This window comes from Lemur catta, chromosome 22 (assembly GCF_020740605.2).
Source record: "Lemur catta isolate mLemCat1 chromosome 22, mLemCat1.pri, whole genome shotgun sequence".
Lineage (NCBI taxonomy): Eukaryota > Metazoa > Chordata > Mammalia > Primates > Lemuridae > Lemur > Lemur catta.
The window spans coordinates 16,285,911-16,357,999 of NC_059149.1; the positions used below are offsets into that span (position 1 = coordinate 16,285,911).

At 38.6% G+C, this 72,089-nt stretch overlaps 1 protein-coding gene across 2 annotated transcripts; it reads right to left on the minus strand.

Moving 5' to 3' along the window:
- Window positions 1-22,786: 22,786 nt before the first annotated feature.
- On the minus strand, window positions 22,787-56,316 carry LONRF1 (LON peptidase N-terminal domain and ring finger 1). 2 transcript variants are annotated; one of them, XM_045535270.1, is made up of 12 exons: window positions 55,493-56,316; window positions 44,192-44,310; window positions 41,948-42,070; window positions 39,317-39,466; window positions 37,922-38,162; window positions 37,727-37,790; window positions 36,237-36,351; window positions 32,912-33,033; window positions 30,387-30,545; window positions 30,110-30,272; window positions 26,591-26,743; window positions 22,787-24,146 (listed from the first exon to the last, which is right to left on the minus strand). In XM_045535270.1, exons 1-12 carry the CDS (start codon window positions 56,199-56,201, stop codon window positions 23,988-23,990), a joined length of 2,277 nt encoding a protein of 758 aa, XP_045391226.1. In that variant the 5' UTR covers window positions 56,202-56,316; the 3' UTR covers window positions 22,787-23,987. The 2 variants fall into 2 exon arrangements, with proteins under 2 accessions (XP_045391226.1, XP_045391225.1); XM_045535269.1 differs by having other exon boundaries at window positions 37,727-37,823.
- Window positions 56,317-72,089: the final 15,773 nt, after the last annotated feature.

The window sequence follows — 72,089 nt, forward strand, 5'->3', positions numbered from 1 at the left end:
CACAGGGCATCAGTCACCACCCTGATGTTCATGACTGCAAAACGTGTGTCTTCCACTAAGACTTCTCTCCACAATTCCCCACCCTCAGAACAACCGCCTCCCAGACACCCTCATACTGGTCTCACACAAGTATCTATACTTCATTTTTGGTGCAAACACCTTTGTAAAAGTCTGGTCTAGTTACCTTGGCAATTTCATTGTTCATTCTTTCCCCAGCCTTGCTGAACAACTGGCAATTTCCAGAATGCAGCTTCTCCCCTCTACCAATGTGCCTTTGCACAGCTGTGCTCAAACATGGGGACAGGAGTTGCAAGAAGGATTAAATGTAGGCTTCTTTGTGGGAGAAGATGAGGAAAGTATTTCAGGAAACTTTATTTCACTTATTCTGAAATCTTAAGTATTACGTTTCCACCAATGACTTGGATGATGAAGCAGAGTACAATATTCATGAAGTTTTCAGAGAATACTTACAAGCTTTTAACTGAAGGGAAACTTCATGAATTGGAAAAATAACAGAAACATAATTAGATTAAATAAGAGTTAAGGCAGAATACTGCAAAAAGAGAAGAAAGTGAAGGTGGGAAAAAGAACATTTGCTACAAGCAGGGTGGCTATTAAACATTAAGAACTGAAACATTAAGAAAAAGAAAATGAAGACTTAGTGGGAAATGCCTTTAAGTTAGCACTACAGCATCACATTTGCAAAGTTACTTTGCTCCAGTTGCATAAACATTCTGTAGGGAGGAAGGCGAAGAGGCTGATGAGTGCAGGGAAAACATTCCTGGGCCAGGAATATAAAGACTAAGAGAAATTCAAGTCCCAGTTCTTCTGTAAATGAAGCTACAATAGAATCAGAGCTCATTAGACTTGGGAGAAAGCTTGGAGATCATCCAATACAAACCTCTCACCAAAGACAAGGGATTTGAGCCCACAGACGAAGGAACCTCCAATGCCACACATCAGGAAGTAGCAGAGAAAGAGATGGGGGCATCTGACACGATTTCTTTCAAACCTAGCTACCTCCTAGGCTGATCAGGAAAAAGAAATGGGATGCTATTTGTGAACAAATCTTTAAACATGCAGTTTCAATGGAAGGATTGTTAAAAGGAGCAGCAGCTGCTGATAATCCTCATTTACAAAGCAACACTGATCAAATTAGAAATAGCTGTCATCATCAAAACAAAGAATTTGATCTACTCCCCTCCTCAATAGCTTAGAGAGGACCTAAAAGAGACCCAGATAACTGAGGAGCGAGTAGTAGAATACAAATCCAGGAGGAATAGCTAAGGACACTTATTTTCTCCAGTGGATATTTATAAATCACTTATTAAGGCACTGAGGTAAGTGCTGGGGATACAAAAATGACAGACACAGTTCCACTCGGTGAAACTTACAGCCAAGGGTCGGGGGTAAGAAGAAACAAACATGTAACAAATACATTCACTAACAGAACAGAATTAGGACAGAAATAACAGAATTATGTTCTGGGCCCAACGGGGGCACCAAGGAAGAAAGGGCAAAATTTCCCATGAAAGATGAGCTCATGGAAAGTCATCATTAAATCACAAACATGTGCTGCCAGGGAGAGGCTCCTGAGAGCAATCACAGACCTGGTTATGCTTAAAACGAGGAGAAAGAATGAGCTTCTGTGGTAGCATCAAAAGAGGTAGATAATAATTAGGAAAAATATGTTTACAATGAGAGTTATCCCCAAAATTATTTGCTATAAATGGTGTGACATCTTTTTTCTTAGAGAAAGGATAGATGAGCATCTAATTGGGTGGTTTCACTAAGTTCACTAAAGTTCTCAAGACTCATTCAGCTCCTCAAATGTTATTTTTACAAAAACATGATAGCTTTAAAAATCAACTGTAAGCATGACTACTTAAGCACTCTAAATGAAGACAATTACTGCTTATAAAACAGTGACTCATACCCCACGGTGTCTACTGAGACCTCACTATTCTCCAAAGCTTTCTAATTTATTTATGGAAACTCTCATACTTACAAACTTGTAACTTACAAGCTGTCACAGGAGCAAAGCTATTTTCCAGAGCAAAAACGTATCAACCCTGGGTGCTACCAAGAGATGGCAGTAACAGTTATGCACCAGTGTCTACCGTTTTGCTTGTGGTGTAGCCATTAGTCTAGTGTGTATTTGCTATGTTTACACTTAGTATTGAGGCACTTTATGATCATCATTTACTCAAAAATGCAAAAACAATAAAGCTGTTAAAAGTGCTAGGTTGAAGAACCAGACAACTACCATGGAAACAAAAGTAGAAATATGGTATTAGAAAAATTGTGAGAAAATGATACGTGCATAAGACATTTCTCATCGGCTTATAGGAATCATTCAGTATGACAAAACAATGTATAACAGGAGCTGCTCTAATAATTAATAATATTTAGCAAAAGGTGAAGAACTACCAAAATGAAAAAAAAATTAGGTGTGGCAAGTTTAACTAAGAAGCATGGAAGACTATCCAAGGTAGCAAGGCACTATCACTTGATGACAAGCCACAGATGCCCACGCTTTTTCAGATCTATGCAGTGCAAAATTCAGCGGTAACACGTCCCATACCGATGGAGCAGCTGCCAATCTCTGCTGGTAGACTCAGTCCTACATGAGGTACAAGGCTCAGTGACTGGGCACGGTGGCTCATGCCTCCAGGTGCCACCTCAGTTGTATGACCAATCTGCATGAACAAATTGGTTGCTAGAGCACGCCCCACAACACAGGTGGCACTCATCCTGGAGCAGGGATACCTATACCTGCCCAACAGATTCTCCTTATGGTTAAAATTGCTCTGGCTTGGAAACAGATGCCAAATAGAACTTACATTATCAAAGAGGGAAAGACTCTATCTGATTTTAAATCTTAGAAGAACAATTCACTTTCCTACTGGATGAGAATGCATTGGGAGACCACCATCCTAAGCCTCTGTTAGCCATTAGAATTTATGTGGGGGGAAAATGGCTTGTTAACTTTTGGAGATGTTGTTGGTCACATGTAAAGACGGTCACCAACAATTCGTTCCATCACTGCTTTGCACGTGCTGCTTCTCCTGTTAAGAAATGGAGTCTATTTTCCCTCCCCTAGAATCTGACCTGACCTTATAACTTGCTCTACTTGCTTTAATTTCTGCCCCTAATGGAAGGTAACAGAAGTGACTGGAACTTCTGTGAAGAGGTGATGAAGCAGTGATGAAGACCCCTCCAGCTGGAACTGGTCTCAATCTGAGCCCTTTCACCTGTTTGGTTCTTGAGCCACTTAAGGAAATGTGTGCCTGGTTTATCCAATCAAGGCATAATGAGCTCTCAGTCTCTCTCCCCAGCTTCTTTACCGAGGAGGACACCCTCTGGTCAGCCACGAGACCAGCACCCTTTCCTTCTGCAATCAGCCTGTTCCTCTCTCATTCCTCTTCTTGCTTTCAAGTAACAAATAGAGCTGTTTTGTTATGTTTGTCATATTACCCTCCAAATTTCAGTTTAGGTCGAGTGAACCTTCCCAGAGGAGATAATTTCATTAATGTTAATTTCATTCATTCAAATTCATTAATTTAAATTCAATTTCATTCTGTAAATGCTTAGGCATTGAACATAAATCAATGGGTTTACTTTGTAGTCTCTTGGGCACAAAGTCTCTGAATAGTGGTTTTGTTTGATTAACCTCAGCAGATAAGATTAACTCCAAGCAGCAAATGATCATGGAGTACCTATTTTGTGGAAGGAAGGCACTGGCGTGGGTTTCATATGTTGTATCATACTTGGTTTCAGCCTTTTACTGAAACAAGTATGGACACTAAATTGCTTTGGGGGTCACTCTAGCTGATGACATTATGAGCTTCTTAAGCTATTTTTACCAAGGCTGTTCTATCTACATCAGCAGATGTAGTGCTTTGTGATACAAAATGGCTCAGTTGATGAAAATGTGTTCTCTTCTTCGCTGGCTGCTTGCCAAGGCCAAGGTAGCTGAAGGAGGCATTGGGTGAACAGATGGAAGAAAATGGACCACAATAAATAAGAGAAAGATATTTAGAAAATCCTCAAGTACTTGGAAACTAAATAACACAATTTAAATACCCCAAAAGGATATTCTAAATATTTGAAAGAGAAAATTGGAAAGCAACAACTGATCAAAATTTGTGGGCTGCACTTAAAAACAGTGTCAAGGGGAAATGTTATTGCACTACCCACCTACATTAGAAAAGGTCTCACTCAATGACTTTAGTTTTCACAGTAAGAAACAAGTAAAAGAAGAGCAAAGTAAACCCAAAGCAAGGAGAACAAAGGAAATAATAAAGAACGTAAATTAATGAAATACAAAAACAATGAAGAAAAATCAATAAAATCAAAAGCTGTTTCACTGAGGAGAAAAATAAAATTGATATTCTGTAGCCAGTCTTATCAGGAAAATAAGAGAAAAGACACAAATTACCAATATCAGGAATAAGAGAGGTAACATCACTATAGAACCTATAGATCTTAAGTGGATTCTATGAGAATATTATAAACTTCTTGGCAATAAATTCAACAACTTAGATGAGAGGTGCACAGTTTTTGAAAGACACAAATGACCAAAACTCACTCAAGAAGAAACAGATGATATAAATAGTCTTACATTATCTATTAAAGACATTGAATTTGTAATTAAAAACCATCCCCAAAGAAAAGAAAACTCCAGGCTTAGAAGGCTTCACTGGTGAATTCTACCAAAGTTTAAGAAGAAATGATACCAATTCTACACAAACTCTCCCAGAAAAGTGAAGAGGTTGGATTACTTCTTAATTCATCCACATTCTAAAGGTGTGCCCAGGTTTGAGGGGAAGGGACGTGTACTCTACTTCTTGATACAAAGTCCAGGCATTCTTGGATATGTTTTAGAACCATCAGAGATACTTTTTTCCAAAGATGGTGTGTGCATGTGCCCTTTCCCTCTTCCTTATCTTTTCCTCCATCCTGCTGCCTGGACTATGGCTTTTACCAGGATAGACCATGAGGCTGAGCCCAGGCCCTGCAGAGCAACAAGATGGAAGGGATCTGGGTTATTGTAGACCATCACGGCAGCCCCTTACTACCTACTTAAACTCTTACTTCCAGCTTGGTTAAGAAAATGTTATTTTGAGGTCTGTCACTCAAAGCCAAACCTAATCCATATTGATTAACAAGGGCAGCAGCATCAGGCCATGAAAACCCTAAAATGATGAGTCAGTAAGAGGAATCCTAGGAGAACACAGGGAAAACAATACTCCCCCAGCCTACCACTCTTGAAAAATGTCAAGTTATTTATATGACTTTGCAGAAAGAAATCCTATATTTGATTTGCTACGGGTGCTCAAGGAGAGGTCTTCAAGCACTGGGGTACCTTTGCTGGATCTGAATTGTACTGCGTCTAATGGATGTGTGGGGCGCTGCGTGTCTCCAGCCAGGTGGAGCTGGCAGTCTGGTGTGTGTGTGCTCATCTGGCTTATCTCATCAGATTCTTTGATCAAAAAGCATACAAATTCTCAATCAGAACATTTCCATCAAAGTCGAAATTCACCTCTTCACCCAAAGCTTGGTTTAGCATCATAAATGAGATTTGGGGGCAGATTCCAAGAATCGCTTAACGCAGGAAATTAGTCAAGTAAGGAAATTATATGATGAGTGGTTATATAAAACACATATATGAGTAACACAAGTTAGACCCACTCCCACCAGGATTAATATTTTTCTGTGTAAAATATTCATGCAGTTGCCTTTTTCTGAGAAAAACTTTACAAAGTGTCTGTGAAATTATTTTGTGAATTGTCTATCCTCTTACCATTGATTAATTGGGGTTTTCCTGTGTGTGCTATTCCTGTATACTTCTCTCTAAATCAAGGATTATAGCAGAATTAATTCTGATGCATTTAATGTCATTCTTAGAAAATTATAAATGCTTTATGTTGGGTATTGCCAAATGTTAGGCATCGTGGTTCTGCATGAATAATCTTTTGCTGATAATTGCTAGTGAGACTTACAGTTTACTGACTTGCTAGGATTCAAGAAAATTTATTGACTTAGAGCTAATTAAATCATTGCCTGCTGTTTTTGAGATTGTGCCATAGAACCGTGCCTGTCATTAGCACAGCCTTTGTGCAGGAGGCTTGAGTTGGATTGTGACACAGACATTTGTCCTAAGTGCTTTCCTGGGGTGAGGAAAGGGGTGGGAGAGAGGGGAGTGGAATGGCTTCACCAAGGTTAAGGTTGTACCTAGAAAAATTTCAATATGGGCACTTAATTTAGTTTGTTTTTTTTTTCCTTCTTCAGCTTGTTTTGTTTTGGTTTCTGATTTTCTTAGATTTTGGAACTGTATGCTTAAGCCCCTACATTTCCCTTCCAGAATTTCTCTCTGAATAAGAGCTCTAGTTGGCAGTCATTCTGATTTCTCTTAATATGTAACTCTTAGGAAAAATTTAAAAACCACATATTTTGCTGCAAGGTTGTGAATACATGAGTCATTTGGGATAATTGTACAAAAAATACATAGGTTTTTCAATTTAAGATATGACTGAAGAAAGCTATCAGAGTAGAACTAATCGTCATTTGTGGTCAAATCTAGTCTAGCATGTTCCTTTGCATCAGGTTTTATAGGATACAGCTGAACAGGAAGCCATGCTGGGACTTAGAGTCAAACTGTCTCACTCTGCCACTCGCCAGTGGTATGCTCTCTTTATCAGTGAGTGTCATTTCATCCCTTCTGCCTCAGTTTCCTCCTCTGGAAAATGATATTATCCTATAGGATTGTTGTACTAGGTAATTGTACTATTGTATGGGATTGTTGTAAAGATTAAAATATCACATATGTACAGCCTTTAGAAAAATAGGTAAATGTTGTCTGGCATTGGCATAGTTAATTTTATTTTTTATCAGCATGATTAAATGCGTAATAGAACTCACATTTATGCTGATCTTTACAGTTTACAAAGTTTCACAGCTGTCATCTCATTGAACCTCAACCAAACGGAATTAAATTGTGGACTATTTTTACAGTTCTGTTTTAGAGATGAGGAAACTGAGGTTAGAAAAGTCAAGAATCTTTTTCAAACGACTCGTAAGTGATAAAAGCCAAAACTCATAATGAGCTCTGCTGACGTCAATCTTAACTCTTTATTTAATGCTTCTCTCTGTTTTCCCATCATTGAATTTAGAACTGAAGGAGATGTCAGAAAACATTTAATTTGAGCCCTTCATTATACTGATGGGAAAAGTGAGATCCAGAAATAATGAAGACTTGCCCAAGATCACATATCTTGGAGAGGACCCATAATTCTTGATTACCATCTAGAATCCTTTTTCCACAGCCATATATCAGATAATAAAAGTTCCAGTAAGGCATTGAGGAAGTGCTGATAACACTCCCACACAAAGAACAGTTTCCTTTTAGTAACTTGAGAATTTTAATATCACTACTTTCTGCAAGCCAACCATTGTGGAATTGCTATAAAAGGCAAATAACATCTTTTCATCAATGAGTTCTTGTCATATGCAGAGGATCCTTTAAATTTCCCCTTTGTAGCAAACATTTTGCTTTTGATTTTGGTATAATTTCTCTCTTTCTCTTGGAAAACAAAGAATGCCATGGGAGCTGCCCTGCTCTGCTGTGACTATTCTCATATTTGGCACTTCTAAGAGCTACGAGGCACGTTTAAAACACAACAAGGTCAGTTATCACATATGGCTTCTGAAAGCAAAAAGGGACAAGGACATGTGGTAACACACTTTATCTTGCAGCCTCAATATAATAAGTACATACGGTTTTGTGGTAGGTTTTCCTCAGGCACTTCGGGACAGAACCCAAACAGCCTATTTGGTACATAGGATGGATATCAAATTGTGTGTGAAGTCAACCCTTTCCAGCCTGGCCCTGTTATGGAAAACACAGGGAGGAAGTAATGTCTAAGCAAGTGTCTATGACTGCTACAGAAAATGTTTTAAAGCAGTGGTCCCCAACTTTTTTGGCACCAGGGACCAGTTTCATGGAAGACAATTTTTCCACGGAGGGTGGAGGGGAGGCAGAGCTCAGGCGGTGATGAGAGCTATGGGGAGTGGCTGTAAATATAGATGAAGCTTCCCTCCCTTGCCCCCACCGCTCACTTCCTGCTGTGTCCCCTCTGTAAGACATTTTTTCCATGGATGGGGTTGCAGGGGGAATGGGGTAGAGCGGTGGAGCACCGAGGCCAGGTCCCTAACAGGCCACAGACCAGTACCAGTCCACAGGGGGGTTGGGGACCGCAGTTTTAAAGGAAGGAAATATGCCTACCACCATGCCTGAAGGCGTGATCTAGTTGCTTAATGGAATGGAAAAATTTCTGGAAAGGGCTTCATCTCCCAGCCCCTCACCAGAACACTTGCTCCCTCTGACTCAACAGAATGGCATTTCTGAAAGGCTCCCGCTGGCTCTCAAACATCTCCAGACCTTGCCCACCTCAGAGCTTCCACCCATCCTACCTTTCCATCTGCAATGCTCCTCCCACACCTGGCTGCATTTCATGCTCTTCAAAAATGTTTTCCTTGACTATCCAATCTAAGCTAGGGTCACCCAGCCCTGTTCTTTTTTATACCCACATCCTATTTGATTCTTTTATAGCATTTATCACAATTTGATATTACTTACTGGGCTGGCATGGTGACTTATCCCTGTAAGTTCCAGCTCCTTGGGAGGCTAAAACAGGAGGATGGCTTGAGCCCAGGAGTTCAAGTCCATAGGGAGCTGTGATTGTGCCACTGCACTTCAGCCTGGGCAATGCAGACACTGTTTCTAAAAAAGAAAAAAAAATTACTTATTGTTGTTGCAGTAGATATTTTATCTCTCCAGCTAGAGGTTAAAATCCATGAATGTAGACATTCAACATTCAACCTCAAATTCAGTGCCCAAAAGGTGCTTGGTAACATGTGCTGAATGAATATATATGGTTTGGTCAATTAGATGGATAAGTGAGATAATTGCTAAAGAGTTCAATTTAAGTAAGACATTTAGAAAAAAAAATTCAACAAGATGAAATTCAGGTATGACAATAAAGTAACAGCTGTTGTTTTCATACCAGGAAATTTATTTATTTACATTTGTCCTAGAAGTATTAATATAATTCCAACGTCAGAAGCAACCTATCATTTGACATCAAAGTAAAACTGGTTTAAATCTATACCACATGTGGTGATAATCCCAAATCCCTCCAATTCTCTCCAGGTTTAGGCAGCAGAGGCTGGTTTATAGTGATTTCTGGCCACCTCTGGATCCACCTTTCATTTTTCTTGCATTATTTAGCTTGTAGATATCTGTGTGTGTGTGTGTGTGTGTGTGTGTGTGTGTGTGTGTGTGTGTGTGTGTGTGTGTGTGTGTGTGTGTGTGTGTGTGTGTGTCTAATATATCTAAGAGCATATATTTTATCCAAATGAGAGAAAAGTCTTTAAGAACACGGAGCTGCCTGGATCTACCCAATTCCCTTCTGAAGCTGTGACTGGCGGGGTGGTTCATCTCGCAGGTATTGCAGCACCATCTAGTGGCCGTATGAAGACATAGCGCGAGGCAGTGATTTTTCTCCTTTTAATAGTTGACTCTAGTTTCAAGGACAGATTAATTGGGCTTCCGATTAAAAATCAAATGACCAAATATGTTTATCTCCTCTACCTCAAAAAATTTCACTAAAATGGAGGTCATAAAAGAGAAATCCATAGAGACAAAGAGAACTGGAGATGAATCCATAGGAAACAAAAGACTTCAACAAATATCAATACCTAGAAGACAGAAAGAGGACAGAAGGTGGCGCCTGACACAGCAGAGCACAGGAAGTTAGGGCTAGTGTCCTGCAGGAGGGAATGACCGATGGAAGCTCTCCTGTCTTGCTCTGAAGATGGCCTGAGGGGCTCAGAATTGAAGGCATCATAGTCTGTGAGCAGAGGGTTGAGGCAGCGGCGGGAAACAGGGCTTGATTCACAGTCTGTTCGCCCAGCTACCCCCATGGGAGTCAGGGGGTTCACTCTCTGGATGGTTTGAGGTGCAGGGCTCTGATCGCAGGGCAAGCAATGATTAGAAATTTATCCCTCATAATAGGCTCTATAGCAGATCCCTCTGCAAAAGCTATAGTTGTAGAACAGACTTCTTTAAATTCTTTTTGCTAAGTTGTACTAGGTAATAGAATTGCTATAGATTATCTGCCGGCTGAACAGGGAGGGATCTGTGCAGTTGCTGACACTTCCTGCTGTACATGGGTATTACAGAGACTCAGGGTATTAACAAACAGGCTGCTTGGTTAAAACAGGAAGATTCTTCATCTGGTTCATTCTTTGATCTATTTGATTTTACTTGACTTGGTTCATGGGGACCATGGCTAAGGAGCACACTCCAAATTCTTAGTATTTTCCTCCTGATAATCATAATCATAGGATCCCTGGTGTATTGTATTCTCTCAAAAGTTTTAAATGTTTGCATGCAGCCATCTGTAGAAGGTCAAATGGTCTCTCTTCCACTGGAATGACAAAAACTCAATGAAATGGGTGGTCATAAGGATACCATAACCTATGAACGTGCTGAGACCAGAAACCCAAAGGGATGGTAACTGAGAGTGGCACTAAAGCCTTCAGCCTTGGACACACTCTCACCTAAGTTAAAACCTGACCAAAAGGGGCAAATTGTTAAACAAAATTCTGGGAAGCCATTGTTTTGGACTGATCTCATGCACTAGGTCCCGATAGACCAAACTAAAATGGAGTCACTTGTGCTAAATGCTACGTAATCAAATCAAACCCTAAAGAAGCAGAGAGATCCCAAAACAGACCACTTTTTTTTTTTTTTCTCCTGGAAACAGGAGATTCCAGCATAATAAAGAAGTCCCCTCTGCTCTAACCCTTACAAAAAAGTAAGCTGATATAACCAGACATTTTTTTATTGTTTGTTTCCTCATTCTCATCTTATGAAACCCACTGTTCTGCTATTTCCCACTCGGATTTGAGTCCAAATAAGACCATTTATGATGGCAACAGAGTGACGTCAATGCCTAAAGTTTTGAAATTTAAAATTTCAAAATTGAGAGGTTAAGCAAAAGGAGGGAACTGTTAAATTAAGCTTATCCTAATGCTAGTTCCTTACTTATTTTAAGTGCAGCCTGAAGTTTCTTGGTATAGTGAACTGTAACCCAACTGGATGTGTAAACAAACAGTAATCTACTCTTGTAACAAGTAGCCAAGTCTCAGCCAACCACAGGCAGCCAACTGTTCAAACCATGTTCAAAAGAGGCAAATGCCAAGCTGTAACCAATCCAGCTGGCACCGTACCTCGCTTCCATTTTCTGCACATCACTTCCCTTTTTCTGTCCATAAATATTATCCAACCATGTGGCAGCTCAATTAAACTCTTAAAAATTTTTTTTTAAAGTTTATGGCAAGTAGGAGACAAAAGAAAATTAGAAGCTGAGAACAAATCTATGTGGGGAAAATCTCCTATCTAATAGGACACGGAAAGAGAGAAGAGAAAAGAAAACAGGTGTTGTGTGATTTCAAAATGACATACCTTGGCGAAGTCTTTCTCACTTATGATGACGGGTACTTGGGAGTCCTTTTAGTAAAGAGACTTGGGTTATTTCATTTTGGGAAATGTTCTTGGAGAGCTTTCCATGTATCAGAAACAGAGCCCATTCTTTTTAAATGCTTCATAATACTCTATTGTCTAGAATTAAATAGCATATTTAACTAACTACCCGTTTCTCTACTGATGAACATTTAGGTGTTTTGTGTTTTTTGGCATTACAAACAATGTTGCAATAAATATCCTAGAATCCTTCTCCTTGCAGATGTTTGAGTATTTCTGAGAAATATACCTCAAAACAGGATTTCTGGATTATTGACATAAGCATGTTTTATTTAAAATTCGATTCCTCATGACACCCCAATCTGCACTCCCAGTGGCCAAGTTTGAGGGCCCATTTCCCTAAACTGTAGACTACACCAGATGTTAATGATTTTTTAAATTGTTTTCCAACCTAATAGGTTAAAGAATGACATCTCATCCCAGTTACCTGATTTGATCTTCACACATGATATAAATGTATCAAAATATCACATGTACCGCCAAAATATTACATGTGCCCCCAAATTATGTATCAATAAAAAGAGAAAAAAGACTACTTACTTTTATCTTCATTTGTATTTTCCTATTATTGAGAATGAACAAGTTTATTTATTAACCATTTGCAATTTTTGTTCTATGAATTGGCCATATTCCTTGAACATTATTAGATTTGTCTTTTTCTTACCGATTTATCAGAGCTATTTAAATATTGTGGATAGAGACTTTTTAAATCTTACATGTTACCAGTATTTTATTCTAATCAATTGTGTCTTTTAACCACGCTGCCCTTGGCGGTGGTTTTTAACCACCTGTTTCTCTGTTCATCTTCCCCACTACGGTGAGAGCTCCCCAAGGGCCGGGACTCGGTGTTCTCCATGTTTGTTGCCGGGCAGCTGATGGGACACATACTGGCTGTCCATCGTGTGACTGGATAGGGAAAGGACACCTACAGGATGCTCTGTAGCCAAAGCACTCAGACTGCATTTTGCAAATACAAGGGCAGAGGAAGGGGGTGGTGGGAAAGGAACGGCTTGAATTTAAGAAGTGACAGATATACAGGTAGAACACAGGAATGACAATGACGTAAACTCACAGTTGTTAAGAGACATAAGTGGACAATAACATGGTTATGGATCACTGAGGAAGTACCCTCTGGTTATCCTCCTCACCCTAAAACCAGGATATAGTCAGCAGTACTAACACAGTAAAAGGAGAGAATTGTAAGGTTTGCCTAGCTGACTGAGAAGCGTATGCCTTTAGGACCAGAGAGCTGTTAAAAGGTTTGATTTGATGATCAACTCACTTTGACTTTACATGCTTTAACACCAGTGGCAAGAAAGTCTCCACGAAATACAGGACAAACTGGGAAAAGACTGCGGTGAGGATGAAAAGGTGCCACATATATTCTTTAAATGGCACAGTTTTAATACCCTGCATGAAATTTGATATTTAGTTATTTACCCACACATTGGTGTCAATTGTTACAAATTTAGCATCTTTGAAAGCCTGTGGTGGGTATTTTTGGATTTTTTAATTGAGACATTTCTACAAATGAGGAAATGTGGCAGATGGTGCTTCCTGCTGCATTTTTGTATCCTATTTTCTACCAATGTAGCATGAAGAAACCCCCGGCAAGCTTCTTCTGTCTAAAATCACGTCCAAACAGTGAAGAGAGATTTACCATTTACAGCGCTGGATAATTGGAATGGTGGCAAGGAATAGTGAGAACACTTGACTTTATGCTTTTTATATGTCTGTATTATTTTTATTTTAAAAGTATGTATTATGTTTTTACTAATATTAAAGCAAGCCAACAAAACAGCCATCTAAATCAGGGTGTCTAGGGGCCTGGCGAGGACTGTGGCGAGAAGTCAGTCTAACCCTCAGCAGTAGCAATAGAACCTACCATTTTTAGGTTTGGAAAGTATTCTTCAGTGAATTTTAAAATCTTTCTGGTCACCAATGGAAGGCAAAAAGTCTGAGTCTAAATATTTACAAGCAAGTCTTCCTATTTTCTCTTTTTTTTTTTTTGTCCCTAGGACTGTGCAAGAAAATAGAAAGTTATTTCCAAAAGTTTGACATGTCAGCCTGCAGTTGATCCTCTTGGCCACCAGGTGACATTTGAGTGACTCTACAGGGGAAGCCAGATTTGAGCAACGTTAATCTAAAGAGAAAATTTTAGAAATTTGGGAAATTTGACAATCACCAAATCAATCTATGGAGAAACGAGGTATAGGTATTTCTTGACACATTTTTATGAGCAGATCAGAAAAAGTTTCTCTTGGTAAGAAATTCAATTTTCTCCTCCATTAGGAAAAGGTGACATTCTGATTTCTGCCTGAACATCACCACAGCTAAATTCTAAACTCATATTTAAGATTATCATTATTAGGTTCAGTTAATCAAAATGTGTACAGTGTACACATATTCACCTCATTCCAAAGCCCCTGGCTGACCCTATGTAGTGAAAAGAAACATCTCAGACTTGCCCTCCCACAGCAAACTGAAAAACATTTGTTTCCTTCCTATGAGTGACATTACATAGCAATCTTCCATTAATTTAATGAAAAATGGCACAAAATCCAGCCCCTTAACCAATTCCTGGGTTTTTCCAATAGTTGAGAGTGATGTCACCACACTAAGACTCAGGGTCTTTTTCCGCCTCCCCAATGTGTATAATGTCCTCATAAAGACATGTACACAAGCGTATTACTTACTCATACTGGCAAAAACATAACAAAAGACCAAACTAGCAATAACCCAAATGTCTATCAACAGTAGAAGAAGTAAACAAATTGTGATAGGTTCATAAAATGGAATTCTATACAGCAAATAAAATGAAAAAGCTATACAGATCGCTCATTGACATAAGCCAGACACAAAAGGACACATATCATGTGATTCCATTCATATAAATTCAAAAACAGGCTGAATTAATCAACAAGTTTAGAAGTCAAGGTAATAGCTACATTTAGGGAGGAGATGAAATTTATGTTATGTGGAGTCAGTCAGAGAGAGCAAATTCTCTTTAACTTAGTCATTCTTATTTTGTTCAGGCCCCCAGTGGATTGGAAGAGGTCCACCCACACTGGGGAAGGCAATCCACTTTACACATTCTACCAATCTGAATGTTAGTCTTATCCACAAACACCCTCACAGACCCCCAGAATAATGTTCAACCAAATATCTGAGCAGCCAGTGGCCCAGGCAAGTTGATACAAAATTAAGCATCACAGTTATATACATAGTTAAAGCTCAAAACTAGTGGATTGGTTGAATGATTTCATCTACTAGTTAAAGCTACTTTGATATCAAACCATTCCTGAATTTTTTTTTCTGGCAAAGGATATTTTTTCATAAACATTTTAGTGTAGAAATAACATTGGTTAAGTCAAATGCAATGTAGCTTTTTGTGGTTGTCATATATGTAAAAAAATGAAAAATAAGAATGTATCCAATGGAATTAATATAGCAATTTCATTCTTACCAATACTCATTTAAAAAGAAATACAATGTCTTCCTTAATCCTTTTATCCTTTAGTGCTTTCTTTTTGTCCTTTAACTTGTATTTCTAGCCCACTTCTCCTCCAAGAATGTTATGATCATATATCTTACATTTGAAAGTCTTTTATTATTCATATTTCTTTGCAATAAAAGTACATACAAAGAAACTGAAATTTTATTTTCTACACAATAAAGCACCAAGAGTGTTAATATTTTCTTCACTGTTGAGTTTTCATAATTTTTGGTAACATATAAGTGATCAATATTCTATAAATTATACATTTTTAAAATTTAGACATAAATAATAAAAATTTACTGAGAATGTATCTGCTAATGAAATTGATGGAGTTTTTTTCCAATTAGTTCATATATCCAAGGATAAATATTATTATGTATTTATCGGATGATACAGGATTCATTAGCAATTTAGCAATTATATTCTTATTTTTCATTTTTAAAGTGTTAAGCACTAAGAACATCTATAAGTAGTTCAAGTATAAGTAGTGTAAGTATATGGAAATGGAAGAAGTTTTACATAACAATGCCACTTAATTCTTTGTACTTTTGAGTTATATGCCAAAAATCACAGTGTAACATCATTAAATATAATTTTCATAATCTATAAGCTGACAACTCAGGTCTCTTTCAATTCTGTGGAAAGCACATAATTAGAAATAGCCTGACTTGCAAAAGATTTTTAAAATCCAGTTTTTAGAGTCATTCACTTTCTCAACACCAACATTAATATTTCCAGTTGTTCCTTTATGTGATGGCTTTAAAGTTTAACGAGATCATGAATGGATGGGATGGACAAACTTCCTTTGGAAAGTGAGAGAAAGCCCATTTTAAGAGGGAAGTGAGGTTGAGTACCTGTCCCTCCATCACAAGTTCTCAAGCAGATCAGTTTCAGGAAAAATTACACATGGAAGTAAAAGATATGAAAACGGATTTCCTTAAAACTATCTATGCCCACCTACCCCTTGGAAAGCTTTGCATGCCTCCAGGGTACACCTGTCCGGGTTTGTAGACCTCCAGGGTACACCTGTCCGGGTTTGTAGACCATGGACCTTACATTAAGACTAGGAAACACACGATGGAAAGAAAATGGCATTCAAGAGATTTAGGAAGAAAACTGACATGATGGTGAGGAAGTAAGAGAAAAATGACAAAAACTTAACTACAATGTTTCTAGGTGGATGGGGATATTATTAATAATCTAGTAAAGTAAACGTTTTGAGTGTATATGTTTTTTAGCTATGTTGGGTTTAAGAGATTTGTGAAACATTCAACTGGACTTATTCAGAAGATTCAGAAGTAAAATAAATATGTGGCTTTGGTCTTTAGGAGAAAGATCTGAGATGGAATTATAGATTTGAAAGTCCTTGTCATTTAGATTTTAATGGAAGACACAGATGTGGTTGAAATCTTCTGAATGAGAATATTAAAAGTGGGAGTTTTATACACATTTTCTCCACCCCTACAATGTAAACAATTTGAGAATCTGGTTCTAACCTTTGATTTTTCCAGTGCCCCCAGCAAAGGGCTTGGGAAATGTGAATGAGTAAATGTCCCCTGTATAACCAGTAAAGCAGGGCAGGTGATTACAGCTAAGTCTTACATAAGCACCTGGAATCCACATATTCCTTCTTTAGGACCTATATAGACCTGGATAAAATTCTTGATAGCTGATAGCAGCTGAAAGCTTCTAGAACAAAGGGAAAGCACAGAGGAACTTGATTTGATCAGGTTATTTGCTTTTATTTTTTAGGGCTAAAATGAACCAACTCCATTGTCCAATCACAATGGGAAGGTACATGATGAAAAGTGTCCCAAGGACTTCTGCTGAGGATTTATGCCTCAGCAGCTCTTTATTATCGTTTGAACTCCCCCAAGGAAAAAAAAAGACAAGCAATGAAAAGACTCCCAAGGAGCTTTCTCTTCTGACTCCCCCTACTAGAGGATTGCAAGTCACAGGATTTATCATACCAACTCCTAAAATAATTTTGACCTTGAAAAATCTCACATTATTCCAGTAAACTGTTATAATGATGCGTTCATCTTCTTTTGCAAACGAACATCATTTTCTTTTTGTACTATGGTTAATAGTCACTTGGATTTGAAATCTCAGGCTCTTCTATGGAATCCTTATTTCCTTTTCCCTCTATGTATCTCAGTAAATCAGGAAGTGCAGTGGATTCTACTTCAGAATAATCACCACCTTCCCATTTCCATTGCCATGTACTTGTCTGTTTTTCTTAGTTCATAAACATACACTACAGAGGGTCTGAGTCCCAGTTTGCAAATTCACATGTGCAAGAAATGTTGTATTTCTTCATTTTCTTTAAATCAAATTCTGATTCAGAACATAAATTCTGGTGGGATGTAAAAAATTCAGTCGCTGTCATTTTTAATACTTTATCCTCCCCCACAACAGAGTTGTACAAAAGTCCTGGGTTTTTAAAAAACCAGAGGTCTTTGATTATGGGTGGTTACTCATTATCCCAACATACAGGTGTCTTGCAGGTCTGGGGACTGTGCTGCTTCTATACCATTCTTTGGGCATGGGCAATCTGTAGCAACCTGGAATACTATTGCCCAGGGTCCCTAGTTGCACCAAAAGCCATCCCCCATAAGATCCTTTTGACTAATCAAGGAATGCCACTGAGCAGAAGGGCTTCCCACTTTCTCATAAGACTCACAGACCTCTAAAAAAATCTCTTTTCTATCACTAATTCTCAAGGCATTGTTTCTCTCTCACCTTTCTAGAACTCTGTATTAATATAAACTCTTCAATGGTTTAGTTTTTAACTAAAGACAAAGAGCATTGAACTTTAAGCTACTTCTGCTTTATGCAAGGCCAAAATCCCTTTAGGACAGAAATAAAAAAATGGAATCTTAATGGTTGTGGGCATATAAGGACAATACAAACATTTCAATCAATTATTCTGCCCTATATCCAAATTCTGTAGTGCATTTCTGCATATAACCAAAGTTCATCCTACACAAGATCCTCCACGTAGCAAAAAGTAGTAAATTCAGCTTTATGTTCTAACTCTGAAGAAGGCAAGAATGGCTACTTTACTTCCTGAATAGAGATTTCTAAGACAGCCAAGAGTTGTTTCTGAGTCACAAAAACGGAAAAGTAAACCCGAATTCCAGCCTCACATTTCTCCACTCCGCTTAATTCAACTCATGAGCAAAGCTATTTCATCTGCAAGTCCTTTAATAATTGCTGCAGGCTAAAGAATTGTAGCTAATCCCTGAAAGCAGTGACAATCTCCACAGTTGTCTTATGAAGAAGAGTTGTTTCTATACTATGCAGTAACTATTGAATTTTCCCTGGGTTTCTTGCTTTCTGTTCTTCTTTGAGGATAAATCAAAGATTTATTCAGTGAATGCCAAATTTAATGGCTGAAGAGAGTAGCGTGTCAGGTCAGGGTAATGTCAGGTCAGAATGCTTCTATTCATGCAGAGGTTTTTTACAATCCCAAGTTGTATGGCAGAGAACTTTCTCCACTCTAGGCACTCATGGCGTCCCTATCCTTACTGAGTACCCCTGTTTAATGATTCAACAGAAGTCCATCTTAAGAGCTTCATTGTTACAGACTTTGTTTTAGTAATGGCCATTTCTCACTTGAGTATGTACTGTTCTGCTGCATATTTTATATACACCGTCTCTAATCTCCATTTTGAAGAAGAGGAAACTGAGGCTCAGATATATGAAAAGAGGTACCCAAACCCTAACAGCCAGTTAGTAAGGGAGCCAGGATTTAAACTTTGTTCTTTTACTACCCTTACTGTTACTTAAAGTCACTAAAATACAGCTACTTGGAGTAAGTATTAATTTATGATGACAGTTTGGTTATAAAAATGTCAGCCTTATAAAGTCAGTTCATTTTATTTTCTACATTGCAAAAGAAATGTTAACCTATTTCAAGAATATTCTGATCCTTGTGGTTTAACATTCTTATCACTATAATAGTTTTCACGTTGACTTCTTTATGGTTCCCATTATTAAACAGTGAAAGGACAATACCAAATACTCTGTGGGTATTTTAAAAGGTATATACCTACTCAGTCATTCTTTACTACTTTACCATTTCCAGTTTTAGGCCTTCAAGTTTTTATGTCCCTCAAATATAACAGAATTTATCAATTAACCTCGCTGTTCATAAAGGCTGTTAAGTGGTCACAATCTCAGATGCTAAAGCCCATGTAATGTGATTATAGACTGAGCAGATTAGCCCTAGATGGCTGGCTTTCCCTTACAGGAAAATACAGGATTTCTAAAGAAAAATACATTACTTGTCAATTTTACTGATTTCATTTCTGCATGATATCTTACTAATCCTTAATTGTATACATATGGCATGTAATCATGGTATAGCTACAATTTTGAATTGTGCATGTTCACACAGTCTAGTTATTTTTAATGACTACACAATACTCATTTGAGTTTTTTCTATTTGTCACCTGTAGTAGGCATTAATTTTTTTCTAAGGTTTTGCTATTCTAGAGACATTGAAAAGGCATATGGATTTTATTTTTTTGAATTATTTCCTTAAGGTAATTCCTCCAATATTGGATTGGGTCAGACTATGAACATTTGAATGATCCATGATACATATATGGCGATATTACTTTCTAAAAAGATTAGCAACTTACCACCACTATCAAAAATATAGGACTGAACCCAATTTGAGCACCTCACAATCTTGGTGGGTAACTTAAAAACAGGTTCTAATTCCACAGCTGTAAAATGCACCCCTCATATATGTAAAGCCTGCAATGCAGGGGGCCATCAATCGGCCCAGACCTTTTACTCATCAACCTTCTTAGATGGCCTGTAACTTGACCTGGTAGCAAGGTGCAGGCGACTACCTAGGTCCAACTCGGTTCACCACGTATTAATTAGCTGTGTGATTCTCAACAAACTACTTAACTATTTTGTATTTCAGTTTCCTCACCTAAACGAGAATACCCACTTCGCAGGATTTTTCTGAGGGTTACATGTACTGCCTACTGCATTTTGAAATTAAGCATATATTCTTTTTAATATCCTAAATGGTGACTAAAAAAAAAATCTTTAAGGATAGATTTAATTTTGGTGAACAGCCAAAAGCTCTCTGCAGGACAGCTCATTTATTAAGTTGGGTCATACATATTGTACCTATAAAAAAGGTTAAACTTTTTTTAAATGTTGGCATTTAAACATTGGCTTAGGAAGAAAAGTTATATCCTTGAATTCGTATCAAGCCAGTCACTCGTTGATCAAGGTCAAACCACCGAGTCACTGCTATTTTAACTGTCCTCTGTCTCTCAGTCTACCTGTGGAAGTTTGCCTTATTTTTTCTCTTTAAGTGGATGAATATGATCCCAAAGAAAGCATACAGAATATTTTATTAGTCTTGAGCTCTGGGAAAATTAACTTGCATTATTTACTTCTCTTCTACTCTCCTTAAGAAAATTCTATTAGATGGATATTTAAAAAACAAAAAACTTTGAATCTGTCCTCCACGTCTCAATTTTTCCCTCATACTTTTACTCTTTTGATCTCTCTGCATTGTGTCCTGGAAAGGAACCCAACTTAATTCTCCACCTCATGAATTCGTTTTTTTTTTAATCTGCATTCATTTTTCTATTATGCTTATCTACCAAGTTCATTTCCATGATTCATTCATTGAATGCTTCTACGGTGACAGGGACTGTCTGAGGAACACTTTAGATCCCAGACCTTTGGGGGACTGCAACATTCTCAAATCTAAGGATATTGAGTTTGTTGCCTTGTTTAGGGTGTTCATGTTGCTCAAATTTCTACAATTTGATTGACTACTCATTTTTGTCATTGGGGGGCTGGTAGTTCAGTGAAAGGCAGCCTGCCTCTGTGGCCCCTAGAGAACACTGGAACATACTGCCACATGAGGGGAGCCAGTAGTCTGCTAAGCACGAGAGCCCCTCATCCTACTGGGGATCTGTAGCTACTGAAGATTTTTGTGGGTATTCTCTGGCCCAAGATCTACATTTAGTTCTTTGGCCCGAGAGCAACTGCTATTGCTGCCTACTGCCCAGCCCAAGTGTGGGAGAAAGCCAAATGATCCAACAGTTTCAACAAAAGCCTCATAAGAGAGATTTCCAAGATCCTCTTCTAGTTTGGGCTGCCCTGTAACTACTCCCATTTGACCTACAATTCTCATTTCTGCAAAGCCATGCTTTCCTCTGGTCTTATATATTGGAGCTGTTTCCGTATCTCAGAACTCCACAAAAGCAATGGTTAATTTATGGGATTTTGGTTTCAGAATGCCATTAGATTTCATTGCTTAAATCTGTCTAAACTGCTAGACACCAGCCATAATACACAGGAGAGGATTTATGTATTTCATTCAGTTATCTTTCCTAAGTGCCTAAGTGAAGCACAAGGAAACTGCTATGAAGTTCAGAGTTTTCCTAGTCAAGTGAAGGCATCTGAGTGCAACCTTGAACAACAGGAAGAACCAGACATGTACAGACAGGTGTATAGGAAGAGTAGCAACTAGCTACTTTGGCTTGAAACACTGATTCATAATAGAACTGAGACATTTAAAGTGATAAGGGAAAAATAACTGTCAGGTTTTTTTTTTAACAAACTGTATGGAAGGTACAGCAGGAAAAATAAATCCATAGATTTTTAAAAATCTACAAACAGAATAACTATCAAGAGATAACTTATCACAAAATTAGTGTAAAATGATAAATAAGGCCCATACATTTCCATTGGAATAGGTGTGCATGTGTGTTTGTGTATGTATGTAAACTCTTCATTTATACTATGTCACTTTTTAACAAGCATTTAATAGTTTTTAACATAAGAAAGTTTAACACTTTAAAACCTATTGATAGGGAACTTTTGGGAGAATGGCCCATTCTTTAGATGTTTTCTGCAGAACTAATGCATAGATTGTCAATTGACATGATTGTGGTGGTGAGGTGTGGTCCTCTAGGCAGTCATTTCTGAATATATTTTTTATAAAAACATTCAGTATTAAAAGGTGATTTATTATATTTGGAAAATCATAGCTGGGGAATTGGGGGCAGCAATGGTCAATTCTATGTAACCAAGAGGAGTCTCAAAAGGTGTAGCATGAATGTAAGAATATTATTTTTATCCTAAAAGGACATGGATTTTTAAAAGGTTGAAAAATAGTGCTTTAGAGATGAGTTCCCAACCCCTGGGCCACAGACCGGGACCGGTCCGTGGCCTGTTAGGGACGAGGCCACAGAGCTCTGCCACCCATCAGTGGGAAAACTGTCATTCATGATACTTAGTGGGGGCGGGAGGGGACAGCACAGCAGTAGGTGAGAGCAGCTCCATCTGTATTTAAAGCTGTTCCCCACTGCTTGCAACACCACCTGAGCTCTACCTGCCCCAACCCCCAACCCCGTCCGTGGAAAAATTGTCTTCCATGAAGCCAGTCCCTTGCGCCAAAAGTTGGGGACCACTGCTCCACTGCTTTAGAGGATGGTTTTAGGGCCTCAAGCCTCCTTAAGACACCGCAATTTTTTGCTTATACAATGGACCAAAAGAAGTATTTTGGAAACTATAACTTGTGTTTAACACCAGAAAACAGTAAGCAAAACTCATATGTTCTTTACCATATGCAGTGTGGCTCCCCCATGGATCATTTTTTAACACTGACCTAAAATGTAAGAAAAAAGTATTATGAATTTAGCTTTTATTCAAAATTAAATAAGCAAAAGCAAAATTTTTAAGAAACTTTTACAAATTACTTACATAAAAGAAAGTTAATAGGGACAGTCACAAGTTTGCAACAAATAATTACAAAAGTATCTAGGGCAGCATGAGTACAAACCATGTCGCAGCATGGTGATCTAACTGTGATATGAATAAGGCATAACTAACATCTGCACCAAGACCAGAATTAAAAAACAAAACAAACTTTAAAAGCTTAGTTCTACATCTTCTCTTCCCCCAGATCCTTAATGGGCTTATACTATGTAATCTTTTTAAACAAACACATCATGTCAAACTATAAATTACATAGATGGGCAGTTAGTTAATGTGAAAAGCCCCCTAAACTGTACAGACTAACCGGTACTGAATTGAGTTCTCCACTTACCTTTATGTACAATTAAATGTAAACCATATTTTCACAGTTTTAAGTGTTTTATGAATAGATGCACAGTACCATGTCAGGTTTACAATTGTTCCTGAAAACTGGCTCTAGGTTCTGCATCCAACGCCTGTCGGCCACTGGGATGCAAGTATTTACATAAATAGGAAATTGTGTCATAGTCAATGGTCAAGACGGTTCAGCAAGAGCAGTATCTCCAACAAAGAATGATACTCAATACTATATTTTACATATTTGTGCAAATATAAGCATTAGGACAGATAAATCTGAGGCAAATTCAATTTGCAAAAACTTGTATCGCTACTGTTGTAAACTTGGGCAATAAATGACCCTCAGCAAGTTCTGCTCTCTATGGCTTTTTTTTTCTTTTAAAATTTTAAAGCCAGAGAAAATGCACACACACCACCACCCACCACCCACCCACACACACACACACACACACACACACACACACACACACACGCACACACACTCCACAGACATACACATTTTCATTTCATTTTAGAATATGGTACATAGTGCAACTTCATCACAATGTAGAGGTTTAACACACGTTCGGTGCATGTTTTTCTGTGCAAGTTCTTAGTGGTCTAAATCCTAGTTGAAGGTATTCATTTGCAGAACCATATGATTCAGGAGGTTGAAGGAAAAAAAAAGTTTCATTACATTTCTAAAACCAGCACTGGATGTGCAAAGGCAGCGGACAATCTGGCCATCAACACGGCCAGATTAGGGTAACTTTCAAGGAAGATCCAAGCAGTCAGTTACTTAGATTGGTCTCTAGAAAAGTAGGTCAGTATATGCTGTATCTTTGTCAATCGCTCTTTCAAAGACTTCATTGACAAAACTGACAGCTGGTATCGGGGATCTACAGGAAGAACTGCAAGAAGCCACCAACACCATGCAGGTCCATTAGGGGTTGCCTAAAAATAACCAATAGTTTATAGTATTAATAAAACAAGTATTTATGTAACAATAACATAACAAACCACCAAAAAGCTACCATTGATTGAGCACTTTACTATGTGCCAGGTCTCATCTCGAGTATCCTTAACAGCCGTGTAAGGTACAAAATGGGAACCTGAAGCTCAGAAATGTTATGCAAATTTTCCAAGATCTCTCAGCTCATATGTGGCAGAGCCAAGATTCAGCCTAGACCTGACTCCACAGCCTGCACTCACACTTCCCTCTGCACTGCACAGTCTTAAAGCAGGGTTTCTTAACCTCAGGCTACTGGCGTTTTGAGCCAGATAATTCTACCCTGTGTGCTGCAGCATGTTCAGCAACATCTCTGACTTCTGTACACTAGATGCCAGCAGCACCTCCCCCACTGTGACAGCCAAAAATGTCTCCAGATAAGGCAAAATGTCCTCTGGGGGCAAGACTGCTCCAAACTGAGAATCACTTTCTTAAAATATATACTTCAAACATTAACAAAAGTTAGTTGCTATTTAAAATTTCTTCAAAGTATTGTGCAATCCTAGGAAAAACATAAGAAGAAGGTCTTGGCTTCCAGGTTTCTTTGAAAAATAAAAAGTTCTCCAACAAAGAAGTCCCTCTGATGTTGTAAGGGCTGACTACTGGCATTAAAAAAACTGGGAATTTACATAAAAGTATCTATAAACCACCTTTACTGCACATTGGATTGCTTCTTACTGGACGTGAAACATGAGGTTTCAGAATGACAAAAGGAGCTATGACATCAGTGCTGGTCTCAATAAGCTTCCTCCAGAATCAAATTAGATTTCTATACTTGTGCATTGTCTCTTCTCAACTCAGCATCATTACCACCTCTTCCCAATTCCAAAGACCTGAGAAACTACCTTTCCCAGGATCCCCTCCCCCATATGGTTCTGGGTTAGACTTTGCCAATGAGAGGCACTCTCATGAGATATACAAGCTGGAACAGAAGAGGCCATTATTCTCTGGAGAGTGTTGAAAAGTGTGGGCAGCAGCTTTCCAGAGAATTCTTGAAAAGCATCTGCTCTACTGCTGCAGACTGAGATACTGGTGAAGACCCACTGGGATTCTAAGAATTACAGCAGCTTCCCCACAAGTTGTTAAGAAGCACCTTGTCTGCTGCTCTAGGTGAAGATCTGTGGTGTCAGATTCCCTGACCTCTGCTGGAGATGTCCCTGATCTACACTCCTGCAGCTCTCCCAACCACTGCATAAACTCTGCGTCCTACATTAGACCTTTCCTGGAATATGTAGAGCGGCTGCTTTTGATTTCCTGACTGAATCCTAACTCACATAATATCACTAACAGAAAGCAGTGGTGGAGGAGGAGATAAAAGGTGAGAGTGGTGAAAGTGGTAAGGAAGTAATGTTGAATTTTTCTATAAGCTTTTTTTCTTATTCAATATTGCTCTTATCAAATCCTGTTTCTGTCATGCTTAATCAGATTCAGGCAGCCAGGGTCAAACAAGCATATGGCAACTGACAATATGCTAAACAGAATAGGTACTCAATTTGAAGATGGCCTGATGTTGAAATTTCAAGTTCAGGTGAAGGATTCAATTGGGATTCAGACTTAGACCAACCTTTGAAAACTGGAATGAGAGGCAGTGTGCATCATAGTGGGACCTATTATCTTTCCATCTTCATATATTTATATACAGCCATGCCTTTATGAAATCGATCACCTTCTGACCACAAACACTTTACTCAACTCAAAACCCTATGTCTAAAGGTTAGTGCTTTAACAAGTCTATAATCAGATTTTCCAGGATAAAGACCCTTCTTTTATCCTTCTTGCAGTGCCTACTGCACAGATCTGCTTGCACAGAAAATGCCTAACATACATTAATAAGATTAAACTTAAATGGAAACCCTAAGTACCTGAGCAAGACCATAACCATAATACTTCATGAGGAGTGAAGTAGCAAACATGAAGAGACAAAAATGGATTGAAGTGATGGGGTACGATGTTGGGGATAAAAGGAGAGGTGAGAAAAAATTTTTTAAATGTACAAAAAAATGACAAGTCTCTCCACAGTCAAAGAATAAGAGTACAGCTGATGGGCTCGAAGGCATGGTTGACTCATAGTCACAGTTTACTACATGGTAACATCGCATTTTAATTCCTTATCCCTTCTAGGAAATCCTCAATGAAGGACTTGCTCTTTCTCTGGAGCGCTCATAGGCATCTCAGCTGACACCAATTTCAAGCCTCTACCTATATAAAATGCAGTGAATAATAGGGCTCTAGAGAAGATGGTCAGGATTCTAAAGACAAGGGGTTCAAAAGAAATGTGCAAAAAGGAAAATTAAAAAAGAAATTTTCTTTAAAAAAGAAATTTTTAAATCTACTAATTTGAGTTTACAAAAAAGTGAGACTTTTGGAAGTAATATTAAAGCCACCATACCTGAAGGTTTTCCTCCCTCTCAGGCATTGATCCAAAGTGCTGAAGAATTTGGCTTCGAAATCTGTCTCTTAAGTTCTGAAACCAGCTGCAGGCTTGAGAGTATACCAAATCATGAAGTTCTCTGAGATTCTTAATCTCATCTTCATTCTCAACCTAGAAATACAACAGTCAGTAAGATTTCTATGAATAATCCCCCATCCATATCACCAACCCTATAGAAATGAAAAGAAGCATCAAAAAGCATCAGAAAAATAGGGGAATACCTACTTCAGTGATGAATTATCAGAGAGCATGATGTAATTCTTATGCTATAATATATATTTCTGCCTTACATAGTGCTAATTGGCCAGACTAAAAAAAGACAGCAGGGCCTGCCCCACCACCTTGCTGACTTGCAGCACAATACTGCAGAACCCTACTAACACCCCCCTGGAGTGAGAGGAGTAAGATTCAGAGTAAGTTCTGGTTCACAGGTCTACACAAATTTAGAATTGCTTTTGTCTTTATGGGTCAATGGCTTTTGAAAGCAGTGGAACAAAAGGGTGGAAGAAGACAATTGCTACAATAAAAGAAAAGATAGTTGGTCAGGGTGCAGACAACATGACAGAAAGTAGCAAAAGGAGTCAAAGCATAATTACATCTTTTACTGGGGAACTGGGTCAAAAGAAAAAAACAAACAAAAAGCCACAACCAATAACTTAGTGTATAAATTCAGTACATCAAAGGATAGGGAACCAGTTATACAATGATGAACTTCTGTTGTACCCTTTAGACTACTGGATCACCAAACTGCAAATGGAAAATTAAATGCATCCATCTTACAGCCTGAGAGCCAGAAGAATAGTCTCCTAGAACACAGGTGGGAAAATCTGAAGTTAACATACCCATCTTATGTAGATTTCTTTAACACACACCACACACATTTATAACCCACTCCCTATGTGTCAGGTAGTGCTCTGTCTCATACACATTAACTCATCTGAACAAATACCAGGCCTGACTCAGCCTTTCATACTTCAAGGATGACTAATACAAAAACAACAAAGGGACTCTGAAAACATTCTGAAATATAAAAAAGGTAAGACTACAGTGCACACGAGACAAAAAAACATCCTTTTTACGTTTGAAAGATTTGAAATGAAAATTAAAGCTAAAGTTTAAAAACCATCTGCTTTTTGCACAACAATGTGAATGTACTTAACATCACTGAACTGAACTGTACACTTAAAAATGGTTTAAATGGTGGCTCACGCCTGTAATCCTAGCACTCTGGGAGGCCGAGGCAGGTGGATCGCTCGAGGTCAGGAGTTCGAGACCAGCCTGAGCAAGACTCCATCTCTATTAAAAAAAATAGAAATAAAAATTATCTGGACAACTAAAAATATATATAGAAAAAATTAGCCAGGCATGGTGGCGCATGCCTGTAGTCCCAGCTACTCGGGAGGCTGAGGCAATAGGATCGCTTAAGCCCAGGAGTTTGAGGTTGCTGTGAGCTAGGCTGACGCCAGGGCACTCACTCTAGCCTAGGCAACAAAGTGAGACTCTGTCTCAAAAAAAAAAAAAAAAAAAAATGGTTTAAATGGTAAATTTCATGTTATATACATTTTACTATTATAAAAATAAATTTTTTAAAGAGATGAGTCATACAGTTGAAGAATTCTGGTCTTGGAATGCCTATATAAGATTCAGTCCCTGCAAACATACATTGAACTTGATATGAGCAAGAAATAAATTTGTGACTTGTTAAATCATTTAAAAAGATAAAAAGAGCATCTGCTTTGCACTGTCGCAAAATTCAAGGAAACAAACCATGGGCTCTAGTAAACAAGGAATGATAAGAATTGAAAGACCCTGAGATAGAAAAAGAAGCCAGCCAAAAAAGCAGGCAGAAATTTTAAAATCAAGCTTTTAAAGTTAAAGAATTTTACTGCAATAATATAACTTATTATTTTGTCAGAAGTCAAAGAAAACAGAATTATTGCAATAAGGAAAGATGACTTTGATATAAAAAACAAATCTGAGAAGCTTTTCCAGAATGGACAAGAAAAGCATTATACAGATGAAGACACTAAGATGAGGAAAAATTACTAGCCATTCCTAAGACCACAAACACATGTAAGACTCAATTTTCTAAACATCAAATCCATAATACTTTCAATATGCTATTCTATTGTCTATATTTATATTTGCATATATACATATGTATAAATGTTTAGCCACATACTCAAGGCATTTTGTCATCAAACCCAATACATAAAGGTATAATTTGCATAAAGCTAAAATAGGGTTATTAGTTTTACAAAGAACAATGCCTTTAGCAAATGATTCTATTAACCAAGCATGCCTAAGGCACAGAGTGTATCAATCAGCTCAAAATTTCAACTCAACCAATTCTTTTGACCTACTTCACAAAGCAAAGTACCCCACAGTGTTTTTATAATGAGACAGGACAGGCAATATCATTCTAATCAAGTTTATCAGCAGAGGCAATAGAGTATAATAATAAGGCACAGGACCTAGAGTCAGAGTTGGCTTTAAATCATTTTTGTTACACTACCTATAGGATCTTAGGCAAATTAATTAACACCTCTGAATTGTACTTTTCTGATCTGCTATTTCATAGAGTTATGAAAATTCAAGGACCTAATGTTTATGAAAATACCTAATGCCAACATTCAACAAATGTTGACTGAAATGAAGAGCCTGAACAGATCAATGAAAACATGATGGTGTAAGACCTATGTTTTTATAACGCCTTTCTACAAGACCTTCAATTTGATATTTATAACATCACAAGGTATTTTTTCTGGTTCCTAAACTCATTGCAATTGGTAAATAAGGTACTGCAAATATCAAAAGGGCCACATTAACCTTATCCAAGAAAGATATAACAGTAACCCTACCCAGGTAAGATAACACCAATATGTATAAGGACAGTGCTTTCTCTGTGATGCCCTAAAATTTTAATACAGCATCGAACTCTATTTTATCATCAAGGTTATCTTAGGCACAGGAATAATCTTAATATATAGAACAATTCTTTCAGGATTTTGTGTGTCTACCTTTACATCAAATTTCAATGTACTGATTACATTCACTCTGACAACTAATAAATTCAATAAAACAGGACAGTGATTAACAACCTTTCAAAATTTGGATGGGTTGAAAATTCAATTTAGTCAACCGTAATTGTTAAACACCTACCTGTGTATATACACAGATACACACGTATACACATGCACATATACATCCTAGGCACTGTGTTGCTTGTTGTTAAGTCTATAGAAATGAAGAGGATCTAGGTTCTAGTCTCCCAAGTTCTCTCTCTTAAATCATCCACAATGATTTATGGGTAAAATAAAAAGGTAACTTGGAGCTAATTCTCATAAGTAGCAGTGATAAAGGTGTCTGATAGGAAGAACTGGCTCATGTGCCTAGGAGATTATCAGCCTGCATCCCTGTACCAACCCCCAAAACAGAGTAGACCAAAGTATGCTGGAAAAGAACAGTTTTTAATACCTTAACATCCTCCAGATATTCAATGTCTGCAGTGCAATATCCATCTTTCATTCCTCTTTTTAAAACCCTAAACCGCTTTCCTCCAACTGTATCAACCACAGACCTTCCATCAGGTAAGAAATGTACATTTCTAATTTGTAACATACAACCATAATCTGCAAAACTAAAAGAAAACTCTGATTAGCAATAAAGTTCAAGCACAAGCATGCAAGCTCTCATACATATTGAAAGAAAGTTCTGATATAAATACAAATATTTAAGTTCACAAAAACCATACCTATTTTGTGTATCACTGACACACATCCCAAACTGTTTGGTTCCAGTTTGTATACTTCTTCGAATCATCAATCTATATCTTGGCTCAAATACATGAAGAGGGCAAGGCACAGTGGGGTAGGCCATAGTGCAAACAAATATTGGAACGCTCTTGGTCAAGCTGAAGGAGAAAAAGTTTCATTATTATAGATCAGAACATACAACAAAAAATGAGTGATGTTTATAATAATAATAAATTAATGTAGAAAATTAGTTCTAAATAAGGTGATTTTTATTTCTGATAAGAATCAGCACCCCCTTCATTAAGCTCACACTGATGCAATATTAATACTAAAAATCTGTTTGTGATCCTCTTATTTACAAGAGTAAGTTTGAATTTTGAGACACCAGGTTATCATATACACCGAAGTATCTTTATGAATCAAAAGAGAATTATAATATTTTATATTAAAAATGTTTTAAATATTTATAACATGACAGTTAATATCTTTCATCCATAAAATACTTACAGTTACTCTAGATAACAAGAAAAAAATGAGCTTTCACAGAAAAAAAATGAGCTTTCACAAGAGATGAAAAGCAAATAATTAAAAATTCTTAGGCATTAAAATATTTTCAAACTCACAATCAAAAACCAAACTCTGATAACATTTTTTCCAGATAATTAAAATAATATACCATTTTTCATTGCCAGATTGGCAGAAAGTAAGAGAAGGATAAAGGCAATGTGCAGTTGTGTCAAGGTTATGGGAGTAACTGGCAGCGTGGGGCAGTTTAAAACAGCACAGCCATGCTAAAGAAGAATTTGGCTATATACATCAGAAGCCTTATGTTTTTAACTGGAAATGTTCACATCTTTGGAACCAAGAAACTCACTTTTAGAAATAATTCTGTAAGTACCATACAAATGTTCACTGTAGCACTGTGAACAGTAGATAAAAATGAGAAGCACAGAGGAGCTTAGTAAGATCAACTAAGAGAAGAGGAGGCTATAGAATAATATAAATAACACAATCCCATCTTTGTTTAAAATATATTTATATACACTGTATTAAAGCCTGGAAGGATATATGCCAAAATGCCAAAAGTGATTCCCTTTGGGTTGCAGATTATAGCTTTTTTTTTTTAGTGCTCATTTACATTTTTTAGTTTTTCTTCAAAATGGCTACAAATTACTTATGTAAATGTAATATTTAATAAAAACATGATTACAATATGTGTTAATAAATAAATAAATACATAAAATAGCCCCATTAGTAAGCAGCTTCCAGGAAGTTTCTCTCCAACATGCTCAGCTCTCGCCATGTCTCTGCCTCATCTGTCATTTGCATATACTACTGTTAGTCGGCAGTCTGTTTGTATCACCGTTTAAGATTTCAAAAATATAACTGCAGCTTTCTTAAATCCAGATGTTTTGGTATTGATGAAAAATATTCACAATCCTCACATCAGAATATTTTATAGCATAAAATAATACAATAAAATATCAATTCCATGGGAAGACAAGTCCATATTTTTTTCTGCACAGAAAAGACTACAAGTCTTTCTTCTACTGAAAGCCACTGGCCCACTGAATACATATCATGGGCAAATATTGAAAAAGAACAGTCTATAAGCACAATTTACTTTAGAAAGTGAGAAATATAAAATATTCCATTTATATTTTAAAAAATAATGGAAACAAAAAGTTGGTTGCTAACTGAAGACAGCATATAAAAATTCCACAGTTTTGTTCTTTAGTGTATTCAGTTAAAAGAAAAGGAAAGAAACAGTTAAGAAATTAAACACCTGTGAAAGACATTTAAAGAGACCCAAGTGACCAGTCAAAGAGGGAAACACATGAAGGAAACAAAGGGAGTAAAGTGAAAGAAAGATGTCCAGGGCCAGCAGGGCCAGGCCCATCCTACCGAGCTCCAATTAGCCACTATGATCTCTTAATAGTGGTACATATTACTAAGTCTCAAAGTTACCTCTGGGCTTTTCACCTGCCTGACACTAACTCAATTCTGCTCCCAGTCAGTATCTTTATTAACTGAGGATTTAGCCCCTGAGACACCCCTTCCAATTCCAGTCTTAGGTCTCAAGGTTTGGAGAGCCCCCTTCCATACCTCTCCTTGACTAACACTCCCCGCTGATCTAGGTCCTTTTATCCTCACCCTTCTTCCTGCCCTGCCATGACACATGAGAGCTGCTGTTACCATCAATGGCACTGTTACCATTCCCACCTCTCTGTTCCCCATTCCACTGCTGGACGTCACTGCAGGAGATTCCTCCCCTACCTAAAATACTCCTTCGGTCCAAAGGGCTAAGTCAGTAATTCCCTACAGAACATTTGAATGCTACCAAATGAACTTTTATAATATTCTGTGTGTTGAGCACAGAAGAAGCTGACCAATACTTGCTTAAAAATGCCTTTGAATAGACTGAGTTGAACTAAAGACAGGATTAAGCTTGCTTTGAAAAGGTTTCTCCTTACTATTTCAAAGGGTATAGTTCATAATTTAATTTTTATGAGAAGAAACTTACTGTGAGAGTTCAGCAGTTTCTTCATCATATATTTTTTTTCTCTCAGACAGTTCATCAGGCAGATACTTCACTATTAATTCTTCCAACAGCTGTGTGACACAGTACCTCCTATCTGCTAGATACTAAAAGACAATATTATTTTACATTCCAGTAGTTGTTTTCCTACAGTACAAAACAGGCAAAACAGTTTAACTGATATATTAAAGCCTTTATTATATACTTATACAGTCAATTCTGAATTAATTTAATTAGTGAGGGGGAACATTACAATGGATGATGCTAAACAAGGTAAACTTGCCTGAGGCTTTGCTCAAGAGCATTAAAGATGCATGGCTGCAACTTGAACCAAGCCCTGCAGAACACTTTCCTGCTATGATCACAGACCCTCTATAAGCCACAATCAGCCCAGCCCCTGCCATCTCCCACAACAAAGACCAATTTCCATCTGACAGCTCATGGATTCTAAAACTATCATTTTAACTGAGAAACAAAAGGGAGATAAGGGAATAAAGAAAATAATGCATTTGCCTTATTTAAGAAAAGCAAAACTATTCCCTTTTTTGTTCTCAATTTTAAAGGCAAAGTGTGTAGATAATTTTTCTTTCAGATTTTCCTTCCACTGTCACTATCACTCAGACCCTTATCAAGATATTGCTTTTCCTATATGATCCATCCACCCAACTCTATATAAAATAGTACATTTGCACTAATTCTAAAAGTACTCTGAGAATGTACTATACTCTCACATTTTTCTGTCATTCTCTATTCCAATTGATCTCACTCCTGCCTATGAAAAACTATCTATCCTTCAAGGTCTAACTCCAATTTTACCTTTTTCATAAAGTGTTCCTTAATTATTTTTCTGTCTCCCTAGAAACCCCATATTTTACTGCTTTTACCACCACCTGAAAGGCACTGTACAGTAGCATATGGATCCGGATACCTTATATCTCTGTAATTAAACTAAAAATTGCTTAGGGCCAGGGAACAGGTCAGAGTATATGCACAGAACTTTGTATAAAGAAAATACCCGATACATATTTATTTAATAAAAGTAGTGAGGAAAAACTCTTGGGAGACAATAATAAGACAAAGAGAAGCCACCCTTTAATCTACAGAGTCAGCAAAAATAAAGGTTTTGTCATTATCCAATGACAAATCAATTAGGAAATGTGAGAGATTGGGAAATTGGTTCCAGTAGTGGTTTCCAAACTTTACCATGACTCAGGGCTTGTTAAAATACAAATTGCTGAGCCCCAATCCAGACTTTCTGATCTGGTGAATCTGGAGTGGGGTCTGAGAATTTATATTTATAACACATTCTCAGGTGATACAGATGCTGCAGGTCAGGGGAACATACTTTGAGAACCACTGGGCTATAGACTGGAGAGAGGTACCCTTGAGTAGATAATATGTACACAGATAAGAGTTTATCATAAAATTAATCAAACAACAGACAGTATAAAAGCAATCCTATTACCATTTTCTATTAAATTAATAAAGATATTTGAAAATTTAATACCCATGTAATTGAACTTGGGGAAACACAGCCTCTTTTACATTGCTGATAGGAATCTAAATCTGTGTAACATTTCCGAGAGGCTAGGCAATCTAGCAAGTGGTTGTAAGAGCTATACAAATATATGGCCTTTGATCCTGTAATTCACCTCCCAGGAATTTAACCTAAGGAAATGGTCAAAAATGCATATAATCATTCATTTTAAATGATGTTGACAAAAGCATGGTATATAAAAAGAGAGAGAGCAAAACAACTTATATATCCAGCAACATGGAAATGTTAAATCACTGGACTATTATGCTATAAAATCATGTTTTTAAAACATATTTAAATGGAAAAAATGAGTAAAATAAAAGCACAAGTCGGAAAAATGTAAAACTGTAGAACATACCAATATTATTTTCTAAATTATATATTATATATTTAGATTTTACAAATTATGTGACACAGTATGTCTTCAAAGTTATACACAAGAGAAACATAAACAGTATGTTAGTTATATTTTCAAATAATATGCTAATATATATTTTTTCAAACTCCAGACATTTTTCAAGATGAAGTATTTCTAAATTATAGCAATAAATCCAATAGTTAATCTGAAAAAAAGCATATTACACTAGAGAGTACCTAAAAAGCCTGGATAAATAGCATGTTTAGAGTGCTTCACCTGAAAACATTAAGCATATTAGCTGAAAATGTAACTTAATAAACGCTTTAAGAATAAGTTTACTTTATGTTTCCTGACTTTGCTAACATCCTATATATGATTTTGTTTTACCTGTCAGCTTGTTATGTATGTAAGAGACATATTGAATGTCATAATACACATATGCTATTATATCTATATCTAGTTGTGCTTTCTATGTAGGACATAACTCTATGTATATTCAAAATGGTTGTATTAATTTTTTGTTCATATTTTGAAGACACTGTTTTCTTTTTTCTTTAAACAATCCTGTCACTCACCAGAGACAGCATCACTGTCATCGATCAATGCTAAGCTGCAACTGCCTCTCAGAATCATTAGCTTTGGCCTCACCTTGGTGTTTCCTCAGTTACTCAAGCATGATCGAGAGAGTGCTGTCTTCCGATCAGTTACAGAAGCTACTGAGATCTAGCTATTTCCTATCACACTGATCACTGACTCTATAAGGGGTGTTGGGAAGCTGTGCCTCCCTGTCTTCTTTCCAATCTACCACTTCTAGAGCTGCACTATCCAATGCGGTAGCCACTAGTCACATGTACCTATTTAAATTTAAGTTAATTAAAATTTTAAGGTACAATTCTTCAATCACACTGGCCACATTCAAGGGCCTAATAGCCAAGTGTGGCTATTGACCACCAATATCGGGCAGCAAAGATATAATATACAGCATTTCCATCAATGCAGAAAATGCTGTTGGACAGAATTGTTCTAGATGTTAAGGGAGTTGGAATAGGCCTCATATCTGGCCTACCATTGAGGCTCAGAGGCAGGGCAGTGGGGTTTCCCCAATGCTGTCATCACTAAAATTGAACCTAGACCTGACCAGGTAACTGAACACACCTTTTGTTAAAAAAAAAAAAAAAAAAAAAAAATTAAGTTCAAGGGGCTTGCTCTCCAGGATCTATCTTCTTTCCCTACCCTCTCCAATCTCACTTTTCTCCAACATTAGCATATGGATGAAACATTATCCTTTTTACCCACTCAGCATATACAATGTAATTCATTCTGAACATGATAATCACTATTTCCATAGCTGAACAGAAATCAAACCATGTTGCCAAACTTAACACCAATAAATAGACACAAATGCAAACATTTACCTCTTTTAAGCTTTCTTTGCAAAGAGGACAATATGGTGCATGATCTAAACAACGCTCAAGACAATTCTTACAGAATGAATGTCCACAAGGGGTGGTTACTGGCTCAAAAAACAACCTGAAATCAACCAAAACACGTTAGTTTTATTAATAATGCAAACTTAACATTAATCTCTATTTAAAAAGGAAGGTGGGCCCAGTGGGCAGGACCGGAGGGAAGGGACAGTGATAAGTGTAACTATATTCTCCTGCACCTTTTAAAAGTTCTCCATCAACAAAGATACCCTGCCAAGGGCCTAGAGCTGTACTAACTAATAATACAACAGCCACTGGGCACTGGTGGCTATGAAGCACTTGAAATGCAGCTAGTCCAAACTGAATATATGCAGTAAATGTGAAATATACCAGATTTCAAAGACTTAGTGCAAAATAAATACTGTGAAATATATCAATAATTATTAATTAGCTTTTGTATAGCCTTTATATTCCCATTTTATCATTAATCTAAAAATCGTTCTCTTAATATGTTTCTAAGTCTTACTATATAAAATTCATAAAAAATAATCTAATACATAGTACAGCTGAATCCCAAGGAAATATTAGGCCTAATACTAGATGTAATACTCAACCAATGCAGAAAAACTGATTTTACTTCATTTACAATTATTTCCTGACACCTGATACTTCTGAATTTCCTAGAAATAGTGTTAAATTTAGAGGTACTTTAGAAATTGTCTGGTCTAACCCCTTCACCTCACAGATGAAAAAAACCAAGGCTGTGAATTAAGAGACTTGCTCAGGAATCTGGTTGCTACAAGCCAAGTGTGACCAGCACACAGGTCTCCTGATTCTTCATGAATCCTTTGACTCTACTACAATTCATGTAAATGAGAAATGTTCTTTCAAAACATTCAGTCTTTTAGAATTATAAGCATGTTTCTATAATAACTTTCATAGTACTTTATAATTTATATAGTACAATTGGTTTTCTGGAACTAATCCCCAGCGATACTGAGTGACAACTGTATTTATGTAGCCCTAGACATCAAATAGCCTCCACGCATGGTACTAGTAGTTGCCTCCATCCAATAGCTAACAGACATCAAGCTGACTTATGATGAAGTTTAAAAGCAGTTATGCTATTATAGTTGTTCCTACCCTGAGAAAACTAAATATAAAGACCTATATATTCTAAGAAACTAAAAGTTTTCTGACATTCAGGTAACCTAAAATTGTAAGCCATTTGTTTCTCACAACACTGTGCTAAAGGTTATGCAAATATTAACCCCAGTTTCTAAATAAGAAAAACCAAGGTTCACAGATTCAGTTACTTGCCCAAGGTATGAAAAGTGAACCCAAGACTATAATTCATGTCTTCTGATTTTTAGTCCAGCATTTTGTACTTTACATTGCCTGTTATAACTTTTATCTACACAGCATTTTATTGACATTAATATAAAATATTTATCTTATATAAAATTTTATATACTTACCTCATGCAGAGAGAACACTCAAAGTCTGAGACATCTATTAATTCTTCTGGAATATCGCCATAAGCTAATGAAAACATACAGACTTCATTGGGAGTTTCTATTAAAACAAACAGGGTTTTCTTCTTTAGGAAATGGCTTAAAGGCCTTTCCACATAAATAAATTTATTTTATATAACAGTAGAGTGAAATTTTTACCTCCTTGTTTTTTAAGCTTATTTCTTCCATCTTCATTTACAATCACATCCTGTTCTAAAAGAGATAACTTTCTTTTCAGCAGAACACCTTTTTCTTGAACGGACAGTAAAGGTTCTGAGGACACCCTTTTTAAACAATCCTCTCTGGTAGGCATTTCTGTTGAATTTATAGACTGTGCTGACTGAGCACGGTTTAAGCTTCCTTTGACAGGCTCTGAAGTGACCTCTGGTATTTCTTCACTCTACAAACATACAATAAACAAAGGCAACTGTATTTCTTTATTATCCTTTATTCCTTTCACCAAGAATCAAAGTGAAATGAAATTTTAGTGCCTTATAATGCTCATTTTAATGTTCATTTAACAGCACAAACTTTTAATTCCAAAATCATGACAAATAAATGATTTTTTCTAGTACAGTCAGCCCTCTGCATCTACAGGTTCTGCATCTGTGAATTCAACCAACCAGGGATAAAAGATATATACATATAAAAAGTCTGAACATGTAAAGATGTTTTTCTTGTCATTATCCCCTAAACAATACAGTATAATAATTATTTATATAGCATTTACATTGTTTTAGGTATTACAAGTAATATAGAGATGATTTAAAGTATCTAAAAGATGTGTACAGGTTATATGCAAATACTATGCCATTTTGTATCAGGGACTTGAGCATCTGCAGATTTTAATGTTGGCAGGAGGTCCTGGAACCAATCCCCATGAATACTGAGGGACAACTGTATTTAAATAGCCCTAGACATCAAGCTGACTTACGATGAAGTTTAAAAGTAGTTATGCTATTATAGTTGTTCCTACCCTGAGAAAACTAAAATAAACATAAATATCTACATACTCTAAGAAACTAAAAGTTTTCTGACATTCAGGTAACCTAGAATTGTGATTAATAAGCAAATATTTCACATAAAAGGTTTTAGTGTAAAATAAAAGGCTACAAAGTCCTATTCATATAACTAAACAGGAAAGTATTTAAATAGGTTCTAGTACTTAAAACTAGAAAAGTGAAGATCTTTTTTTTTTCTTTTTTAAGAAATGGTGTCACCTAGGCTAGAAGACAGTGGTGTGATCATAGCTCACTGCAGCCTTGAACTTCTGGACTCAAGCAACTCTCTTGCCTCAGCTTCCTAAGTAGCTGGGACTACAGGCATATGCCACTACACCCAGCTAATTTTTTTTAAAAATTTTTTGTAGAGATGGGGTCTTGTTATGCTCCCCCGACTGATCTAAAACTTCTGGGCTCAAGCCACCCTTCCACCTAGGCCTCCCAAAATGCTAGGATTACAGGCATGAGCCACCATGCCTGGCTGAAAGTGAAGATCTTTACTTGTAAAGAAAGAGATATGCTAAACTCATGATAATCTCTTCTCATTGCTTACCTGATTTGGGCTAAGCTCAATGGGAGAGTGAGACTCTTCTATTACTGAAGGAAAACCAAAAGGTTTGTTTTTAACGCATGGTAATGAACCCCAGGAGGATTCCTTCAGGCCTTCTTTTAAGTTTTCAGGTGATAATAAATCACATAAAATCTGTAAGAGAAATATTAAAAGTAATAGAAAATATCACGTATTTGGTTAAGGATAATTTAGTATAAATTTACCTAGTATTTAACAATTTTTAGAAAGTTTGTAGTAGACATTGTTCCTTAACAATAAGGAGAGGAACAAGTTGAGCAATACAGTAAACACAGTTAAGTTAAAAAGTCTTGCAAAACCAAGGTGTGCTTCATGAGGTCAAATCACCTCAAAAAAAGAACTGAAAACTTTAAAAGGCAGGCATGGGAGTGGTTAGATTCAGGGTAAAGGTTGACCTTTTAATATGAGGATTATAAAAATAAAAGATTTTAAAAGAAGGATAAAAAAATTACCTCTGAATATTAATGAGCCCTATCCTGTCAAAACAGTTCATAGTTCACCCCAATGTATGTTTTAAGGTTAGACTTAAAGTCTTTATGTGAACTACAGAATTTGGACCTATAACTACAGAAATCGAAAACTCCCTGTGTTTACACTGAATTTAGCCTCTTACCGAACACCTAACCTTTGAGGGTAGTCACCAATGCCCAGCACTACCTAACCTTTGAGGACAGTTACCAACACCCAGCACTTGGTTGGGAGCAGCAAATGGCAGCGTCCCTATAATAGCTAGGAGTTAAACTGGGAGACAGCTGGAAGATAAAATTTCTAGAGGCTTATATTGGGAATACACCTAAAACTCTGAAACAAACAGGGTAGGTTAAGATAGGGGAAGAAGAATTTTCTTCTGGCTAGAAGAAAATTCCACTCCTAGGTGTTTGCCAAAAGGATGTAAAAATATGTCCACAAAATGACTTGTACAAGAATGTTCCTTAAAAAAAAAAAAAAGAATGTTCATAGCAGCTTTATTCAAAACAGTAAAAAAAAAAAAAAAAATTGGAAACAATCCAAATGAAAATCACTACTAAGTGAACACCACAAATTGCTATATGTTCATATGACAGAATACTTAGTCAACAATAAAAAAAGAAAAAAATTACCAGATGTATCACAAAAATATTACATTGAACCAAGAAAAAAAAAAACTGACACAAAAGAGTACACACTGAGTCCATTCATATGAAGTTCTAGAACAAGCAACACTACTCTATGGTGATAGAAATCTGAACAGTAATCATCTCTAGGAGCAGGGGATGGAGGATTTACTGGAAAGGAGATGAAGGAATTTTCCAGGGTGATGGAAGCATACTCTGTTTTAACTGGCATGCCATTATATGGGTATATACTTTTTTCAAAACTCACCAAACTGTAAAAGCCCTGCATTTTATTTTATGTAAATTATACTACAATTTACAAAGAGGATATTGGGGAAAAATGAAATATTTTAAAGCATCATTTGTTTTGCATTTATCTGACCAAAGAATTACAGAAATATAAGAATGTACAGCAGTATGAAATATGCAAAAACATACGCACTTAAAAAGTTTACAGTCTCACCAGGGGGATAACACTAACAAAGAATAGTCAGAAAACAGACAACAGCAATTTTTTGTTAATCAGTGGCTAGAATGTGTATGTAAATAAACCTCATAAAGGATATAACAATGTTAGCTGGATTGTTAAGGGAGTTGAGATCTATGAAAAATTTCACTGTTCTCTTACTTCAGGGCACACAAAGATCTCCTGAGATGCTTGAAAAACTACTGCCTCAATTTCAGAGATTGTGATTCCAAAGGCCTATGGTTGGTGGGGCCCATAATCTTTATATTTAACATGTACCCCATGTGAAACACTACAGCAGTGATAAATAATGTCGCATGCTTTGAAAATGCAGAGAGCACCATGACTGGGGCCCTAAATTTGTACTAGGGTAGATTTTTTTCAAAGAACTTTTCAAAGACCTTGTTCTTTCCAGATACTCTGTGAATAAGTTTGACAAGAACTGAATGCTATTGTTTTTTCATGCTGGCATATCAAATACTCTGCAAAGTTCTGAAGAAATCTGTTTAACTTGTTTTAACCCAATGTTTCCCAAAGTCATTTGATCACTAAACTCCCTTTCTTTTTTTTTGTTATTAACACCTAACATACCATAGATACAACAAACTTTGGAAAGTGATACATGGAGTATCAAGAAAAATAAGGCAAAACAAGTTGACTGGGGCTACCCTATTGGCAATCATGGGAAGTAAGTAAAATTTAGACCTGAAGTGAAAGGCAAAGGCAGTCAGTACTATCCCAGAGCAGGAACACCATAACTGCAATGTTTAATAAGGACCATCAGTCTGGCTTGGATTGAACAAACTATTAACGAACTAAATTAACTGAGCAAAAATTTTGCATTGAAATATCTGTGAATGAAATGTTTTGATTTCACTAAGAACTCAATACATGAACCTGAAAACCACTTGTCAAATTGCTTCTAAGTTAGATTGATTCACTTCTTATGTTGTTATTCCAACTTTCTACTTCTCATTGTTTAAAAAACACATGTCTTTGTCCTGCCTATAACCAAATAGTTGGTAAACTGATTACCTTTTCTACTTGTAGCTTTGCAGGTGCAAAATCTTCATCAAGGGCTAAGCACTGAAGAAAGAGTTGTAAGGCATCACCTAAAAATCCAGCATCATGAAGTACTTTTCCTTTCCTGTAGTAGACCTTCAATAAAAAAAAGCACACATACAAAACCTTTATGGATAAAATTGTTTTTTTTTTAAATCATTATCAAGAAAAAAAAATAGTCTGCTCAGAAATGCCAATTTTGAAACTCTGAAGGACTCTGAGGAAGCCACGGCATTTTAAAGGCATATCCATACACTATCTTGGAGAAGCACTAAATGGGAAATTGAGGCCCAGACAATGACTTGACCAAAGCTCCACAGCAAGTCATAGCATAGCAAAACCAGAAATACCATGTTCCCTGACTTTTAAGAAATTACTGATGTAAATATTATTGATGTATTAACAGCTATTTAAGGAGAAAAGGAAATAATATGTAAAAGCATACTGACTTTAAGATGCATCAATATAACGAAACATTAAAATGTGAAAAAAACATTCATCTTAGATTTAGGGCAATATGGTAAATGCCTTTCAAGTTATTAAGAATGTATATTTGCCAATGCTATTTCTTAAGAAAGTACTTATAGATATGATACTTTTCATAAGTCTTTATTTTGCCTTTTATTTTTCTCCTTCATGAAATGAGTTCAGCAAGCTCTATAACAATAATTGAAACCCTACTAATCATCATTGATAAACCAAAAATTCAATCTGGGGGTCAATCCACCAACACAGTGTCAAGAACTTAGGATTAAATAACATCGGAGGAGCCTAAAGAATGTTCTAGTCAAACAGCTCTTTAGCTACCATTTCAATGGCTGAAGAAAACCACATTTCTCATTACATCACTTCAGTGAAGAGTTTGGAGGGTTCTTTCCTTTTTAAATTTTAAAGTTATTCATACCGATCACTGTCTGCTTATTTTTAATATATATTTGCTTTGTATTAACCAGTAATGCCATCACAGAATTTTGTATCATTTCCCTAATTAACTTATAATTTTTAGAGCATCCTTACCTACACTCTCCTCAAAGGCATGGTTTTGAATGGAAGGAAGAAAGTCACATAAAAGAGTAACTTCTATCTTAAAAAACATATGTAAGAGACAGACCAGTTTGCCTTGGCAATTTGATAAAAAGGAGAATTAGTAAACTGATTGTATGTTATACACATTCTTCAAGTCTTTTTTTTTTTTTTTTAGAGACAAGGTCTTGCTCTGTCACCCAGGCTAGAGTGCAGTGGCATAATCATAACTCACTGCAACCTCAAACTCCTGGGCCCAGGCAATCCTTTTGCCTCAGCCTCCTGAGCAGCTGGGACTACAGGCACTTGACTCCACACCCAGCTAATTTTTCTTTTTTTTTGTAGAGACAGTGTCTCACTATGTTGCTCAGGCTGGCCTCACCTCAAGTCTTCTTTAAAACCATATGGGTAAGGCACCTCCTGTGCCTCCATCTTCTGTGTTGAATCACTGCCTCATCACCTAGTTGCCATTATAATGCTTCAAACAATCTTCCAACCTCAAGGACCTATTTTGTTTCTATTAATAAACCTCCTTCAGTGAAGTCCGGTTTGAATCCACCTTTACAATAGATGGCAAGTTGTATTTCTTTGTAGAAACTTTATACAGTAATGTTTTTTTTTTTTTTTTTTTGAGACAGAGTGTCACTTTGTTGCCCGGGCTAGAGTGAGTGCAGTGGCGTCAGCCTCACTCACAGCAACCTCAAACTCCTGGGCTTAAGCAATCCTACTGCCTCAGCCTCCCGAGTAGCTGGGACTACAGGCATGTGCCACCATGCCCGGCTAATTTTTTCTATATATATTTTTAGTTGTCCAGGTAGTTTATTTCTATTTTTAGTAGAGACGGGGTCTCGCTCAGGCTGGTCTCGAACTCCTGACCTCGAGCGATCCACCCGCCTCGGCCTCCCAGAGGGCTAGGATTACAGGCGTGAGCCACCGCGCCCGGCCTACAATAATGTTTTTTTTTCTGTGCCATGAATCGTTTTTTCCTCATTTACAAAACAAAAGTTTCTTATAATTTAAAAACCTGTCAGATAATATTCATCCACCCAAAATATTGAACCTAGATTTCTAGGACACTATGTCTTTTATTTGGAGTTAATCATTCATTTTGTTAAAACTTGTAACCATAATTGAATGGAAGCTCCCTACAGTTGAAATTTTTAAATTTATGCAAATATAAAACAGTAATTTTACCTCAGGCCAATCTGGAAGCTGAAAGAGAACTGCATTTAAATCTTCTATGGCTGCTTTAAACTCTTGGAGACCAGCATATGATTCCGCTCTGTAAATCTTCAGAATCAAGTCACTGGGCTCTGAAATAATTTTATAAGGATATTATTATTTTTAAAAGATTATTATATAATCCACAAAATATTATCACACTAGATTAAGAAATGACTTAGTGATTCCAAAGTCAATAACCACCAAACTAAAGTATGAAGCAGGAACAGTATAGGTACAACCCATTTTACATGTTGAATCTTATCTAGGAGTTACATCAAATCATTCTAAGTAGATCATTCTAGTGGAGGAAATTATTGTTTTTAAGAATACTGGAAATATTTTTATAATATGAATAATCATCCCTAAGAAAACTAACATTTTCTTTAAAAGGCAGTCTATAGAGACTTTAAAGACGTATGTCTTAGATGTCTAGAAGATTTGGCTCTTTATAGTAAATCTTATTTTTTATGACCTAATCTCTAAATCTTCATTTATAAAAATGGCCATATGTGCAACTATTACACATGGAATTCCCATAGTGACAAAAGACTGACCAAGGATCAATCTTACAAGAGTATACAGTGGTCTTGATTCTGGAGGAAATGGGTCGATAATAGTCAGATTTTAACAGGTCAAAATTGTAATTACTGCCACTAGCAAGAATGGTGTTTGCCCAATTCGAAATATATTTAATTTCAAATACTCCTGATAAAAAAGGCTTTGTGGTTAATTTCACTATCCTCTACGTCTATACTTGAGAACCAAATTATTAACCTATGGTATTCAGAATTTCAGACACTTAGCTGGCTCACCTATATTAATGTAATCAATTACTACAGGTACACAGATTCTAAAACTAAAGTCTAAGCAAGCAATTAATTTTCAGTATATCAACAGATGACGTTAACTTGACTTTTCTGAGGCCGGGTGCGGTGGCTCACGCCTGTAACCCTAGCACTCTGGGAGGCCGAGACGGGTGGATCGCTCGAGGTCAGGAGTTCAAGACCAGCCTGAGCAGGAGTGAGACCCCATCTCTATCAAAAATAGAAAGAAATGATTTGGACAGCTAAAAATCTATATAGAAAAAATTAACTGGGCATGGTGGCGCATGCCTGTAAGTCCCAGCTACTCGGGAGGCTGAGGCAGGAGGATCGCTTAAGCCCAGGAGTTTGAGGTTGCTGTGAGCTAGGCTGATGCCATGGCACTCACTCTTGCCCGGGCAACAAAGTGAGACTCTGTCTCCAAAAAAAAAAAAAAAAAACTTGACTTTTCTGTAAGTATTCATCTTTGAAGCCTTCAAAAACATAAAATAAGGCACTCATTGTGAGAAGGGCATAAAGACCTCAATGCCTCTGAATAAAATCTAATAAAATTCATCAATAGCTCCCTGGTTTACTCTAGTTTCTAAATGATTGCTTTTTTACAGATAACTTTCATTTGAACAATTAAATTACGCCTCTTTCAGTTGCTGGTGCTTAAGAACACAATTTTATTTCAATGAAAATTTTTGAAGAAGAATAAAATCAGTATTTTATAAAAAATTTTTACTTCCCAAAAAAGATACATCTAGAATATTTTGTCTTTTGTTTCTTAAAGCAATATAATTGAAAATCATTATCTCTGAACAAAAACACATAGAAATTAAAAGCTCAATATGATTAATCAATCAAGAATTAAGAGTTCCTAGCACAAAGCTAGACCCTCTAAGTGTTCAAACACGTTTTACATTATTCCTGCCTTTGAGGAGCTTACAATCTACTCAGAAAATTTTATTGTGCAACAGCATCGTGTAATACTGATTTGACAAGTAAGTACAGCTGGAGTTCAGAAAACAGAGTAGTGCATGCCAAAATAGTCTGAGAATGAATAGTAAAGGCATCAGCATCAGAAACTCTGGGCTGTAAAGGACTGGGCCCAGAGAGTGCAGTTTTCCACCCACAGCTGGGATGCTTCCAATAGCATCCTTGAGACAGACTCTGCTTTAACACCTCCAGCAAGGAGGAGTTCACTATCGCAGCAAGCAGCCCATTCCATTCTTGGATCCTTATGGGACTTTTTCCCCCCTTTTTTTAATTTCAATTTTTTTATACCCCAAGTTCTCACGGCTTTACAATTGATGCAATGCACATGCAGAACTATCTACCCTTTTATCCCTGCCTTCCCTGCTCAATCACCTGTATACAGTTTCTTTAGGGCAGCACAGAAAGGAATTACCTAGAAGACTTATCTTTTAAAAAAATCCAGTCAATCTATAAAATTTCTCCACTCTGATCAAAGCAAGAAAAGCTGTGTCCCTTCTCCTCTCCACACAGAAAGTCTCAGGCTACTGAGATCTCCCTCCAGGGGGTCCTAAAATGCTAATCTATATTCGGGTAAGGAGAGAAGACGTACATCCTAAGAAGAGATGAAAAGAGAGCCAGATTTTAAGACTCTTCTTCCCCAACTCCTCATAGGTAATGTTCTTATCAAGAATTTCAGTTAATGGAACAATTATTTTAAATGACTCTGTTGGAAGAAAAGAAACAACTTCATCAGGCGAATTCAAACTTTCAATTCCTTTTTTAAAAAGATGAGGGCCGTTCCACTTATTTACTTCAAATCCTTCTTAATTTTGAAAAAGAGCCAAATGCACTAATTAAGGCCCTCTGAATTAATCAAAGCATACAGAACGTCTGCCCTCCATGTAAACTTTCAAGAAAGGGGACTGGAAAACGGCAGTCAGACGTGGCTGTGTCATTAACTTAAGTTTGAAAGAGTCAACAAATATTTACTGTATGTTCTCTACCCGACCTTGAGGACAGTGGAGTGAACAAGTCACCTCATTGCACACACCATCAGGAAGATCCTGCCTCTCACACCACACACACTTTCTATTTGTTGAAAAGTGATGAAATACAAAGACAACATGGTGGTTTGGGTTAATTGTACTGAATATGATTATGGTACTTAACTCTGTGATCTTATTCTAAATACCTTAATATCTCTGGTCTTGTTTCCATGTCTACCAGAATCAGGGACAGATCTGCTAGTTCTGAGTCATGATTTAACTCCCTGATCTTTATCTTCAATCCTGATTTCCACCTTAACCTCAGATTCATCAAATTTCCAACTGCCTGCTATACTTTTCCTCAAACTCAGCATGTTCTTCACCAAAAAAAAAAGTGTTTTCGCTGTATCCTCTATCAGTGACACCACTGACTTCCCAAAGTGGAGTCATTCTTAACTTTGTCAATATCACCTCCTATGACAGTTTTCTAATCCATCCCTGTTTTCCAATTCTAGTGCTAGTAGCCCTAGGTTAGGCTCCCAAAATAGTACTTTAGTACTATTGCAATAGCTTGCTAACTGATCCCCCTGCCTCTAGCTCTACCATACCTACATCCTCACCATCCCCAAGATAAAATAGTATTATTTAGTGCAACATACAAGTTCCTCCACACCAGGCTCCTGCCGGTCTCTACAGCCTTACTTCTTATCATTACCAACCTCCCTCCCAATTATACCCAACTACTCACACTGCTCCACACATACTGTTCTATTTTGTGCCTCCTTCCTTTGCTCACAGAGCTCCTCCCTTATCATACCTTTCCTTACACACCCTCCTCCTCTTTGCCTGGATAACTTTTTATCACCCAGCAGCCCTCAGCTCACCACACTCCTTCCAAGATGCTTTCCTTTGGCTCCACCTCCACACAGATCATAAGGATCACAAGCATGATCTGGCTCTGCCACTTACAGTGACCTGGGGCAAATTACAAATCATCTCTTGTATTTTGGTTTGCTTCAATATAAAATTGAGGGGTTTTTCAAAATTAAATATTTTTGAGAAATACCACTTACTATGTACTGTTCTAAATGATTTATAATGTTCAGAACAATTCTATATGGATCTAGTAGTGTCCACATTTTTATAGATAAGACAACAGAGTATAGAAAGTTTAAGTAGCTTGCCCAAGATCATAAAGCTGGTAAGTGGAGGATTCAAGATTCTAACTCAGGCAGTCTAGTCTGGCTCCAGCCTTCTTGCTGTTTGCCTCTGTGCTATGCTACTAACAGTATCTACCTCACAGGGTTACTTAAGAGAGTAAGTTAATGTATGCAAGGTACTTAAAACAGGGATTGTATATTGAAAGCATGATTTGTCCGCCATTATGATTATGTTCCTTCATTGTATATGTATAGTATTTATTAGAGGAATTTAATTTTAAAATCTATTTTTGAGCTCCATTATTTCCTGTCTTTGTATCCTCAGATCCTGGCTTTGATAAATGTTTCCTGAACCTAGGGGAAATTAATTAAAAGCTGATCCCTTAAGCTCAATTCATGCTCCCATTTTCTCTTCTCTGAGACCCAGTATTATTTGTAAGTCATTAGGCAATAAGATTGAAATAAAACTGTGATACACCCCTGAGAGAACTAGTCTTCAGCTGTCCCAAGCATTTCATGGACTGAAAAGTTTTCTATTCTAGGGTCACAGTTCTCTATCTTTGTTCCAATCCTTAGGGACCCATGATTAGTAACAGGAATCTTAAAGTTGTTTCTTTAGTCCATCTTCAAGAAACTTTTTTTCAAATCACACAAGTGATAAAATGTTTACTCATAAAATCTGAAAAATATGGAAAATTAAGAATTAAAAGCTATCTTTTTCCCATCACAAAGAAATAATCAGTGTTGACACTGTCAAAAGGACCATAAATGTAAAGTTCTAATTGGCTTTTATCTGTGATTCTAGAAGCGGGCAACACTTGTTCTATAAAATGGGTATTCTGATGAGCTGAGCACAGGAGGTTGGCTTTATAGGCAGAAAAGGGCTAAAGGAAACAGAAACACAACAAAAAATGGATTGGTTGTTTCAAAGTTGAAAACTTCCCATATAGGGTTAAAACAGAGGACACTTCCTTATATCACTGTCTCAGGCTGACTGGAATCTCTCATTTTTGGAAAACTGGCCATTTCAAAGTTCAGTTTGATCATGTGGCACTTAGCACATATATTCTGGTTTGGTCTGGTCTGCTGGGGCCTAGTGCTGAAGGCTAGTCCAAAACAATGGCCTCCCATGAAGCTTTTTTTCCTATGTGTGTAGATTTCATTTTTAATGTATACTTTCATAAAATTTACCACATATCTGTTTATAATTTGCTTTTTTCCCTGTAATTAAATACTAGTCCACACGATTTTTAATGGCTGCAAAGTATTTTACTACATACGCAATCTATTTAAAAATTTCCTACTCTGCAATTGTTACTTCCAGTTTTTTAGTATAAAAAGTACAACAAACACCTATATGTTTATGTATCTGCTTATTTTCTTAGAGTAATTTGCTATAAAGTTGAATAGGTATGCAGAAAGTTAATACATACACAAAGTTTTTAATACATTTTACTAACTCTCCTTTTATAACAACTTTCACATTCCCAACAAGCTATGTTTTTCTGTTTACAGAAAAATACAAATGAAAAATAGCATCACTGTATTAATGTGCATTCCTTCAATGGTTTGATTTTTAAAACTATATTATCTATTGGATATTTGGATTGTATATAAAAGTTCCTGTTCATATCCTTTTTCTCATTCTTCTGAGTGTCTTTTTCTTAGATTTATGTATCAGGCTATCAAAATTTTCACTGGCTAACCAAAATAATCAAATTTTTTTGCTTCCAATACTTTAAGATCAGTAATGGTAGGACTTGATTACCAGTTAAGCTAAAAGCTACCAATTGATAAGTTTCTGATGACTGATTACCAACGTCCAGGAATAGCAGTCTGGTATAGCATTTAAGATCATAAATGCTGGAGGATTCAGAAGACTGAGTTCAAATCCCCTTTGGGCAATTTATCTCTTTGAATCTGAGTTTCCTCACCTATAAAATACCTATATCTTATAACTATTGTGACGCTTGAGTAAGATAATGCATGTTAAACAGTTAACACACTGCCTGGCACACAAATGCTCAATCAATAATAATTGTTGTTGAGAACATTATGAAATATCTCTAAAACAAGTTGATGAAGACATTAAATTAGCTCTTGATACAGGGTATAGAAGAGTATTTCGTGCCTTGTCTTTTACCCACATAAACCTTAGCCTACATGAGAAACAGCTTTAGGGATCAGTAGTGCAGACTGGACAACAGACAGCACAAACGTGGGCCAAGGAAGAAAGGGAAGCAAAAGATCGATACTATCTTACCAAAGAAAAAGAAAAAAATTGAACAGAACCTTCTGTCCTGCCTTCTAGAGTTCGCTTAAGTCATTCATTTTCTATAATAAAACATAATTCAAATTTTGAAAAAAACTTTTGTAATAGAAGAGGCAAAATATTATACAAATTCATCTAAAATTTTACCTGAGTTTTTCTAAGCCTCTTAGAAATATTCCACTAAATAGAAAAAATCTGAATGAACAAAAAGTTAACATACAAATAACTAAAAATCTAAGATAACTCAGTTTTGGTAAGCTTTACATTATTTCATGAATAAAAAACAAGTGAAAACACAGAAATTGTTCATTTAAAATGGCATTTTATAGCCATTTATATAACCAGTTTTTTTCATCTTCTACATAAATAAGAATATGCCATTATAACTGATCTTTTTAGTAATCTGGAGGCACAGCAAAAATCCTTAAAGTACCTGAATTAAAGAAAAAAATCAGAGATATACTGCATATAATCTCAATTAGAAGTCAATTAAGCAATAAATTCCATTTTCTGGAGATTTTCAACAAATCAATTTGCTGCAATTATAAAAGAAACAAAAAAATACAAACATTATAAGGACAGGGACTTAATTTTGCTCACTTCTGTATTCTCACCACCTAATATAATTCCTGGTATACAGGAAGTACTCAATAAATATTTATTACATGAATAGTAACAATACTTAAAAATTTATGCTTTATGTACTAAGTTTTTAATCAACTTTATGTTTAGAAGCAATATCCACCTACCTGGTTTCTGCTTTCAGTTCTAACTTGGTTACTTACTTGCCTTAAGAAAGTCACCTAAAATTCTTGGGGATTTTTTCTTAAATCTGAGTTAGGGATACTAATATGTGCCCTCCTATCTCACCTGATCTTTTATAAGGATTAAGATAATGGAAGGGAAAATATTTTGTGAACTATAAAGCACCATATAAATGTCAATGTTTACCATTTCAAGTCCTTTGCACAATAAGGACAGAAATAAGTTGAAGTGGTCCCCCTTTATCTGAGGGGGGGGGCATTCTAAGACCCTGTGGATGCCTGAAGCTGAGGATAGTACCAAATCCTATACATATACATATTTTTCTATACATACATACCTATGATAAAGTTTTATTTATAAATTAGGCCCAGGGAGAGATTAACAATAATAAAATAGAAAAATTATAACAACATACTATAATAAAAGCTATGTGACTGTCATCTCTCAAGATATCTTATTGTGGGTAACTGAAATCATGGAAAGGAAACCACAGGTAAGGGGAAATTACTTTTTGATTAAATTTTAACCTAGAGTTGCTAAAGATAGTAAAAACCCTTTAGAGTTTCTTTAAATATATTCAGTATTTACCTATAATTTGATTAATCTTTTTATAACTGAAGCTTTGCAGTATCTATATTTTATTGATGTATGCTAAAATGTTACTACTAATTAACATGTGTAACCTAGAATCAGGATTTAACTTTTACTCTGGTAATATTATTCAGGTAGTAGAGAGAACAGAACAGGACCTAAAACCACAAGGTTTAGATTTCTATTTCAGCTAAACCATTTTCTAGCCAGAACACAGCTTTTATATTTTAAAAATATTTACTGGGCATTTACTCTGTGTCAGGCACCATTTAAAGCACTTAGCAAATGTTTTGAATCTCACAACAACTCTATGAAGTACAGAGATTCTCATTTTTCAGGTAAGGAAACCAAAACACAAAGAGGTTAGACAACATGCCCAAGGTCAGAGAGTAAGCAGAGGACTGCATCAGGATTCAAACTCAGGTGTTCAGCTTCCAGCAAGCAGAGTTTTAATCACTATGCCATACTGCACCTCCATATCTAGGTGCCTCAATTTCCTTCTGAGGATAATATTACTCCATGGGATTCTCTGTGAAGATGAAATGATATCAAGAATGTAAAAACACTGGGTAACAGTCAAGGATTATGTAATTAACATTAAAGAAAAAATTTTCCTTCTGCAACTATTTTAAATAAAATGTCCTCCCCCTTATGACCTTTATTTTTTTTAACCCAGCTCAAACTGGAAATTATACTGTTCTGTTGTCTTCTTTTGTGGGAGGGGTGGACACAGGAAGGAGGCAAGTCAATCAATGTAAAAATCATTAAAAACAAAAGGACAGCATAGCATAGTGGGATCATTTCAATAGACTCAAGTATAAAGATTCAATGCACAAAAGCCTTTTATATAATAGTCTTGAATACTAAAAAGAAAGTTATGAAACATCTGAGAGTTAATACCAAAAGATCAATGGATTAAATGTTATCTAAATATATTTCAATTCAACAGAAACTTATGTAATCTCAATGGGAAACTTCTCAGTTTGGCAAAGGTTTTCAAGCTTTCCTTTGCTGGCAAGGATAAGTTTGGATGTGTGTGGGCTAACTGCAGACTAGATTATTTTTTCTAGTTAATAGTATTTACTTGTTTCATTATAAGAATTATATGAAGAAATTATAGTGACGATCTTCTTCATTATCAACAATGACAGTATCATTAATAATTACAACTGTACAGTTATATAAATACATTTCAAATGTCTAACTTGCCAACTCCAAAGAAGTTAAAGCCTAACAATTGTACAAATAGATGGACTCTACTAGTGAACATTTCTATTTAAGCCTACAAATTGTGAAACACTTATAATCTGCCCTTTACCAATTTAATAATTTGTTAGCTCTAAGATCTTTTTCCTCTTACTTCACACTAAGAATTCAAAAGATAAACACTCATTCTCATTAGTGCCATTCATACATTTTCAAGTATGAAATAAATGATTTTTGAAAGACCTAAACATGGGAAGAAATAAGCTAATTAGGTAAAAGTCAGGAGACTTGGGTTCTAGTCCTCCAAAAGTAGGATTAAGTAGCTAAGTGGGCAAAATCCCCATGTGCAGTCTATGTAACTTGAAAAAAAGGAGAAAGAGTAGATGTTTCAGAGCCTTTTTCTGTTAAAAATAATATATTCTATCCAAGGTCCAGAATCTCCCTTAATTAAAATATTATTGGCCACAGAATGTTAAGTTAGACCTTAATTAGTAAATGTGCTCACTAATCTTCCATGGACTAGGACCTGAATTCTTGAGAGCATCTAATTTAAGAAGGTCAAATTAACAGATCAGTAGCAGTAATACTGAACAGTGCTGTTGATTAGTGTCATCCTCTATTTTATACTAGGGACAAATAAACTTTGTTGGAAATGTGTCTTAAACATTTTTATGAGCTTTAAGGCAGGATGAACCCTAGACCAACATCTAGGAGAAGTGAAGGATACATTGCAGCCTCTACAACCAGCTAGCTGTGTGTGTGACTGTGAACAAGTCACTTAACTGCCTGGCTTCTGCTTCCTCATTTTTAAAATGAGAGCACTTTCCCCTCGCTTAACTTTACTCCTTAGAGACAGAGTCATTTATATCAGAGTTCTGTATTCCACACAGTTTTCTTTTGTTCTGGGTCTAGCATTCTGTTTTATAACTGCCTACTCAAAAGGATACTGAAGGAATACAAAAATATTCCGGGTTTGTGCTTTGAACTCTAATAGTATTAAATAACTCCAGATACTGTCACTAGTTCAATATGACTAAGCACTTAGGGTAAAAGCCCCACAAGATGATACTTTTTCAGTTACATAATTTATAAATTTACCTAATACTTAAATCAGTTTATATTTTAAGATGTCTATTTATTTTCTTGGGGATTATTCCTCCAACTATTATTTCATGCCAATATATAGACACTAAAATCTTGAAATATGTTTAACTTAAACGAGGTGTATCAACAGTGACACTACTGACATCTGGACCCTGATAATTCTTTGTTGTGGGAGCCCATCCTGAGCCTTGTAGGATGTTTAGTCCTGGGCCTTGTACGATGTTTAGCAGCATCCCTGTCCTCTCCCACTAGATGTCGGTACCAGCACCACCCCCAGGAGGGATGGCAACCAACAATGTCTCCAGATATTGCCAGATTTGCTCTAGATAATGTCCCCTAAGAGAGGGGAGGTAAAATCCCCCGGTAGACAACTACCAATTTAAAGAACTCTTCATCTTATGTAAGAAAAGTCTGACATTGCCGTTTAACGGCCTAAAATCACCTTAAGAAAGTGCTAATCTAGCTTAAGAGGCCGAAGCTGCTTCCCAGAGAGAAAAAACTGACAGAAGACCTACAAGGCCTTTCAAGTTGATCATGAGTGAAAAGACAAAGAGAAGGGTGACAAACAACTCTCGATCAGAGACTGCCCCGACAGCTTTACCATAAACTAGGTGTATCCCAAATTAAGTACATATGTATACAAGAAGTGAGTATGATTTGAAATAGGCAGGCTGAAACTTTCAAGAGGAACCAATTCCGCAGGCATCTTCAGGTAAGAGTTGACCACCCCTGGGCAGCTCCGCCGCTCGCCCAAAGCTGGCAGCCTGCGGGGCCCCCGGGTGCTGGGTGCCGGCCCGGCTACCGCCACGCCCACCGGACGTCACCCGTTACACAACGCCCCCCACCCCCAGCTTATGCAATTCCGCCCTCCCGCGGCTTCCAATTGTCCCGGTGACTTTTGGGGCAGAGGAAGGTAAACGTCGCCCGGCTGGCCTCGGCTGGGGATCCACTCCCCGCCCAACCGTCGTTTCCCCGCCACGGCCCGGCCCGAGAGCCAAGTACCGGAAAGAGCGCGGCAGGAAGCAACGGCCGCCCGGGCTCCGCGGACTCCCACCCCCTCCTCCCACCCTGTCCTGCGCCCCGGCAGCCTGGGTCCCGGTCACCCGCTCCGCGCCCGACGCGCGCGCCCGCCCGCCAGGCCTCGGCCGAGGAAACCCCGCGCCCGTGCGCCCCTCCCCGCGCCGCGTCACAGTCAGCTCCCAGGGCGATCCCCATTGTGACCGAAGCACCCCGGGGCGCCGCCCCCTCCCACACCCCCGAGCACCCCGACACCCGACACACCGAGGGCTAAGGGGCCCCGGGGAACCAGAGAAGGCTCCCCGGGCGCACCAGGCTCTGTGTACCCGGCCCGCCGGAGAGAGGAGGGTGGGGTCGGCCCGGCCCGCGCCGCATCCCCGCGCCGTCACCTGCTCGCAGCGCCTCACAGGCGGCGGCCAGGGCCTCCCGGTAGCGCCCCTGGTGCAGCAGCTCCCCGAGTCGCCCGGCCGCCCGAGCCCGCTCACGCTGGCCCGGGAACCACTTCTCGGCCAGGTGGTTGAGCACGACGCTGGTTCTGAAGTCCGAGGCGGCGATGGCGGCGGCCAGAGGCGGCGGCCGCGGGGCGGTCCCCTCAGCATCAGTGGCACTGGCGGCGGCGGGCGGCAGCCGGTCCCGGCACAGGCGGCAGCGGGCGCGGAGCTCTCTCCGCAGGCAGCGGCGGCAGTAGCTGTGGCCACAGGGCACGGTCACCGGCTCGCTCAGGAAGCCCCGGCAGCCCAGGCAGGTGAGGAGCCCGCCGGCGCCCGCAGCCGGGGCGGCGCTCCAGCCCAGCCCGTGGCGGAGCCGGTAGTTGAACACCAGGCAATCCACCAGGGTGCCGAGGCACTCGGGCCTGACCGGGGCCCCCCGGCGCAGCGCCGCCGCGTACGTCTCCAGCGCTCCCTTCAGGTGGCCGCCCAGCGCCAACAGCTCGCCGCGGCGGAGCAGCAGCTCCCAGCGCTCCGACTCCGCGGCCGCGCGCTCCAGCCGGTGGCCGCCGCCGCCGCCCACTTCCCAGAACCGGCCGCGGCTCTGTGGCCTGGGGGCCACCTCCCCACTCCCTCCCGGGGAGCTCCTCGCCACGGCCGGAAAAGACATGGCCCGCGGAGGGCTGCTCCGCCGCCACCACCGCCGCCCGCCGCCACGGTCCCGGAGCCTCCGGGGCGCGCGGCTCCGCACGCGGCCCGCGAGCAGGGGGGCGTGGCGCGCGGACACGGCGGGGCGGCGCGCGCTCGGGAAGCCCCGGGGGCGGGGGCTGAAGGGGCGGGGCCTGGCGGCGCGGGGCGGGGCTGGCCTTGGCCGCCGCGCCCGGGACTCCCCCAAGCCGCCCGCGGCCGCGCTCCCGCAGAGCCGACCGCCCGGCCCCGCCCCTTCCGAGCCCCTCCTGGCGGGGGACGCGAGGTCAGATGATTCCCCCAGCGGGGATTTAATTGGCTTCTCAGGAAAGGAGGGCCTGGCTTGTGACGAACAAAGCCCGGAGGAGCTCGGCACGTCGTCCGCCTCTCGGCTCCCCGCCTGGCGCCCCCACCTACGGTGGCCTCTCCCTTAGCCCCTGCTTGGCCTCGCGACGCTGGGGCTCAAGTCGCCCAGGCTTCCCCGACGTGCCAGCCCACCTGGGTGGGGACCTGCCCCCTCCTCCCGGCTGCGGGAGCCTCCCGGTGCCGCGTCTCCGCTGTCAGGTGCGGGTTTGCATTTTCTTTAGTTTATGCCCCTGGTTACGGATGGACACGCCCAAGCTGAGGGCCTAGGAAAGCGCAGTCAGCCTGATGACTGTGGCTTCTGAGGTCTAGGGTCGGTCCACTGAAGACACAAACAAAAATCCCAGGGTCCCCAGGTGCCTCCTTTCACAGGGCAAGACAGTTTTTCCTGGGGTCAGGTTAATGCTGCTTGTCCTGTTTAAAACTCACCGCACCCCCACCTCTTGGGGGAAGCCCACAGGTTTCCCAGGTGCCAGCTGTACTCTCCACCCCGCAAGCACAGCCCCACAGCTGGCTGAAGTCTCCATCTGGTATTTTTAAAGAGAAGTCACCAGGAAAAATGCTTTTCACGTGGCAGTCATCATATAACTACAACCCAAGCAGTGTCTGCAGTTTTGCTGGCAGAAGAAAATGATCTGGTTTATATATGATGGGTTATACTGCCTTTAAACTTGAAAGCGAGTTTAAAGTTCTCAGTGAAAATATTTATAGATCTGATTATAGGGTACTAGATTGTTAATGTTAGCAGTGACTTCGAACTTATAGTTCTTTTTCAAATGGTTGGAAACAGAGACAGAAAGTTATTTGTCCAAAATCACACAGCTAATGTAGAGGTTTTAAGATCGCCTAACTCCCATTTCACTATTATGTTACTATGTTAGAATAATATGTAATATTTAATAAAATAATGTGTGGTATTTCTTAGAAATATTTTACATGAGCTTTTCAAAGTCAAGGAAGTTGCTAAATGGAATGTTAACCTGAGCATATTATCTCTGAAATTGGCTAACGTTTAGTTAATATCCCTCTTTATACAGAAAGGCAATTAAAGCTCAAAAATGTTTTGAGTTACATATGTTTTTACTACACAATGAGCAAATCATGTAACTTCAGAAAAGATATAAACATATTACCCCAAAGGGAATGGAAAAAAAAGAGTTGACTGAGAAAAAGCCAAGGATCCTGTTCCAACAGGGTGCAGAGACAAACAAGTTCATTTATCACGTACATCGCATCTGAAGCAAATTGCAGCTAGATCCAAGAAGCACCTCCTAATCATTTGGTGTGGGAAGTATTGAGATTAATTTATGAGCACAACTTTAAATCTAACCCTAATTCCCTAAATTATTACCTTCCCGCAACAAGGAGAATAATGACTTTAGTTGGATGCCCACATAATCACTTGAGACCCGAAAATCATAAGTAGTATAACAGTATTCATATGCACATGCACATTCGCTTTTGTGATGCATTCTTGCCTTTAACAGCAGCTTGCAAAATGTATAATAGTAAATATTTAATGTGTTCATGATTATACAAGAAGTATAATAAATTGATAAGACACTCATAAATTTCTTTTCAAATATAGTTTTAATCAGGTTTTTATTATGGAATTTCCACTAAAAGTAAAATATGTGGTTCAGAAAATAATGTGAAATATCATTTGTCCTTTGGAGTTTCTTTCCCCAATAAATATGATAAGTAACCACATCTCATTCTGATGGGAGATAAAGTGGCACAATTATGATAATGTGAGGGGAGAAAAAAATGGGACTGTAGGAGGAATCTTGCCGTGTTCTCCTTGGCATTTGTGAATGGTTATAATTCATGTTTGCTGGTTTATACATTTACATAACATGTTCTCATTTATGTAACTTATTTATGTAAGAGGCTGTACTGCCGCTGTGGCCTTTTGTATGCTGCACAACTTCCCTCTGAATCAGGAAGTCTAAGCAAAGCAGTTACTGGCACTATAATAGGTCACTCATCAGACATTCCATGCCACCAAAAAGTTGCACTTGGATGTGACTGCTTTTTAAATTCAAAGGGAAGAAAAATTAGTATCCTTCTTCCATTCACTTTCTAAAATTTAGACTTTGCTTCCTGACTCACCCAGCAGAGAAGGTGAAGAGGGGGCAAAACAGCCCCTGGGCCAGGAGGAATATGAAGAGGTGAAGGGCTCTTTTCTCTCTTCCTTCCAGCATTACTTGCTTTTGTCATTCTTTGTTAACAAAGTAGTAAAATCATGAGATTTGTATTCCATTTCAATTTTTTTTAGTGTTGTCTTCTAAAATAGATCAGTTATGTAAGAGAGTAAGAAGAAAAGCATATCTGTTTCCTAATTTGGAAAATGCTTATCACCATCACTGCCTGCTATCTCTCTCACTGCCATGCCATAAGACTTTTCCTGATACAGTTAGGTAAACTTTTTAAGAATAACCCAACACAGGGCTTTTCTTGTACACAAGTCAGCTGAAGATGTGTATTTGAGCCTCTTTTTCTTTTTCTTTTTTTTTCGGTGGGTGAATTTACCATTTGTTTCTTCACATTCTTATCATTAAGAGAGACTGCATTTAAGCTGGAAAAGAGCCAAGCAAAATTATGTCCTCTTCCTGATTCATTTTAGATGATAACCTTCTACTCAACGCCTTGAAAACAGTAAACTAGAAAGTTTCATAGAAACAGTACATACCAAATTGCATGTCTATACACCATACATGGATGGAAGGGGCTCTGGAGACCCCCCCCCTTTTCATACCTCTTATTTTATATATATGAGAAAACTGAGATCTGAGAAGCTGCTGGTTTAAGGAAATCCGGACACCTGTATTATAACTATTTATGGGAAGAAATTTGCCATCTGTAAAAAGAGGGAACTGGAACTATTTCTAAGGTCCCTTCTGCTTCTGGAGCCAAGCACTAGGGGTTTGTTTGAACACAAGGAGAGGAGGCAGAGAATCTCCCAGACTCAGAAACACAGCAATGTGTCACCTGATGAAAATGCAACAGCAGAAGGTGAAAGCTGAGAATAGAAGAGGAGGGTATCAAGAAACACACTTTGTTGGTGCACACCCAGCCCTGTTCCCCAGGGAGGGAATTGCTCTCTGGGACATGAGCATTTGCAGTCACTGGACAGGGATACCCCACCACACACACATGTCCTCACCCTACTGTAAAGCTGTGAGAGGCTGGAAGAAAGCCCGCTGGGGTGGGGGTGGGGGTTGGGGAGGTGGTTATATAACTTGGGCATTTGTGGGGAAGTTTATATAAGATGCTAAAAATACAGTATATGATTGCTATAATAGCGTTCTAAGTGAGAAGCCCTAATGAGGACACCCTGAGTAGGTTAAATAGAGGTGATACTAAGGAGATGTCTAAACCCAAATGTCTGCAATGACTACTGTCTAAACAAGGACAGTTTACTGCTCATTTCTAAAGTATTCTTTGTTATCTCTACTGGGCACACTGTTAAAGTCCTCAAGGGCCACCACCTTTACTAATGGCACTATTAATTCTTGTTTTCTGATACTCTGAAGAATCTAGAAATACTAAGTGTAAAACCCGTAGTCTATCTTATTGGTAGTCAAATTTATAAAATGAACGTATTTCCCAGTATCAAGCTGTTTAAAAACATGGACGTAGGAATAAACCCCATATATTATTTAATAAATTCTAAGAATTAACTACATATTAATTCCTCTGGTATTTTCCATCCTCCTTCCTTGCCACTCCCAGCCTTTAGTACTTATAATCTGACATACTATATATGTGTGTGTGTGTGTGTGTATATAAATAAAATTTGTCTCCACCCTCTAGAATGTTAAGCTAGATGTGAGGTTGAGATGTGAGATTTCTATCTTGTTCACTGTGTTTCTAGCACCCAGGCACCAAGAAGACACTAGATAATTATTGCTGAATGAGCCCACCCACAAATTAAAGATATCATATCTAATATTGTTTATTCTTGTTAGTGACAAAAACCCACTTATTATTAACATACTAGGACAATTCGTTTTCTCCATTTTTTCTCTGTTATGGACTGAATGTTTGCGTCCCCCCAAAATTCATGTTGAAATTTAATCCCCAATGTGATGGTATTAGGAGGTGGAGCCTCTGGGAGGTAATTAGGTCATTACGGGGCAGCCCACATGAACGGGATAGTGTCCTTAGAAAAGGCCAGAGAGATAGCTCCGTCTTTTCCATCATGTGAGGGGACAACAAGAAGTTAGCAGTCTGCAACCCAGAAGGGAGCCTTTGCCAGAACCCAACCATGCTGGCACCCTGATCTCAACTTCTTAACTTCAGAACTATAAGGAATAAATTTCTGTTGTTTATAACTCATCCAATCTATGGTACTTTGTTACAGCAGCCTGAGCTAAGACATCCTCTCTTTCTGTTATACTTACCATCTGGTCTTACAGACAATCCTTTTGGTTCTACATTCAGAATTTATCGAGATTCTGACCCTATCCCACTGATGTGTCCCTCATCACCACCCTGGCCCAAGGCATTAGCATCTCTTGTCTTAAAATTAAGACAACCAGTTTTGGTATTCTTTAGGTAAAAGAAATAATCTTACAAGTGGAAACAAATATAAAGAAAGTTATATTTACTAAAATATATATACAGTATTTGTGTATGTATGTATATATAAATCAAGAAAACAAAGAAATAAAGCATTAATAATTTGAATATAGACTCTGGCCTTGTGATTAGCATTATTGTTTTGAAATGCTTCCTAAACTCCTGGGAATATCAGCAAAGACTTTGGAGATTTGGGAAAGTTTGGTGGGATGCCTATATGGGTAAAAAAATCTTGGAGTCATTCACAACTCCACTCTTTCTCTCTCTTCCCATCTGATCTTCCAGAAAATTCCTTCTAATTCTACCTTCAGAGAATATCCAGAATTTGACCTCTTCTCATCTTTCCTGTGCCACCACCCTGGCCCAAACCACTGGCATCTCTCACCTGATCACTGCAACAGCCTTCTCACCAGCCTCCACCTTGTCATGACACCCTTTATTCCCTTATTAACACAGCAGCCAGAGTAGTTGTCTCAAAACATCAACTGGATACTCCTCAAAACACAGCATTTGCTTCCCATTTCACTCAGAAGAAAATCCAAAGTCCTTACTATAAGTCAACACTTGACACGTCCCCTGGTCTACCTGTTTCCCTTTCTAGCCTTTTTATCTTTAGCATCTCTCCCTAATATAACTGTATATTTGATTTATCCTATTTACACTTTACCCCAAATAATATAAATTCCACAGGGATTTAAACTTCTTTATTTTCTGCTGAATATTCAGTGCTTAGAACATATAATTGGTCCTCAATAAAAACAACTGCTGAATGAAAGAATGAGAAAGGGGCACTGGTGCCACACACAGAAATATGTTTGCTTGGATGTTCAGCTCCCACTTATGATGGCTGTGGTCACCTGTGCCACAACTACAGGGGAGAGGGAAGCCTATGGAACTAAGGATGTGGGCTGGAAACTCTAACATGGTTTCCTAGGACAGGATCTAACAAAATAATTACATTCAAAAGAGATAAGTAGAAATAAAATTGTAATATCCAGCTACTTGGAAATGAATCACTAGCTCCAGTGACCAACACCAAGTGACTTTTATTCCTTTGGAAAGTTCCTGAATGTTCTGACAATCTGGTAAACGCTCCATGAACCATCAAATATACAGGAGCCCCTGCCACTGTCCTCCTACCACATGGTTTTGTTTCATTTATACATTCCCAAGTTTATACAACTTGGTTGGGCAATCCCTTAGAGGATGAAGGCATGTAGTACATGGTGCCTGGCACATTTCAGCTCCTGTGTTATTTTTTTTAGAATCTGAGTTATTAGGTAAATCATAAAGGATTGTAGTTCATAAAATGAGTGACATGACTAAGGTGATACATCTATGGTTTTGTATAAAATACTGGTGTAAGTTAGCTGGGTAGGAAGAGTGTTTGGTAAAGGGGAAGGTCAAGCATGTTAAGTAGAAAAAACATTTGTGACTAACTTAGATTAGATGATCTGCATCCCAAGATGGTCCACAAGTTTAGTGCCAAACAAAGAGAGATGATGACTTAAGATGATGGAAGAGTTCATAAGGAGGAGATGAAAATGTGTAGATCAAAATGTCAAGACAAGGACATATGGTAGAATAAACAACCAGGTCAGTGGTTGAGAAAGTTAAGAGAAACAAGAAGCAAGATATGGAATACATAAAGTTGATGTGCATTACAGTTAATTTTCAGTCAGTGTGCAGTGCATACTTTAGGCCAGGCTTGTTTAGGGCCTTGGACAGAAGAGAAGGATGCCTATCTCTTTTCCAATTCTGAAGTAGTTACATGAGGAGACATTTTTTAAAACTTAAGTGAAATTAATTATTAATACTTAATAATTAATTATTAATGTGAATATGTATTACATATTACATACATATACATATTAATTCATAATGTAATATGAAGGACTATTTCATCTGGCATGGAACACTGACATCTCAGTCTGTTTGGGCTGCTATAACAAAAATACTGTCAACTAATACCTTAGAGTAATTTATAAACAGAAATCTATTGCTCACAGTTCTGGAGGCTGGGAAGTCCAAGATCAAGGTGCCAGCAGATTAGACATCTGGTGAGGGCTCACTACTTCATAGATGATGCCTTGTTGCTGTGTCCTCACATAACTGAAGGAAAGGAGAGGCTTCCTCAAGTCTCTTTTATAAGGGCACTAATCCCATTCATTAGGCCTCCACCCTCATGACCTAATCCTCCTAAGGTCCCACCTCCTAATATGGAATATATAGGTTCCAACATATGAATTTTGGGAGGACACTGACATTCAGATCATAGCAACTAAATATCACAAAAATTCACAAAATATATTAAAGGATTTTGAACAAATTTAAGAATGATGGAGACATTAAAATACTACTAAGGGAGGCCAGACTCTACTGAACTTTAGGTTAGTCAAAAAAGATAATGATGCTCTTCCATGATCTATCCTTTGATATTTCTGTTAATAAGAAAACACCAGGCCAGATAGTGCAGAGGGACTAACCCAGCAGAATGGTTCCTGTATTCTTATGTCCCTACTTAATTAGCGCCATCAATTCCCTCCTGAAACCAAACAACTTTGAATAAGATGTCTTGTAATCAGAAACATCTTGACCAGAGAGATCAAAGTAAAATGTGAGGTGAGGCACAGTAATATGTTCCAGTGTCAGTTTATGGTGACCCTTCCCGCTCCTGGGTGGCTGGTTCACATGAGCTTTTAGAATTCTGACCACCAGTTGAATCTAACTTTGGCCTTTGTCTGTCTTTGGCCTAAAAATAATTAAGATCTCTCCCATAGAAAGTGCTTTTCCAGATTTTGATCAAACCTGAGCAGCACAGGGCATTCCGAAACAGCTCCATTTTGTTTCCCCTAAATTTGATGTATCCAAGTTATGATTCCAAATATGAGTAGATAGCTCAAATACAGCTGGTAACAGCTGAGTGTACTAAACTTTCACCTATATCTGTTTACGTAAACAACTTGCTTAAAAGAATGCTTTGGAATTGTGTATATGATAAATCCAGCTTCTTTTGTGTTTATATAAAAAAAATAGAGTCCCATATATGCATAGGAAAAGTTGGCGACCGCCCAGATGGTGTGATTGGACACTGTGTCCGCTGCAGTAATGTCAAAAACTGTATTACCAGAGGGCAAGCACCTTGTTTCTGTACACCCACGGGCGAAATTTCTCCGACTCTATTTATGATGCGGGGATTGTAATAGACCACTTCTATAGTCCCTTCCAGTGCAGAGAGACTGACATCTCTGAAGATATACATCCCTGCCTTCTAGTAACTTTCCAGTGGAAATGAAACCTTTGGGTCCCACAGGGGATAACCTTTTATTTTGCAATTGAAAACAAAACCACCCTTGGGTCCGCCCTCAGAAAGCTGGGCCATTCTCTGCGGAGCTGTCTGTACCTGCGCTCCTAGCTTTCGTGCAGGCCCTACGTAAGCAGAGTCACCGTTTGCGGGGTGGGGGAGGGGCATTGCTGCGTTGAGTGGCCAGTGAGGACAGAGGGCGGTGTGACGACGGTGACAGATCACAATGGGCAGGAGAAGGGTGGTTGGTTTAGGCGTCGAGGCCAGAGGAAGGTGAGCAGTCGCGGATTGTGGCTCAGACTGAGCGGGTGTCCGGCGGCTCCTCCCCAGGGCGTCCCCACATCCCCGCAGCCTTCATGGGAACAATGTGGATCCAGGCGCCAGGGCGGTCGTCGCCTGGCACCAAAGCCTGAGTAGCCGGTGAGTAGTGCCCTGGTCCCCTCCGAGGCGCTCCCTTTGGGGTGTTCTGGAGCAAAGTGGGGGCCACAGCCATGAACCAGGAATCTGTTATCACATTATAAGAATCTGTTATCACATTACAGGAATCTGTTATTGTACTACAGGAATCTATGTGATCCTAAAACAGCGAACAGAATCATGTTTAATACCTCCATGAGGAAACTACAGAGACGACTGTACAGGGAAGAATATGTTGAAAGAAATACTTCAGACAATTTAAATTTAACAGGGTTTAATTGTGCAAAGAATGATTCACAAATCAGGCAACACCCAGAACAAGTAGAGGTTCAGAGAGCTCTCTGGGCAGGGAGTATTTATAGACAGAAAACTGGAAGTGAACCAGAAATAGCTTGATTGGTTACAAGTCTGGCATTTGAGGGTCTGACCAGTGAGCAGCTTGTGATTAGCTGAAGCTGGGTTGCTATGACTGGCTGTAACACAGCTATTTGTTAAAAAAACGTGCTCCCAGTTAGGCTTTCAGTTTATTTACATACTAAGTTAGGTTGCAGTTCCTTACATAGGGATTCAAGGTACGGAGGCAGCCTCAGGCCAAATTTAATTTGATTTAACAGATTTTTTTTTTTTTTTAAAGAACCTTTTTCCAGATCAGTAAAAGAGAAACCATGATCAATGTATACACCATGGGAATGGTGATTGTGGACCTCGTATCCACCAGCTCCAGCCTGGCAACACCTGATACCATGCTGCTGACCTGAGCAGAGGTAGCTGAGACACCCAGGGAAGAGGCCTTAGGCCTCTAAAGACATTGAAGGTAACTGGGTTGTTTCTAATCATGAGAACAACAGCTGCCCCTGAAGCCTGCCACTGGCCATTCTCCACTTTCAGCTGTGTTCACATTGGATACAAAACAAGATCTTTTTGCTCACTGGGAAAACCTTGTTTAGCCCCTAAGACCACCAACGGAAGCTTGCATCTGTTCCTAGGCCATCCCAGCTGAGGACACATGGACATATCTGCGTCTGAGGCAGAGCCCAGTGGCCATGGAGCTCCATGGAGAAGGGGACCACCACCAGGTCACCATCAGGAGCCTTTTCATGGTCCCTCAGGTGTTTGGGGTCACCTCCTCTTATTACATTGAGGGGGAAGGAATGCAACATGCCTCCTGCACATGGTATGTTCATGGAAGCATACTCTCTCTCCTCTGTTCCAATCGCAACACCTTCAGTGCCCAAAAAAGGGTCAGTAGCAGTGGTAACAGTAGGTATGACAGCAGGTGCTATGGACATAGAAGCCACCAAAGCCACAGATTCAGGGCACATGAATGCAGAAGCAGCCTTCATGGATCGAGAGGGAAGTAGAACCAGCATGTCCATAGCAGATGGACTCAGAAGGTCATCACGTAGTTGGAGCAAGTGCTTGCAAGCATGTCCTTATCCTCAGGGGGTATGTTCAGCATGTCATCAGAAGCTACTGGTCTCTCCCCAGAGGGCAGCAAGTGTGAAGTTTGCAGGAGCAGATGCAAATGGCAAGCCTGTTGTAGAAACAGGCCTAATAGCAGGACCATGTGTCTCAGCCTTGCAAATAAAGGCTACGTGAGTGAATGGGATGGAAGCCAGGAAGTCTCCCAACCTAAGGTTGAAGCCCAGAGGGAGAGAACGGAAAACGACAGAACTCCCATAGAAGTCACTGCCATCATAGGATTGGAGGGAATGAGTCAACCCTAAAACCATTCATCTTCTGGTCCTTAGCCTGCCATGGGACCACTAGGGGTGAAAAAAAGGAAAAAGCTAGAGGAACCAAGGAAGCTGAGGACACAGGTCCTCCGCTTAGGAAAACACCAGCTCCAGCCTCACTGCAAAGGGAAGTCTAGGTTATCTCAGCAACTGGGGAGCAGCCAAACTATGACAAGTTTAGGGTCTTCAAGCAGGAATGGCTCTTTATGAAGCTCAGAGCCTGCCTTGCTGCACATGGTGGAGAGGTGGGATGAATCTAAGACAGCAGAAAAGGGCAGCATGGAGGCCACTACGTAGTCAGCGGAATGTGCCAGGAGCTGGGGATCCCTGGGACCATATCTGAGACCAAGAGAACAATAACTTTCAAGCCCATCAAAAAAGGAATCACAGCATGGAGGAGGAAGTGTTTCTAGTTTAGCTGGCCTTCGTTTAAGTAAATACACATAAATAAATAAAATACATTCTGAGAATGAAAAAAGAAAGCATAAAACACAATCCAAAGGCACGTCTTTTCATCATGGAATTCGCAGGCATGCATTGGTGACAAGGTTTGTCCCATGGAGCCGGAGGAAGAATCGAAAACACCTGAGTGAAAGGCTGACTTAATGGACCTGTGCAGGCCAGCAGAAGAGTGTCTTAGCATCCTTCCTTTTCTCCAAAATACCCACATTTCATTCTTGAGCCTAATGGGTCTAAGAATCACCCGGGTGCTTTTCTGCAATGCCGATTCCTGCCCTGGACAAACTGAACCAAGATCTCACAGAGTGGGACCATCTTAGGTGATTCTGATGGAGGTGACCCAAGATCTGGACTCAAACCTAACACTGGTACGTGGCCCAATTTCAGAATGGGCCTCAAGAGTCAGCAAGTAGGCCCTGCACGTTGTCATGTAAATGTCCTATTTTTTTGGACTATGCACTAGTTCATTTTAATCACACCTACTGTAGACATTTATTCATTAACCAATATTACAATAAGAGTTTACTATGTGCCAGGCACCGTTTTAGGTGCTCTACAAGTCGAGCCTTTCAATTTCTTGAGGATCTGGCTTTTATAGTGCTATATACAGACCTGTCTTATCCTTTCTAGCTGCTGCCCAGACTGCCATTGTATGGGTGAGTGACCTATGAAAGTTCCTCCTAAGGGGGAGGGCATGGGAAGAAAAAGAGGGACAATGGCCCTTTTTATCTTTATCCTTCCGATAATATCCTTTGCAAAGTACAGGACATTCACTAGCTTTCCAAAGCTTTATAATGTTGCTGAAAATACAAATAAGTATGCCATGAAATATGTAATGGGGTAGAGGTTGTGAAGCAGGGAATACATACTACATTAAAAAATTACAAATCTATTTTGAGAAAATATCTAAATTTAGAAACAGATAAATCTATCTTCCCCCGACCCCTCAGTCAGTAATCACATCCACAGTGACACACTGAAAGACTGGAAGACTGGGCTGTAGGAGTAGAACAGCACACATATTTCAGGAAAAGAATGAAATGCTGTATTGCCTTAAGATACCAAATAACTGCTTCTTTCTCAGTATTTATCTAGTCTCAGCCTTTTGTAGTATGTAGAAGTAAAAAAAAAAAGTCTTTTAGCAAATTATACTCACCTTTGGAATATTCATTTGCTCTGGTTTTGAACTCCAAGGGAATGAGAGGTCCACCATGTTGACGTGTGTTTTAGGCCTAGATTTAAGGCTTGGTATTTATGTGCTGACTTGACATCTGATAAAATCAGGAGGGCCTTGAATGTTCTAACCACTATTTCCCCTCCCAGCTGTGCTCCTGTGGATAAATCGGTTCCATGGCTGAATAACCTTCCTTATCAAAGGAATGAAGCATTTCCTGCTTTTCCTGGAGTATGGGGTTTCAGTTCCCTGCTAACTTTCAGAATTGTTCAAACAAGCCAATCACGTCCTCCTGGGAACCAGCAGACCTACAGAGCCTGCCTCTCACAGCCCCTGGTTGTTGAGTGCAACCCTGCTTGGTATACTGTGCCCCTCTCCCCTGGGCAGTGTGTATTTCTGGCTAAAAACTGCTGTTGATCTCATGTGTCAGTGTCAGTAGTCCGTCTTCAGCCATCCCTGTAACTGTAGGGAAGGAATCTGGCCTTTACCAGTAGAATGACTAGGAGATGATTAAAACAACATGTTTTATCCACTGAAATAGGATCTTTATTAAAATAAAATAAAATGAACTATATGTTTAAATAAAATGTTCTCATATAACTTTAGAAAGCATTAAAAATCAAATATTTTTCACCAATACTAAGATAGCCAGCAAAAGCAATCTACTTGGATTTTTTTTTTATTGTAGCTGTTCTTGTAATAGATTGAAAGTAAAGATATGAATGGCAGGCCAGTTGCGTCTGCGAGGGCCACAGGTTATCATGACCACTAGTGAGTCCAGAAATTAGTCAATACTGGGTAAAGAAGGGAGTCCTCATTTCTCAGGAAGCAAATTAGGCAAATACATGAAATAAGAACTCCCAAAAATTTATTTATGTATGAGTCAGGAGTTTGATAACACCTATGGTTGATCCAACAAAAACTAAGAGCTCTGCTCCCAAGGGTCCTATAGGACAGTGGACATCACAGCTCTGGGAAAAAGGCCTGAGTGGGAAAGAAGGGAAGAGAGGGGAGGTATTACCATCTAGTCACTCCTTGGACCCAACTGTATATACATGCCAAGCAGGGAGTACAGGAACCCTTCATGATTTCTACCTAGGGATGATTTCCATGCCCTAGCGTCAGGTACTGAGGCCATGAAGGCCCATGCAGGCTCAGTAAAGATTATGTTATGGAGAGCATGACCTGGGAGGTGAGTCCAGAAGGTCACAGGGAAGAGGGCTTTGACGTACTTAAGGCAGCACTTGGTTTGGGGGTTGCCTCCACTCCTGTTTGTGACACACTACCTTCAGAGTGCAACGCTGAAGTGGACCACAAAGGCCTGTTTGCACAATATTAAATTCAACAGGGTGTTCTAGTATCAAAGCAGCTACTATTTATTAGCAACTATGTGTGTTGCTAACCACACACTGGTTCATTGTCTTCTTTAATCTACTTAGCAATTTTTTGAGCTAGGTACTCTTACCTGCATTTTACAAGTGAGGAAACTGGGCAGGGTGCGATGGCTCACACTTGCAATCCTAGCACTCCAAGAGGCCAAGGCAGGAGGATTGCTTGAGGTCAGTTCAAGACCAGCCTGAGCAAGAGCAAGACCCTGTTTCTACTGAAAATAGAAAAAATTAGCTGGGTGTGGTAGCACATGCCTGTAGTCCCAGCTACTTGTGAGGCTGAGGCAGGAGAATCACTCGCACCCAGGAATTTGAGGTTGCTGTGAGCTAGGCTGATGCCACAGCACTCTAGCCTGGGCGACAGAGCGAGACCCTGTCTCAAAAAAACAAAAAAATACAAATGAGGAAACTGCATTAAGTAATTTATTCAAAGTTGCATAGCTAGTAAGTGGAGCCTGGATTCAAACCCAGGGCCAGGGTTCATTCTTTCTCTTTATAAATCAATGTTATATGTATATTTGAGGCTTACAACATGATGTTATAAGATACATAGAGATAGTAAAACGATTACTATAACGAAGGAATTTAACATATCATCTCACATTGTTACTTTTTGTGACAAGAGCAGCCAAAATCTACTTATTTAACAAAAATTCCTAATATAATTTTATTAACCATAGTTCTCATGTTGTGCATTAGATCCCTAGGCTTGTTCATCCTACATGCCTACTACTTTGTATCTGTTGACCTACACCTTCCCATTCCCCCCCACCCTGGACCCTGGTAACCACTGCTTTATTCTCTGTCTCTGTCTATATATTTGATTTTTGTTTGTTTTGCATTCCACATATAAGTGAGATCCTACAATATTTTTTTGATGTGGCTGGCTTATTTCATTTAGCACAATGAAAATGTGATGTGATATACGTACATTTTATGTATTATATTACATATATACATTATTTGGCCTTAAGAAAGGAAATCCTGCCATTTGCCACAACAGGGATGGAGCTTCAGGGTTCATTCTTAATAGCAACCAGGATATGCCTGGGAATTTCTGGGGAAAAAAGACTAGAGAAAGAGGGCTACCCAGGATAATCAACTCCAAGTACAATGCAAATAAGGAAATAGGTCATGTCTTTAATACAAGTATAGACAATTTTGTTTTAGAGAGAGAAAACAAAAAACTCAACCAGGCATCCCACAAGCATATACCATTAAGGCCTACTCATAGTACCGATGGATCCACGTAGTAGAAAGTGGAAATGCAATTAAAGAACATGAAATAAATACATATTTACACCATGTGTTTTGATGCCACCTTCCAAATAGCTTGCAATTTATTGTACAAACTTACTGAAGCAGCATTTTGTGTTGTATAGAAAGCAAAGGCAAAAACATGCATGCTCTGAAGGGCGTTGATCCGCAGCCAGCAGTGTTCAGCACTGGTTGTGTGTGTATCTCTCCTTCTGTTACGTAAGTGTGTTTATGTTACATAACATCAATACCCAGAGCGGTAGCCAAATGATGTTATGCTAACTGATGGGAACACAAAAGTACTGCAGAGCTCAGCACTTCACAACAGCACTTCCTTCTGATGGTATCTAGTAATAAGAAACGACTCACCTTGCAAACATACCTGCTCTAGACGTGTAATCAGTTCATTTCCTTTTACTGCTTCTTTAGCATTGATTGTAGCCTGTCTTTAATTCCCATTTATTACTTAGGTTTTGATTTAAGGAATTATATTTAAAAAGGCTTTGAAGTTCAAAAAAAACACCTGACCTGGCTGAATACCTGGAGACCTCCATAAATCCACTGTTCATCCAATGTATGAATCCATTGTTAAGAGGTACATTAGACATAATGATTTATAATGGCATGTACAGAGCTTAATGTTAGGTCTGAAAGATTCACTTCTAAATTATGTAGATTTGAATTACATTCATGCTAATTGAGTTAGTTCAGAAAAGTGTTTATGTTGACATAAAATCACTGTGTTTTGGAGACAGTCTTCCACTAAACCTGCTCATTCATGGTAAAACCAGATTACTTTCGTCTCCCTCACTTCAGTACTTATTATAATTAGTATTTATGTACACTATATAAATATATAATTATCTGCATACATCTGCTGTATAGCCTTTAATTTGCTTTGACTCCTTTTTATTACATTGAAAGTTTTTTGGGGGACGGATATACGTCTTCTGCTTCCACCAGCCTCAAAACTCCTAGCAGAATACCCTGAACACTGTGAACATACATTTTTAAGTCAATTAACAATGTTGTAGCTTTGGAAGTATCTCAGAGGAATCAAACCTAAATGACTCCTCCCAGATACAAGACATCTCTTGGGTGGTTTCTTAGAGTATAACATTTCCAAATTACTTGTTTATATAATCAAACGGCCACGTCCTCTGCTCCTCTGAGAGCTATGTTAAAAGGA

Coding starts and splice junctions, on each gene's coding strand:
- LONRF1 (XM_045535269.1), bottom strand. CDS start 56,201: ATGTCTTTTCCGGCCGTGGCGAGGAGCTCCCCGGGAGGGAGTGGGGAG. Junction 39,467..41,947: donor CAAAGCTACAAGTAGAAAAG/GTAATCAGTTTA, acceptor TTTCTCTTACAG/ATTTTATGTGATTTATTATC. Junction 30,273..30,386: donor GTCAGTGATACACAAAATAG/GTATGGTTTTTG, acceptor GTTTTCTTTTAG/TTTTGCAGATTATGGTTGTA.